Raw genomic sequence first — 72,089 nt, 5'->3', positions numbered from 1 at the left:
GAAACGAAGGAAAAACAGATTTAGATCACTGCAGCTGGAGTCGGGAAAGCAAAAGGTGGTAGGCCTGTAGCTTTGAACGCCAAAACAGACGCGAACGTGTGCGCCGAGCCCGTGGTAGATTTCAAAAAGCACTCTGAAGAGGCAGGACAAGTAGAGTAAATTGTGAAGAGAAAGGGGGAATCAAATGGGGGTTAAGCGGAAAGAAATGTCACCTGCATTAAAATAGAAGCTATGGGACTCAATGCACCTCGAACAGCTTTGTCAGCTTGAAAGAACGCATGAGCACGACTTCCGTTACACCTTGTGCTTCGTAAAAATTGACTTTCTTGCTCTTCATGGCTACTTTGACGTTAGCTCAGTTGATGGGGAAATTGCACTTAGAAACGGAACATCTTTCTTTCTGCCACTCAATGGTAACTTGTGACGTCAAAAAGACTCCGTGGTCACTATCAGGAAGTGAACGGCGGTGCAATATAACCTTGGAGGTCCATGAAAAAAAAAAGAAAAAAAAAAGAAAGGGATCTGATGGATCGTTATTTTCTTAGTGGGAGTGAATTTCGTTGTTTGACTTTTTATAGCTTGACGGAGTCCCAGTTTCAGCGAGCGTAGCCCTTATTTCCTTAAAGCTCCGTAATATACTGATACGAAAGTTTAGTTTTGTCTTTACTGTCCCTTAAAAGCAGTTCAGTTCAGTTCAGTCGTTCAGTCGTGTCCGACTCTTCGTGACCCTATGGACCATGTCACGCCATGCTTTCCGGTCTCTCACTATCTTCCTAATATCACATAACTTCATCTGCAGTGCCTCGAGGATGCCATCTAACCATCGCGTTCGCTGCCTACCCCTTCTCCGGCGACCCTCAACCTTTCACAACATCAAATCTTTCTCCAGCGACTCCTCTCTTCTCATCAGATGACCAAAGTAGCTGAGCTTTAACTTTAGAATTTGACACTCTAATGAGCATTCAGGGTTTATGGTTGACAATATCGACTGATTTGATCTTCTGGAAGTCCAAGGAACTCTCAAGAGTCTTCGCCAGCACCACAATTCAAACGCGTCAATTCTTCGACGGTCAGCCTTTTTCACAGTCCAACTCTCGCATCCATACATCACAACTAGAAAGACCATAGCACGAGTTATACGGATCTTGGTTGGCAGACTAATGTCTCTGCTCTTTACTAGGCGGTCAAGGCTAACCATTGCTCTCTTTCCCAGAAGTAGGCGTCTCCTAATTTCATGGCTGCAGTCTCCTTCCGAGGTAATCTTGGAGCCCAAGAAGAGAAAATCTGTCACAGCTTCCACTTCTTGTCCATTGATGCTCTCGATAGGGCAAGACGCCATGATCTTTGTCTTTTTAATGTTCAGTTTAAGCCCAAACTTCTCACTCTCTTCTTGTACGCGCATCAGAAGTCTCTTGAGTTCCACTTCACTTTCTGCCATTAAAGTGGTATCATCCGCATATCTAAGGTTGTTGATACGTTTTCCAGCAATCTTCACTCCAGCTGAAGACTCGTCCAGACCGGCCTTCCTCATGATGCACTCTGCATATAGGTTAAATAGGCAGAACGACAGTATGCAGCCTTGCCTCACTCCTTTCTCTATCGGAAACCAATCAGTAAGACCATGCCCAGTTTTGACTCTAGCCTCTTGTCCTTCATACAGGTTCCTGATGAGACAGATGAGGTGAATTGGAACTCCCCTCTCTTGGAGAGCTTGCCACAATCTGCTGTGATCTACGCAGTCGAACGCTTTCGCATAATCAATAAAGCAGAAGTAGATGGGTTTCTGGAACTCTCTTGCTTTTTCCATGATCCAGCGAAGGTTGGCAATTTGGTCTCTAGTTCCTCTGCCCTTGCGAAACCCAGCTTGCACGTCCGGAAGCTCCCGATCCACATACTGCTGCAGCCTACCTTGGAGGATTTTCAACATCACTTTGCTAGCATGCGAAATAAGCGCGATCGTGCGGTAGTTGGAACAATCTTTGGCACTGCCTTTCTTTGGAATGGGGATGTAAACTAACCTCCTCCAATCCTGTGGCCACTGCAGGGTTGTCCAAATCTTCTGACATAATGTATGCAGAATGTTAACAGCGTCATGGTTGAGGTTTTGAAGCAACTCAGCTGGAATGCCATCAATTCCGCTAGCTTTGTTCTTAGCAAGGCTGGATAAGGCCCATTCAACTTCACTCTTCAGGATGCTCGGCTCGAGATCAGTAATCACAACCGTCTTATGTTGGATTTGCACATTCGGGTCCTTCTTGTACAGTTCTTCTGTGTATTCCTGCCACCTCTTCTTTATCTCTGAGGCTTCAGTGAGGTCCTTGCCTCGTTTGTCCTTTATCACGCCCAGCTTAGCACAGAAGCTTCCTTTGATATCTTTGATTGTCTTATACAGAGCTCTTGTGTTCCTTAATTGGCTGTTGTCCTCAACTGCTTGGCACTGTATGTTCAGGAAGGCATTCTTATCTCTTCTTGCTATAAAAGCAGTAGCTCGCACCTATAGATAACTTCGCTGCAGCTTCCAGAATAAGCAACGCACACAATTCACGCGACACCTAATGAAATACTGCGTCCTTCGCGCACCCCTGATGAAATAAAAAGAGAGAATAATATTTTCCGCTGACTAGTTGCTAGACAAAACCGTCGTTAGTGATTCTATGTTTTGTGTCCCTTGTCGAGTGCGCGGTTCTCAGTTTTCAGAACGTGTGCTGTCCTCGCGCCAAAGCTTTCGGCGACCATTGTGCACCATGGCTACAGCAACATAATATACGCACTAGCGAGCCATAAAGTACCCTTCAGTATGCACCCATATATATCTATAGACTCGATAAATTACTGCTCCAAACCGGCATAGTTTCTTCGCGAGCGAGTGCACCGGGTGTCAGTCATTACAGATGTTATTCCGACATCGCGAAAAAACGTAAAAACAAAAACAAAAAAAAAGGCATCTGGAAAAAGTGAAAGAGGTCGCGCAAGTAATCACGAAGGTTTAAGAGTCGGTCATAAATAGGGCTTCCATGTTTCCTTCGCGGTCTTCCGTCTCTTACAGTGACCAACTACCAAAAGGAAAAAAGAACTGGATACACCATAAATTACTTACCCTTTTAAATGTCTAATGGTCTTGTCGAAGGATAACTTTCGGAAGTGTTCATAAACACCCAATAAAGAATGGTTTTATGGCGCCCACATTCGCGCTGTCTACTTTATGCGAAATAGTTTAGCCCCTTGTAAGAAAATGAGATCCTCTTTAACCAACGAAAACGTTTTTCTGTAAACGCACTTAAAAAAAAGAGCAGAGTAAGACAGTTCGAACGAATTTTCTTTTCGCCTCTGTTGTGGCAAGGTGGAAGGCTTAACGGCTACTATGTATACGGAAGGCGCATACCAGGCGAGCCCGTGGGCATAAAACGATCACCTTCAGGCATAAAACGATCGACCCCCTGCGGTGACCTTAAAAAAAAAAAAGAACTTTCTGCACACTGATCGCTATCTATACAGAGGCTCGATCGCTGGAGTTTCGAAAGGTGCAACGCCATCTTCGCTTCCGCACTGCTTGCTAATCGAAGCGTCCAACTCCGGAAGCCGAGCTCTCGTCTCCACAAAGAAGCGGCGTACCACACTTGACGACGAAAGCACATCGTCCCCGAGACGGCCGTAGCCGTATGTTTCACGGCTGCTTGCTTTTATAGCATTACTCGACGGAGGTTTCTGTAATTTACGACTGAACGCTGCGATGAAGGCAAGGAAGGAGCGACATACCATGGGGTGTCGCAAGCAATTACATTCGTCGAAATGGGTTTAGATAAAAAAAAAGAATGCAGAATTTTTCAGTAGATTTAGGTACAGGAGTATGATGTGTGTTGCATTCATTACTTCCACGCTCACATAAACATCACAACGTAGTGCATTTAGCTCAAGCATGGAGGAAGGAAAGAACTTAGGAGAGGTCCTGACGTCATTTTTTTTGGAAGCCGGCACGGCCGCGCCGCGACCGGATGCTGCAACGTCTCTCCTCCTCCTTTACCCTCAGCATTTTCTTTCTCCGCGACGCTGCTCACGTACCTAGGGCCCTTAGCAACGCTGTTGCTAGTGGCCCGAGTTTTCATAGCAACAGTGTCGCCGTTGCTAATAGCCCGACTTGGCTAGCCCTAAATTTTGACGTCACTTCCGCCACACTTTCTCCAATGCATTGGGAATGGCAAGGGCCTTTCCTTAGTTGTTTCCTTCCTCCATGAGCTCAAGCTTGTGTCAGAGTACTCGGGACATTAGTTGGGGGGTGTGAGGGTACGGCGTGACACACGGTGCATTTGGCGTGACGTGGCTCGGCAAGGGAAATGGGCGAGTGGATTTTTGGTTTCGAGGAACGGCGCAGTAATAGATTCACTCTGCTAAGGACACCTAAACCTCACTATGTGGGAAGGGAGGGAGCGGCACAATTAATGACGAGAGAAAGAAGCGAAGTAGCGGAAGGCAGCAGAGTAATTTCGACCACCTGCGGATTTTGAAAGGGCACCACCGGATTTTCTAGGCCCCACTCTACCACGACTAGACCAATGAGCCTTTGTGGCTTATGCGTAGCGTGCTCGTTCGGCACGGAGATGGCCTGGATTCGATCCCAAACAGCGGAAATTGTATCACTTTATTATATACTATTCTGTAGCCTCGTACAAGAACTTCATCTCCAAGTTTGGCTTCATTTGCACCCTCTCTTAATTTCATTTTCAAAATCTCGGAACAACATTTCCGAACGACGACGTACGGCACTGGAATTCTGCAAAACGATCTTATCAACAGTTTCGCGTTAGTATGCCTTTTCCACGGCCTCAGTCACTGTATTTTCGACATCTCAAACATTATCAACACGTTAAAAAACGCTCCTCGCTTCACTACCAATGGCTTGAGGAATTATTCGGTCGTCTCAGGTATTTTTCGAAAGGGCTATTATGAAAGCCCTTATCGGTATTCATTCAAAGTACTTCCCTCCTCTGCTTGCGACGTGATCGCTGCGTCACGAGAGTCATGCGCACAGACAGCGCTTTCCGTTGGGGAAAAAAGGAGGGGATGGCAATGCCGACATGACTCACGACCATGCCGCATACAGCTATCGCTGTTAACTGCAGATGCCTCGCGAACCTATAGGCACAGAATGGATTCCCACCATGATCCCTCGCTCCTCTCGCTTTCTAACTGTTATTGTTACCAACATAATTTAGACCTTGCCGCTCAGTTATGCTCAGACAGGAAAACCATGGACGTGATGGATTACCGCGAGTTGCTCTGCATGTTCTTTGGTAGCTCCCCACAAAAGCTTTGCATTCTACCGAGGCACTGTTCTTCTGGTGCTACTTTCCCTCCCATCTTCATTTTTCCCTCCTTCCAAGCTTACATGCTTCCCATCGAAGACCCACGGCGTCCAATCATATTTGAGATTGAAGTGAAAGATTTCCGACAAAATTTTCCTCCGCTATTCCGAAATGATAAACTGGCGTCATTTTCCTGTATTTACCGCTTTCCTGTATTCACACACACACACACACACACACACACACACACACACACACACACACACACACACACACACACACACACACACACACACACACACACACACACACACACACACACACACACACACACACACACACACACACACACACACACACACACACACACACACACACACACACACACACACACACACACACACACACACACACACACACACACACACACACACACACACACACACACACACACACACACACACACACACACACACACACACACACACACACACACACACACACACACACACACACACACTTTACCGCCGTACGTATCGCTCTAACGAGTGCATGCATTAACGAATTTTGGGTGGCGCGGAGTGGTATGTTGCTTTTCTTTGTCTTTTGTTTGTTCATTCGTCACATGATGATGACAACGTCGTGAACAGTAGACGAGTAAACTGAGGCGCTACTGAAACGAACTTCTATTGGATTGACTTGGACCCGCAAGAAACTGCATAAGCCTGTGATTTAGACAGCAGCAAACATGATTGAATGCAAGTGTCTGCCCCTGTTCCTCCGAGTCCAGGAACCTATAGCGGTCTTCGCCCGTTGTGGCCGAGGCTCCTTGTAATCGGTGTATATGTTCAAACAGTTGCCGCAATCGCCACTGTTTCGGTGGCAAACTAAGGCTAAGCTGTTGCGATGTGCGTCTCCTCTTTCAACATAGCCGGTGCCTCTCCGGACATGGGTGGACCAGGAGACTTCACTGCATTCAGTGGACCTTCCCAGGCAGAAGATCTCTGTCCGCCGGGCCACATACGCCATGGACGAATACCACATGAACGTTTAGACTGTTATGGAGGTCTTGCAGTAATCAAGAGGCCTGCGTGCCTCAAATCCTTTGGCAGAGAAGTTTTTCCTCCATCTTTCACATCTCTTTCAACTCTCTTCGGGCCGTCGGAGGAAGCGGTTGTGACTCAGCAAGAGCCAATTAACAGGTGCGCGTGTTTTATCCTTTTTCTTTCATTCCTCGAAGGCCCAGGAGGCAGCCCAAGCCATTGGGATCCTGGACTAAGGAAAACCACCCGCGCAATTCTGTGAACTAATCGAGGTTTGTTTTCTGTCCCCTTCCTTCAACAGCAACAACAACAATAAGCATGATTTGCTGTCGTCGAAGAACAGAATCAAACCGGCGCTTTCAGTTGTGTTCAGTGTGAAAACCCATGTAAGTCTTTGCACATTGAGCACTGGTGAAAGCGGCGGTGTGATTCTGATCTTCGATGAGCGCAAACCTTGTTTGTTACGATTGAAGAACTTTAGAGATAAAGTGCGAATAGCTTTCACGGCAATCTCGTACAGTGGAGGAGCAGTTACTCGTGCTTGCGGTTGTTGGGCATAAATGTGGTCTCATCTTGCTCCAGAAACGAAGTAATAAAACCAATAAAACTCCGTGCCCGCAGCCTTGAGCATCAGAAAGCTTCGCGCCATTTCATCTTGTTGCTGTCTAAGTGTGCAGTAAATAAACAAAATAATGTAATTCATTCCGTTTTCTACGGTGCCTTACGTGCATTATATTGTTAATGCAAAGACACGAGTATACACTGCACCCCGCCGGTGTGGCGCAGTGGTTACGGCGCTCGACTACTGTTCCCAAGGGTGCGGGATCGAATCCCGGCCTCGGCGGCAGTTTTTCAATGGAGGCGTAAAGCAAGGCGCCCGTGTGCTGTGCGATGTCAGTGCACGTTAAAAACCCCAGGTGGATGAAATTTCCGGAATCCTTCACTACGGCGTCTCTCATAACCTTAGTCGCTTTGGGACGTTAAACCCCACAAACCAAACCAAACCAGTATACACTGCACTTAATTATTGCCATCCAGGCAAAGAAGTGCGCCGCACACAGGCTGTGTTTACGAAACATCAGGCGCGCTATTGTGATGACTGCGATACCACACAAAAATGGAAAGTGGCAAGCACCACACGTTAACCACTTAAACATCGACCCCTTACGCGCGAGGCAAGCCTTGGAAGTTGGCATGCATCGTCTTCGTCTTAGCTATGCAAGTGGACCGTGCCAGTAAAACTTCAAAAGAGTACCTGCCTTTTGAAGTCGCTTGCATCTTATAAGGGCTGGTTGGTTCCCCGCTAATAGTCAGTTACCGTCCCCATCCGGCTTTACCCTCACACCACTGAGCCACGGACAGCATTCTCTTACAAAAAAAGAGATTACTACTATCCGTAAAACTAGCTAAAATTGCAGCATGAAGAACAGGGTTGCAAAATTAGCACTGGTCCTGTGTCCTTTCTGCGCGTTGTCCCGTCGTCCTGCCTTCGATCCCCAGTGCCCGCTCCGGTACTCTCGCTTCCCGTCATGTCGGTGGCCGTAGTTATACGCCGCTTACACTCGCGTAAAATGCAACTTCGTACATGCCCATCAGAAAGTAACGCCAGGTTGCCTTGATGATTACGTTTTCAGGCATTCAAACCAATACACAGCCTTCGACTACACGCGCTCTTCTGCCCGAAGTTTGGTTTGATTTGTGGGGTTTAACGTCCCAAAGCGACTCAGGCTATGAGAGACGCCGTAGTGGAGGACTCCGGAAATTTCGACCACCTGGGGCTCTTTAACGTGCACTGACATCGCACAGCACACGGGCGCCTTGCTTTTCGCCTCCATCGAAAAGCGGCCGCCGAGGCCGGGATTTGATCCCGCATCCTTGGGAACAGTAGTCGAGCACCGTAACCACTGCGCCACCCCGGCGGGGCTCTTCTGCCCGAAGTATAGGCAGGATCCTCTAAAGAGGATTCAGCTGCAAACATCTTTTGCGTTTCTAAACTCCCGACAAACGAATTTAGCTCAGCGATGCCTAAATAGACAAGACCAAAGAAATGCCACAAGAGCTTGTCGCCAAAGCGGCAAGAGCTGTCTAAAGCACGTCCCGCAATGTCCTACGTCCCTCCAATCAGAGTAATTAACTCTTGTAGCCTGTTGCTGAAGTCAAGCGCACCAATTCCGTCCGTTGGCCGACCCGGTCGCGTATTAGCAAACCATATCCCGTAGGAGCACTCGAGCAGACGACACTCTGGCGGGTGATCCTCCGAGCAGCGCCACCAGGCGACAAATAGTGGATATATTGTCAAAATGAATAAGAACACATTTAAAGGCCGCTGTTCCCGTCGTTTTGGTGGCGTGATGGATTAACACCACGTATCTCTTCACTGATGCTACCTAAATATGCGTTCGACTCCTGTGTTGTATCTTTTTTTCTCAATATTTTTTTTACAATTGCCTTCGCTGTAATTATATCCTGCCTTAAGTGAGTGTATGTTACCTTTAGGTTGCGTTTACAGACACCTTTAAGTAACAATCGGTATGACAACAGTTACGCTAAGCAATTACCTTCCCCATAATCATTTCCTGCCTCGGTGAGTGTATGTTACCTTTAGGTTGCATTCAGAGACATCTTTCAGCAACAATCTCCGTTTACAGTGAGTGTATGTTACCTTTAGGTTGCGTTCAGAGAGATCTTTCAGCAACAATCACCGTTTAACTCGCTGAAGGCGTCGTCTGCTCCAGTGCGCCTACGGGATATGGTTTGGCAATACTCGACCCGGTCTCAGGCGCAAGTCAATATTTTTGCGCTTGTTTTGAACCATGGTCGCGCTTTCTGAAGTCACAGACTGCGGATTGTTTTTGATTAGATTTCCACATTAGGCACACAGGGTGAGCCCTTGCAGCTGCCGCTACAAGAATAGACCATGCAGTACTGCAATGAGGCGCTTGACACGCAGCTTTATTTTGAGACTAAATACGTAACGCTGAATTTGACAAACAGCAGGAGAGAGAAAGAAAGAAACAAGTAATTTCACCTAAAGCCTTCGCAACTTTATCTGGTGGTGCTCGGCGTACGCCATATGTGAGCGCTTACGAGTGCCCGAGGCGTTCTATATGGTTGGTTTGTGGGGTTTAACGTCCCAAAGCGACTCAGGCTATGAGAGACGCCGTAGTGGAGGACTCCGGAAATTTCGACCACCTGGCGTTCTTTAACGTGCACTGACATCGCACAGCACACGGGCGCCTTGCTTTTCGCCTCCATCGAAAAGCTGCCGCCGAGGCCGGGATTCGATCCCGCGTCCCTGGGAGCAGTAGTCGAGCGCCGTAACCACTGCGCCACCCCGGCGGGGTCATAATCTATATGTTGGTGTCGAGTGTTGTTGTTGTGGCTGTAGGAAGAAGGAAAATAAAATGCACGGGCCTGCTACTGGCTCTGCAGCTGAGCCACTGATTGATTTATAGAAAGGGAAAGGCGCGGTAACTGTCTCACTTGTTTTTTCTGTGGACGCCTCAACCGCGCCGTAGGGGAAGGGAGGAAAGTGGGAGTGAAAATGGAAAGAGAGAAAGAGGAGCCGTAGTGGAGGGCTGCGGAGTTATTTCTACCACCTGGGGATCTTTAACGTGCGCTGACATCGCACAGCACACGGACGCCACTTCGTTTCACCTCCATCGAAACGCAGCCGCCGAGGTCGGGTTCGAGCCCGGGAGCTCCGGCACAGTAGACGGGCGTCTTACCACTGCACCACCCTGGCGGGGCAGCTGAGCCACCTCCGCTGCCTCGTGCGGACAGGAGAGAAATTAGAGAAGAAAAAAAAGAGGGAGAGAAAGACGCGCGCCGCAACAGCCGTCGTCCACCACCTAAGCAAGCGGTGGCAGGTGCAATGACGGCCTACAACAAATACAAATATGGTGGCTGGCTAGCCCCCGCCGTAAGCGGCGTTGAACTACCGTCCCAGCCCATAGGGCCAGGAACAGCCACCCTTCAACCCCCCCCCCCCCCCCCCCCCGAGTGCGTACAGTCATGGGCTGTATACTGTAAGCGCCCACTTAAATTTGTTCATTTCATTTGGTGTAAACGTCAACGTGGCTGTAGCATCATCCGAAAGCAGCAGACAGCCAGCCAGAGAAAAAATTAGAGGGTCTTTCAGATGTCTCTTAAGAACAAAATAGCTCTTTGGGCCAGTTGGTTCATACTAGCTCAAATTGTGCTTGGAGAATAAACAGTTGGCAGCCAGCGCCCGTCTTGTCGTTTTCTGTTCCTTTGTCCCCGTGTTTTGCGCTGGTCATTTTATGCCTCTTAATAAGAATGGCAAAAGCCTACCCTTACTGTTATCATTTCGTTCGTTGCATTCGTTGCAGTGCTACATATAATTATAGTTGGTTTACAGGAAAGGAAAGGTGCAGTATCTGTCCCACTTTCTCCGGCAATTGCGAGTTTTGGATGGTATACCGTCGCTCCTGTCGCGTGGTTTTACTTGGCGCGCGTTCAAGTGCGGGATTGCAGATAATGGCAGGAACGCTACAAAGGAGAACACGTCTCGCAGAATCTCACGCCTGTACAATATACAGATATCGCGCACGGAATTTCGTTCCGTGAGCTATATGAGCCTAGAAAAGCTTTCGCCGTAACGCATTGAGGCCCTACGTCGATGGTAGTGTTCATGTAACAAATGAAAAAAAAAAAAAAAGCCCCGCCGGGGTGGTGCAGTGGTAAGACGCCCGACTACTGTGCCGGAGCACCCGGGTTCGAACCCGACCTCGGCGGCTGCGTTTCGATGGAGGAGAAACGAAGAGGCGTCGTGTGCTGTGCAATGTCAGCGCACGTTAAAGATCCCCAGGTGGTCGAAATTACTCTGTAGCCCTCCACTACGGCTCCTCTTTCTCTCTTTCTACTTTCACTCCCATCTTCCTCCCTTCCCTTACGGCGCGGTTGCGGTGTCCGCAGAAAACAAGTGAGACAGTTACTGCGCCTTTCCTTTCCTCTAAATCAATCAGTTTTTTAACAAATGAAAAAAAAAATCGAGGACACTTTGGCGACTAAAGTGATGAAAGGCGAAAGCCTGCTGCATTCTACTACGTGACTGTTGCGCATGTAGCGATCGATGAATGCTGCTACTATAGTAAAGCGAGCGACTAATCCTTCACATTATGCGAGTAAATTTATTCAGTGAATTCTGCCTGGCAGCGACGAGATCGCGCTCCTTGTATCTTCGAAGGTGTTTTACATTTACTGTTGTGTGGTTGATTTTTCAGGGTGCGCGACATTAATTAGTAATTAATCAATTAATTACACAGCTAACAATAATCAATTTTATTCATTAGTTAGTAATTATTATTACTTAGTAATAAGTAATCAGTTATTAGTGATTAATTAGGCATTGGTGATTAGTAATAAATACTTATTTAGTCATTAATTAGTACTTGATCATTTGTTGGCATATGGCCATATAATTATATGGCCGTAAGCACCCATTCACGCATACAGTGGTGGTGCTCTCTAATTGGTCGAGACCGCAAGACGTCATCCCGTCTCGACCAATCAAGCCGCCGCAAAAGCGTGACACTTTTGCTGACAACGATGAGGCAATAAAGGCTTTCGCCTTAATAAAATACAGAATTTTACTGAGAACCTTTAAAATGCGAAAGCACAGAAGCCCCATGATATGCAATAAAAATCTACTTGTCGTTTTCGTATTTTTCGCGTCTTGATTTGCATATGCCGGTTAGTTTTGGAAAGCCGATAGCTGACCGCTCGACGAATTTTTAAATTTCAGTGGTGTGTCCCGTTTGATTCAATTGCTTTTGGTAAATGGCGGTTGGAAGGTGGTTTTACGACGCAACTTTCCCCTCCATGCCAATTAAGCCATACTATAAGGTCTCGTGACGTCCCCCAACCAATCCCTGCGCGACCATATCGCCTGTCAACTGAAACCAGCTAGAGAATTTACCATAGGAGATTTCCTCTTCTATACACTTGCCACCCAGGACAGGTGCTGGTCTCAAGCCCCCAGTGGCCATTTTTAGAAGCGAAATGCGGTGACGTCAAGTTTTATCCTTGATTCCCGAGACGAGGGTATCCCTATAAAGGAAAAAAAACTAGAAGGGACCGTTACACGACACGCTTAGCTGTGAACCTTCCTTTGACGCCATTGACTCCTGTCCGAAGGCTTTTTGCGCACTGGATCTATGGTGGCTACTGGATCTAAGAAATTTGTGCCGCATGGTTGCCAGACAGCAAACTAGCTTTATTCGAGTTTTTGTTCTTTTAGTGAATGTGTATGCTACGGACCAGAGCGCACGTCCGGCGAAATGAAAACCGAGGCGCGTTTCGTACAGGCGTGGCACTGTGCACGCAGCAGGAGAGAGCTACACCAGGCTAAAAGATACTGCTGCATTGTCACGTGAGGGCAAATTTCCCATGACGCTTTGCATTTATGACCAGGTTTTAAAAAAAATGGGAGGTGGCGCTCCCCCTAAATTTATTTCCTCTATGGTGACACCACAGTTTACTTCTCACCGATGATCACGGAGGCTTAAGTCTAGGCGTCAGAAGTGAATCAAGAGGCTTATTTTGTACAATGGATGTTCTTTTCTTGTTTAAAAGAACAGAACTATAGTATAAACAATTGACCTTTACCGACTAATATTAAACTGAGCTCATTGGACAATAAGTTCAAGGACAAAATGAAAAGGACGAAGGTCTCACCATGTGAAGTACAGGCGCATGAAGGAAAGCAGTGGCGGGCGATATTACGCTGGTTGTGTGGCCTGCTTTCAACAGGCGTGACCACGGATGTGCGCACGGTCGTGCATTTGTACAACTTGGGCGGTCGCCGCATCTCACGAACTGGCCACGGCAACAGCAAAAAATGGGGCACCAATATGCCCCTTTTATCCTCTCACTCGGGTATGGTTTCATATATCTATACAAGACCCAGGCCAGTTGTATCAAGCTTAGCTCTTTCCTATCAATCTCCCATTGTCGCATTTCTGGCTTCTCAATTTGGGCCATTATTGAAATATAGCTCGGACAGCACCGTGTCGACTGATGTCTGTTCCTGGCAGTAGTTTTGACGTGTTGAGCTGTCGTGGATTTTAACGCACTAGCGTCATTAGCCCCATTCCACAGAGAGGCCGGCTTTGCGAGCGAAAAACCACGGACATGGGTCTGGTAGTTTACAAGGCCGAGCACCAATCCTTTGATGGGCTATGTGACTAATGAGACCACATGTCTCAAAGTTCGGCTGCGTTAAAGTGGGGCACAGCATGCTGCAGGTGGTAGCCTACGACTAGTAGTGGGATATACCACGGTAGCTTAATTGGAACTGTAAACTTATAAGAAGGTGCGAGATATCTGAAGTAAAAATGAAGTGATTGGCAATTAAGCGAGCGGAGACAACAAGCACGAGAAAGATCGAGGGACCGCGGAAGCGGAACCTTCAACACCACCACGCTATACCCATAAAGGCTAAGATTTACTTGTTGAAATCTGTTTCTAGATAATTAGAATTGTGACAAAGTGCTAACTTCAAGAATTCAAAGTTAGTCACTAGATAATTAGAACTGTGACAAAGTGCTAACTTCAAGAATTCAAAGTTAGTCACTCGACCAATCAGAATTTGCTGAACGAAGCAGAGAGAGCTGTACGAGAGCGAGAGCAGACAGAGCAAAAAGGCATTGTAGTATATAGCTGTTTGTTTTTATGCATCATATGTGAAAAGAAATAATCAATATGCATTCTATTCTCGCTTCCTCAGAGTTCTCTGGTCTATATTTGTGACATATGGTCATCAACCTGGCGCAACCAAAACACAGCTAGTTATACAGACATCTGAATGAGTTAAGCATCCACTTCGTTCCTTGTCCTGCCTCAATGTTAAACACATCTAGCCAGACAATTTATTTTGTGGCGACAAAAATGGCACGTTAAGATATGCCTACCCTCAGCTCCCCAGTGACAGACACATGCATGGCATTTGCGGTTGTAAATTGTTCACTAAATTTTATTCAAGAATATTTGCTACTCAAGAGTACAAACAAGCAGCGATAAATGTTCTCTGCCACCCTGGAAAAAGAGATGGGGCAGCAATCTTCGATGGACACTGGTTTCACCAGCAGCACGGCTAGGATAAAATGTGTCATTTCCACATAGGCCTTTTCCTTTCTTCAACCATTAGAAAAACATGCAAACACACAGAACCACCTTGCAAAGAGACGCAATACAGTTCTATCATCAACATTCTTCCATGCCAGATGCCATGCCCCCGTTTGGAAAGCAATCAAACAACACGTTGTCTCTGTGATAATTCTTGTGAGCAATAGTGTGTTCTTCGATGAACTTTCAGGCAAGCACTGAATGTCTTACCTCGCACTGACCTCGTGCTGTTTGTTTGCGGTAATGCAACAAGCTTCAAACAGGGGCAGGGCATGCAGCATTGCTTCATAATCTACGAGCCACAGATAGCATTGTGCACCCACTCCATAGGCTGACTCCGACAGTAACGACAATACATCAAAGCCCTACCAACTACATCAAAGCTTCACAAAAACATCATAAAAAATGGCTGTGGGCCATGATCTGCACAAGACGGCTTTGCAAATGTTTAAAGACTGAAACCCACAGCAATAAAGGGGAAACGATAAGACAATGATCACAATGCGGACTAAGTAGGTAGGCATATTCTATTTGAGACACTTTGGAGATGATGAAGTAGTCATTGATTACCTCAGAAAAACATAAATACCATCACTACAATTACTGCTGGTAGTAAGCCCTGCCAATGAATCGTAGAGATTAGCACAAGGTCATCTGCATTGTACGTGCCTTACCAAGCATGCTTTCATCACTGAGATTTTTTAAACTCTGTTGTGCATTAGGCAAGATTCAACCGCTAGTCTAGTCGTTGTAGTCAAAGTAAAACTGCTGCATACACTGATTGGGAACGTACTGCCATTACAGTCCTATGCTTTGGTTATAACAGGTATGACTAACTAAGTCACATTGCTATTGGGCCCTGCTTGACTGAGAAGCAGCCACTACACTTTGGTAAAACTTAACTGCAAAATTGACAGAAATGTAGACGCTTGGAATTCAGTGTAAATTGTATAGCTGCGTGAACAGTACTGTTCCAAAACTCCATTGAATAAAAATAGCTCAGCTTTGCTACCAAACTGAACATGCATAATTTATTTAAAACCTGAACCGAATAAAGTCAGTAGTGAAACAACCAAATCGGATACAAATTATTATTAGCCTGATTATTCGCTGCTTGTGCGAATACAGCGAAGTGTTAGCGGCGGTGCTATGAATGATAGAATTAAATCTGTGGCTGTTGATATCCGTAATACTTACGTCCCCAAGAGGGCAAGCAATATGAATTATGACAGCCATGTCATATTTAAAACGATCACCTTTTGTTTGAAATGACAGAGAAAAAACCCAGTTGCACATCTCACTTCACCACATGAACAGTGTTGTCAGGATACTGTCAAATTATGACAGCTGTGTGTATAAGCACTATGAATGCTGTCACAGCAACTGACAATGTCCTAGTGCTGAAATCCTCCTTTCCACACAGTGATTGGGCACCATGCTATCAGGATGTGGAGAGGGCCCTGTTTTTGAAGTCACTGAAGAAAACTCAAGTGCAAATTACAGCTTCACACAAATTATCCGCAATTTAATTGAAGACTTCAGAATATAGTTGATCTATTTCAAATAATTTTGTACGCACATTATTTCATTAAATCGGCAAATTGTACAAGAAGATATTCGAATCCATATTCAAAATTCGCCATTATTCCAACAATCCAAGTAGTATAAGGTGACAATATCTGAAGGATATCAAGCACCATATTGGATGTTCCATGCCATGCTATTATTAAAGCTTCCTGCAAGTTCATTCAAATTTAGTGATGCCATTGTATTCAAAGTACTCCACAAATAGAGTGCTATTCCTTATTCCATAATTCAAAATATTTGTAACAGTGGACAAGGAAGAAAATGTTACTGTAGCAACACAACCAGACTGTAAATTAACCAGAAGGTCAAACTCTTCAGCATAACCAGTCTTGTGCAGGTCAGGCATAATGCACAACGGCAAAAGGGAGCGAGGCAAGGGATCCCTACAGTACACGGCTTGCCAAAATAGTCCACATGGCTGTGAGCGTTCGGTCCAAAGACGGACAATCTGTGAGCAAGTATAAGAGTGGTGCCCAAAACTTGCATCACCCTTTCGGCTGACCGGCTGTGTGCACATTAAATCGGTGGGAATGGCCAGGAAAGGAAAAGTAGTGATCGTGACATCCCAAGTTCCATGAGAACACCACCTGCCTAGCATGAAGACGCACGATGTCAAAAAGGGTGCAATGCAATGTACCACAAGACGATGCACCGACAAGCACATTCGAAGAGAAAACCACCACCACAGTGGTAGACCCTGCACTGCATCCATTCCCCTGTTGCAATGTACCAACGTGACCTTCACTGATAAAACTTTGGTATTTTCTTTCACACTTGTTCTGTGCAGCCGTAATGCTGCCTCCATCCGTGACCCAACTGCCGTGCCATGCTAAAAAGCACCGACAGTAGACAAAGAAAGACGACTCAAGTTGTTCGAGCTCTCAAGAAATGCACCAAAACAAGGCCAAGAGCCTGTCCATGTCAGACAGAGGAGGTGAGGAAGAAACTACAGACCTAAAAGAATGCAAAGACTATGTTGAAAACAAAAAATATCTCATTCAAGGTGTTCAAGCTCTAGGCATAAAAAATGACCATATATGTATATATATATATAATAAATCTAATCGCGTAATGTTCTTCATAAAAGTATATATATGCGAGGACAAAACAAAAAAGCATATCAACAAAGCATATGAGACATGCGCCAGCGCATCCTGCAGAGGCGGCAACAACCCTTGCCCTATAAAACCAGTGACAACACAAGAACTGCATCATCATCATCATCACCGTCGAGAAATCCCTTTAGCCTGCCAGCAACGCAATACTTCAAAGCGCAATCAGCTACCACGTAGAGATGTAGAGAGTCCTCAAAACAAAATCTATAGAAATTTGAAATCATGCACACTGCAATTCTCGCATTCCATTTACTCCTGAATATTCTTGCCTGCTGTCAATTATTGAGCGACACTACGTCATAGACCTCAACACTGCGCTCTCATTTTTGTTCTGCAGTCACTTCTGGCCGAACGATGCGACTGACTGATGAAGCAACATTGCAGCCCAGGTGAAAATGGCGAGTCACAAAGGAAAAGGTGAAACGGCGGTAACCAATCTTCCATGTATCACCATGCTTATTCAATGTGCACACACACACATAAACACATACAGACCAAAAAAAAAAAAAGGAAATGTTGCAAGTCCATCATAAGAAACACTAACAATGGCAACATCAGCTTCTAGACAACATGCCGAGGCTTAAAGACTGCACTTACCGCGGACTGAAACGGGAAGAAAAAAAAAGATGAAAGCTTCCGACAAACACAGCAAGCCCAAAGAAATATATCTTTGTAAAATCTAGCACCGGTATATATGTAGTGTAGGAAAAGCTGCCCACGTAGTACCTGCTGAGAAGACAAGAATAGCAGCGATTGCATATGGGCCCGGGTGGCTGACTAGACAGCTAATAAAAATAATTAAAAAAAGTGTCACATGATAACTCTTCCTGCAGCATGGCTGTGCAAAAAGGCTGCAAAACATATGCTCAGTTGAGAGAGGGCAAGCCAAACAATTAGCCCCCAAAATACCAAAAATATAACCAATAAAAATAAAGAAGGGTTCTCAACACTTTCATACCAAACATGTTCCAAACAGCTAGCTGCATGCTTTTTGATTATCATAGAGCACAGCTGAAGATGCGAACAGGTGAAAAAGTACAAAGCATGACATATTACTCAAGCAAACAACCGAAAGTGAAGGGGCCTCTACTGCTTTCACTATACGCACAGTTTAGTGAGCCATTCCTGGAATAGGAGGTCATAACAGCAGATGGCAAAAGTTTTAAGATAGAATTGAGAGCTATGGAAGATATAAGGTAAAAAAGAAATGAGAGAGAGAAAAAAAGGTAAATACGCTATGTTCCCTGGAGTGGTGTTGCCTGGAAGCCAAGCTTTTGTCTCGTTATACTGTACCAGTAGAGATTGCAATCAGTTGCATAGAAACGCTAGTTATCGCTTTGACGATTTAGAAATGGGTGAGGAGGATGAAGCGGAGATAATAGGTGGAAACTTGGACGGAACTGTTTGGTCAGAACAGGTTCATTAATGCAGTTACAGCCTTGTTTTGAGTGGTCACATTTTTCCTAGCCTGAGAGGTATTTATGAACTTCAGGAAAGAAGGTAAGAAAATTTGGGTCCTGAAGATGGGCACATGTCGGGGGCTACGGTGAAAGCATGACATGATGACCGCAAAGGGATGTGGATATTTCATGGCAAAAAAACTCGAGGTGAGCTGGAGGAACCTTCCAAAGACTGACTTTACCATTGTACAATTTAAGCTGATAATTATAAAAAAGAAACAACAAAAAGTGCCCCAAAACTGGGGCTACATATCAGCCCAAATTGAAGAGTTAGCTGATTGAATATCGGCAATTTCCTGTTTCCTTGAACCAGGATCAAGTGGTTAGCAGGCTAGCTAGCTAACTGAACCTTTTAGTGCACTAAAACTAACCTCCCCCTCTCTTGACCAAGATATGAGTAAGTGAAAGGCCAGTCAGATACATGATTGAGCCATTATTGAGGTTTGCTAAGATTAACTTTGTGCCAACTGCTGATACATGACTGAGCCATCATTGAGGTAACTGCTTTGGACATCATCTGATGCAAAACAAATCGAACAGAAAAACGGAATCACTGAAAAATATGCACAACTAAAATGCACTACTTCATTTGATTTAGAGATTCGATTTTCGAGATGACACCAATCCAAGAAAAAACTAATGCCAAAAAACAGTCCTCACAGCCACACTGCAGGAAAGCTGTCAGACACTGTGTGCAACACCTCTGGAAAAACGCTAGGTGCAATCATCTTTGGCGGTGGTGGTGGTCAGGAGCCAATGGCCGCCCTGCGGCAATTGAACAACCACTTGATCACCCGGGCATTCTTCTCTACAATAGACGTCTCGGCCGGTCCGTGGTCAACAAGGTCTCGGTTGCGCAGGCCCATGCCGCCACCCTCGGCCCCACCACCCAGAGATGACGAGTCGCTGCCAGCTAGGCTGCATGAGTGGTGGTCCACCGAGTCGACTGAGCTGACGCTGTTGAAGTATCGCGATGAGCTCGACCTTGACGATGACGGCGACAGGACACTGTGCCAAGTGCTTGCATCCAGACCTAGGGTGTCAAAGAAGCGGTCGGGCAGAGAGCGCTGCGGTTCCCCCCGGCCTCCCAAATCCGGTTGGCTGCGATGCGCCACATCGGACTTGGAACGCAGCACAGGTCGCCGCGAGGAGGAACAAGCCATCGCCTCCCCTCCAAATCCTCCTCCTCTTAAGCCATAGTTTCGGCTTGGCATGTCGAGTGGCCGGAACGAGAGGCTACGACCCACGGTTTCTGACGAGGGACGTGGCTTCCGGCAGCGGTCTCTGTAGTAGATTGGAGGCTGCTCACCCAAGTCACCACCACTGCCAGTCCTGAGCTCAGTACTGGCGCGCCGTACTCGGGATGGCGAGAGGTCTGGCAAGCTCTTGTGGATGACCGCCAGGTTGGACGGCTGACTGAGAGATGGCGGTGTGTCACCGGCAATGAGTTGTCTAAGCTGGTGCTGAACGTCTTGGTCAGTCCTGAAAAACAAGTACATTTTTTGCCTCACCACACGTGTGCGCATCACATGTGTATGGCTGAAGCACCTGTGCAGGTGCGTTTGTGTGCCCGCTGAAGGGACCCACCGCGTGACCAGCTGAAAACTGCAATTCCTCACCGTGACCTAGTGCACAGAGTCATTAACCAAGTAGCTGCTTGCTCAAAACTAGAGGTCAGGCAAATGCAGCTCAAGAGTGCTTTAACACTTTATTTGTTAACTATATTCCTTGTCCTTGTATTTTCAATGCTGTTAACTTTAACTGGGCAGCCTGACTACAGGTGGCAACTCTCAGGAACAGAATGTCCACAGTCAAAGGTGCTAGATTAGAAAATGTGCCTCAGGTGTGAGTGCTTCGCACAAACAGCAAATGAAAAAATTAGCTGGGGTTTAACTCAGCTTGAATCAATTAAAACGTGCGAAAGTGCTCTTTGGCATGGTTATGTTTGACAGTTTAGCGCTGAGAGAAAGCGCTAAACGTGTTTACTGCATGGCGTACAAATGGAGGTACACGTTGCTGGTTCGAATCCCTATCGCTAACTACACAAGCAGATGCGTGACAATTAGGAAGCAAAACGGTAAGAACGGTTGCGTCATAGTTTTGATATGAAAGAAATCTAGCGTCATATATGTAGGCCCGTTAGTGAAGCCGTACAAGCCAATGGCACGCCAGAGGCAGTAGGGTAGGGGGGGGGGGGGGGGGGCAAAACCCTGCCACAGGGGTATCTACTGTGCATGCTTTTAAATATCAGTATCCGCTTATAGTACTTCATTTTCTGTGCTCTCCCAAAGTTGAATTGCTTTCTCTAAAAAAATTATTTTTTTGTGACCGGTGCTAGCTCGGCATATCAGGGAAATGCTAAAAAGAAATCTGTTGTTTTCTCCATTCTAGTTTCCTTATGAAATGATGGGTCATGTTACGAAGCAGATTTCTTCATGACTGCTTTATCTATCTATTCTGACCTTGTTAGTTTCATTGCGCTTCTGTAACCATACTGCAAGTCGACAATCTTTGCCTTTTCTAATTTCTAGTTCCAAATTTCATGTGTGAAATTTTCTTCTCTTAGCACGTCTGCTATAACCAAATCGCAAAAATTTATAAAAAAAAGTGGAGATTAGTGTCTTGCAGGAAAAATAATGCCTTGACCTGCAGCTTGCCATAGAAACACAGAAAATGCCAATCCAGCCACCTGCCACATTTTGTTAACTCTGCAGACTTGTCATAGGAATGAAGAAAGTATAATATGTCATAGGAACAAACATATTTGAGATATAATCTTAAATGTATTTAAGAGTAGTCACAACATTATTTGCAATGAGCACAAAAATCATTCGTGCAAATACAACAAGGAATAAAACAATTTTTGCTGAAAGCCTTATCAGCTCTTAAAGGGACACGAGGCAATACTTATGGTGATAGGAGCCGACGGGTAATTCGGACTCCAATAATTCGGACTTGTAGGATATTTCGGACTTCAGTGAGGCACCGTCAGTCACCCCATAGAAGCGCATACATATTCGCGACGGATATTTCGGACTTTAAAAGTCCGAAAGTTCGATTTTTCGGACTAATTTCAGTCCCCTGCAGGCCAAAATCTGCCATCTTATCGGCTTTTCGCCGGCGCAACAAGCGCCATCTTGGATTGAGGTGGATTGGCTCTGCAGTTGGATTGGCTTGACATGGTTTCGGTGCCCCATTTTTGCCAGGAGAGGCCCCTGCAATCTCTGCCACTTCGAGGTGGCAGTCGGATTGTCATCGCCGTCAACCTGCTTTTGTCGCCAACGCTGACGCGGGCAGCTATCTCTTTGTGCTTTGTCTCATACGTCCGCCGTGTTGTCACGCGAGTTTCTCCGACCGCGTCAACCGAGTGGCGCGCCGTCAATCCTTTGGCCGTTTTGTGATTGCGTCCGGCGGTTCCACCGCTCTGAACGAAAAGTGCCTCATTTTTGCGTGTTTGACGAGCGGTGTGGTGCGCACTCGGGCTGTGGACATGGCCCCGCCAGTGCTGCCGGGTCCGTCAAAGAAGCGTGGGAGCTATTCTACCATGACCCTTGAGAAAAAGGCAGCGATCATAAAGCTAGTGCTGAGTGGGCGAACGCAAGCTGACGTGGCCAAGGAGTTCGCACTGTCGAAGCAAACTATTTCGGATTACGTGAAAAATAAGGAGAAGATTTTTTCCGCCTTTGAGGCGTCCCACAGCAGCAGCCAGAAGAACGACAGGAAAGGCGACCACCCCGAATTGGAGAAGGCCTTGCTACTCTGGCTTAAAGCTGCTTTAGCGAAAAACCTTCCAGTGTCGGGCGACACGTTGAAGGAAAAGGCAGAGACCCTGGCCGTGAAAATGAGAATTGAAAAATTCAAGTTCACGGACGGATGGCTCCGCGGTTTCAAGAAGAGACACGGTGTGTCTTTTAAGAAGATGTGCGGGGAGAGCGGAGCCGCCAACCCAGCCACGGTAGCAGACTACCGTCAGACGAAGTTGAAGCCCTTGTTGAGCCAGTACAGCCCGGAGGACACCTTCAACTGTGACGAGACCGGCCTCTTCTTCAAGATGTTGCCTGACTGCACCCTCTCTTTTTCGGGTGACTCCTGTTCAGGGGGCCGCCACAGCAAGGAAAGGATAACAGTAATGGTAGGTGCAAATGCCACTGGCACTGAGAAGCTGCCACTTCTTGTGATAGGCAAATCCAAAAATCCTAGGTGTTTTAAGGGCGCGAAGAACCTTCCCGTGTGGTACTGCAGCAACTCCAAGGCATGGATCACTCATGCTTTGTTTGAAGATTACGTGCGTCGACTCGACCGAAGTTTCGAGCGGCAGGGGCGACAAGTTATTATTTTTGTTGATAACTGCGCGGCTCACGGCACCTTCGACAACCTGAAAGCCATTCGGCTTGAATACCTGCCACCAAACACCACCAGCGTGCTCCAACCAATGGACCAGGGGGTGATCAAAAACCTTAAGGTGCATTATCGAACCCGTCTTCTGCGGCGCACAGTCCTTTGTTTTGACAACGGGAAAAAGTACGCCATGGATCTTTTTGCGGCGGTTAGCATGCTGGCTGACGCGTGGAAGGCAGTGAGAGCGGAAACAATTGCTAATTGCTTCAGGCACGCTGGATTCTCTGCCAATGAAGTCGATGACGTAGAAGACTGCAACGATTCTGAGGATTTGACTGCAGACAGTGGCGAAGACCTCATCGTTGACCTTCGCGGGAACGGAATGGACATTCCAACGGGCTCCACGTTCCGCGAGTTTGTTGAAGTGGACGATGGCCTCGATATGTGTGCGGACCTCACGGACGACGAACTTGTACGCCAGGTTCTTCAACCTGAAGACGAGTCGGACTCCGACGACGACTCGGGCGGCCTACCACAGCCATCGCTTGTACAAATTACGAACGCTGTGAACTTGCTGTCTAGCGTGTACAGCGAAACGACAACTTTGGCGCAAATACAAGCGCAAATCGTCGCCAGCAAAAGAAATTTGCCGCAAGGTAAAATCGGCGACTTTTTTAAGCCGATTTCCTCTGAATAAAGTGATTTTTTGTGCTTCACGGATTTTTCGGACTGTTCGATTATTCGGACCATTTTTCGGGTCCCTTCAAGTCCGAAAAAACGGTCGGCGACTTCAAATGTAACAAATCTGCTGAGGTGGTCTTTGTGAGTATTCGAGCCAAATTTAGAAGTTTAGTTTATGTGTTTTATTGTCCCAAAGCTACTCTGGCTATGAGCAACGCACAAGTTTAATAGCTCTGCGTTGACTTTGCAATTTACAAATAATTTTTAAAAAGTGCTCTGTGTTCTGCAAACTGGTCACAACTGATCGCGGTGACGCTTCACCGCATATTTGTAGCTGTCCCGTTCCTGCTGACCTCAACTGGGCTTTCTGGGTGTGCCCTCTCAATGGGCGCTTCAAAGTTATGCAGGGAAACGGGGCGCCATCATTTTCTTTTTAAACAATTTTTGCTGGCGCTCCGGCGTGTGCTGACTTGAGGGAAAAGAGAAGCATCATTTTCCATTGCCAATATTTATGCTGGTAGTGAATCTGGCTTCAATAGTTCATGTTAGTAAATAACTTTTCAGGATCCCTTTAACATCTCTGGCTCCCAAATGCGAGGTCACACACTCACTGGTTTCCTTAACGAGCTTACTCGGGTACAAGTGAGGCCGGATGTACGAACCCGGATATTTCGAACAATTGACCATAATGCATATGTACTATTATCCCCTTGAAAATCCTGCATAGAAAGTGTCAGAAAGCGGTTCAGTATGTCAAACACTAAGTGTACCAGCTGTTCAATACGTCAAACTGTGCACTGCATCCCATGAAGCGGCACTCATTCTGACAGCCCTCTTTGATCATTTTGCACAAGTGCAGCAGTGCAAGGTTGGCTGCGTGGCCTTGAGCACCTGTGAGCAGTGCCTGCTCTGAGAAACCTTGACAAGTTTCATATAGAATGTGTCTAAGGGTTACTTTGATCTCTCTCACTCATTTCCGCACCGCATTGTTGCTATGCAGCGGAGCAAACCTAACTAAATTCTACCAGCGGCCTTTGACTGGCATGCTTCACTTGTTTTGCCGGCAAATGCACTGTGAAAACCAACTGTACCTTAATTTCAATGAGCAGTTATTTTAACTACAATGCACTGGAAACAAGACTATACATCTTACAAAAGGCAGTGACCAGTTCCTAAGAATCATCCGCTGTGGCACGACAGATTTTTGCTTCTACGTTACAGGTGAACTCACGTATTGAGATGTCTATATATATTTAACTACTGACACATCAAACTATATTGTGATCCTCTTCAAGTTCGATACACCCAGATCCAACTGCATTTAAAGTTCTTGCTCTGATATAAACCCCCCCCAATTCTTAAGGCAGCAAGACAAGAGACTGACCTGGTGGAGTAGAGCACTGCATATCTCGCATGTAAACTGGACCACAACACACAACAACTTGCGTGCAAGTTTTAAAAGAGACTAGGGCCATTTTTTTAACCTACACTAGTGTACCAGTGCAGCGAAACTCCAATGCCTCCAGCGGTATCTTGCTACACTAGTGTAGCTGGTGTAGACTAAAAAAATTGCCTGACTGTTTGGATGACGAGTGTATATAGATATATGCAACACCAGTGTTAAGCAGCACAAGTAAGCAAAACAAACTGCTGCGACATTGCACAAACTTCTCATTCGTGTGCATCCATTAAACCAGTTACTCTCTATGTCACAGTTGGGTGCACAATCTATTTATTCTATGCCATCGCAATACTCTCAAAGACACGCCTTTGAACCCTTCAGGAAACTTCTAAGGCTGATTGTGACCAGCCTTCATGTCCACTGTAGTCAATGATTCGACGAAGATTTGTCTGCTTATGCATTAGAGGTACACTCACTGACAATTTGTGGTATGGCAAGACCTTGGCACAATCAGTGCCTACATTTCTTTTTTTCAAATGAAGAGGAGAGCAGAATATAAACATTGCTTTTGAATTCAGGCAATGTGATCAGACGGACAGAAGTTGAGAAGAGATTGTCGGTGTCATTCTCGTAACTACAAGTGAAATCAACTCAAACTTTCTGGTAACTGCAATCAACGTGCACGTTTACATTGAACACTTAGCTCTAAGTAGTTGTACTTTTACAAAATTTCACACGGTAGAATTCTTGTAAAAGCTTATGCGTGACTTGAAGCTCTCTGATCAATTTTATAAGATTCAGCAAACATGCTGACTGCTCTGCCAAGCTTTGAAGCAATGCTGTATGTGAGTGCAGAGGTGAATACATTCGAGCGTGCAGTAAAAAACAAGTGAAATAAAAACAACAACAAAATGACCATCCAAAGCGGTCAAACATTTAAAATGTTGCTTGAGGAAATGGTGTGGCTGTTGCAGCATGTATACAATAATTTCTGGCGGAGTGGCAACTGTGCTTGAGAAGTTGTCCGTAAATTACATGGTCACTTTCAGTAAACTCACATCGGAGAGTTCAGCTTCAGCTTCAGTGCATTTGTAATTTTCAAAAAAGCACATATGTTTTTATGCAAGGCAAAAAGAGCTAGTAATTAATTACAATTGAAAAGACAACTGAACTTGTCATTTGACCTTTCTTGGCAAAGACCAAACAACCAAATCTACCCTGAAATTATACCCCTTCAAGACATGCAAAATCGCCGACTGCATTACTCGGAAAGCACTGACAGCTGACAGTGCTTCCTCCTAGAGCTGTGGAAATGGATAATTTTCATTTCAGCAGTCGTGGCAACTCTGTCCAACCCACTGCTCCATGCACACGCAGAATATATCATTTAAAAATTATGGCGAATCAGTAATAATGTAGAGCAGACGGAAAAGGAAAGCAAGAAAAAGAGGCCATGAAATGACAAATAGGGAAAACGAACTGAAATGAGACAATTACGCCCAGAGCAATTTGTAGCTGGGGAAAAAAAAACATTGTACACCAAAATGTGTTCATGTATAGCAAATTGGTAGTTTATTTCAAAATATTTTGAATTCACATGAGAAATTTGAAAATACCACATCCTTGTGTCCACTAGTGCATGTCGAGTGGTCTTTCCAGCAATATAGTAGGCAACGGCCTCAAAGGAAAATCGAAGTGCTGGTGCCCCGAATTCGCATGTGGCCCGACCACGCTAAACGAGCGTCATTATTAGGCAATTTTTTAAATTGAATTTCTGCCCACTAAGGTAAAATGCATGTCACAAAGGGTGACAGTGGCCTCTAGTCTACACAATGTACTGAGACCTCCTCAGGAACTGTACCGCTGGGGACAACTGATGGCAACAAGGAAGGTCCAAGCTGTGCTATCACACCACCCATTACTATGGTAGCATCATACTTTTTGCACTCCTGGAAAAATGAGGCCTTCGGATGCATCTACAACTAGCATGCTTCCATATCTTTTTGCCAAATGTTTTCTCCGCATGATTTTGAAGCATTCTTTTATCACAACCCCACCCACAAAGCCCTCCTACAAGTGCACTTTGCTTACTGATGCATAACCCTGTAATGTGATCACTTAAAATTCTTTCTGGCAGTCAGTAAATAAGGCGAAATAAAAGATGTGCTGCCTGAAAAGTAAAAGAAAACCCTCGCACTTTCGTGCAAAATTATGTCACATGGGTGACAGGCACATAGCATAAGGGCAGATAGCAAATGGTGCTCGCGTGCGTTAGATCTGATGGCGGCAACAGGGCCTGCTTTCCATTTGCCCCTTTCCCTCTAACTGTATTGCATCCTTGATTTCAGAAGACAATAGGGGGAAGAGAAGCGGCATTCGTGAGCAGAGACGACACAAGGCCGATAGCAGAGGTCTCTTAGTAACAGCTGCTTGTGCACATCACTGAAGACCTTTTCAAAGTGAGTTCAATGGTAGCAGCTACTTAAAAAAAAAAAAAAAAAATGCATGCTCTTAGAACAGATGCGAGTTGAGGTCTTGTATGTGGCTGCTCTGGTAAATGATCAGCAACGCATTTTGTCTGGAACGTCAACTATCAAATGGCCGAAATGAAGAGATAAATTATTTCACACCTGTTATGCCTTACTATTCATAGGGGTGTGCGAAGAGCACTTTTTTCTTTTTTAAGTACCAAATCGAATATGAACAGCATACCGAATGGAACAATTGAATGACTATTCGGTACCTTTGTGAACAGCTATTCAAAGTGGAACAGTGTGAAACACTGAAGCGCAGCAGCAGTTCAGTATGTTCGGTGATAACTTGTGGTGATAAAGCTACAGCTGTCAAAGAATGAAACACTGACATTTACTAAAGTGCACAACATGAATTCAGTATGTTAACTCTATTAGCATCAGGTTATACATGTAGAAAAATGACCTTTTCTTATTGATGATGAAAGGGAACAAACTAGAACCATCCCTCAGGGCATAAGACAGGCAATAGCAAGGCTCATGTCCTAAGGCCTCTAAGATCGGTTGGTTGGTTGGTTTGTGGGGTTTAACGTCCCAAAGCGACTCAGGCTATGAGAGACGCCGTAGTGGAGGACTCCGGAAATTTCGACCACCTGGGGTTCTTTAACGTGCACTGACATCGCACAGCACACGGGCGCCTTGCTTTTCGCCTCCATCGAAAAGCGGCCGCCGAGGCCGGGATTCGATCCCGCATCCTTGGGAACAGTAGTCGAGCGCCGTAACCACTGCGCCACCCCGGCGGGGAGCCTCAGGGCAAGGTTGCTAAACTTGCCTATGCCTTGCTGCATTTTCTAGTCTTAGAGGCCATGTATGAGCATCATGAATGTTGCCATATGAATGGACCATGAAATCTTGAATGAATGGCATGAATGAATGGCATGAATGAATGGCATTGAAACCTACATCCAGTGTACACTGAGTTGCAGGATATGGTATGAGGCATCGGTGCGGACTGTGTTGTTTTGAAGAGATGTCATAGAAAAATACTATGGCCGGCCTTATTCAAACTTCAAGCCCCTTAGACGAAAACTACTATATTCGAAAAGTTTATAGCATATTCAAATTTTTCCAAATAATGGACAAGTTTATAAGATGTGGAAGTGCAGAAAAAAAAAATTGACCTCTGTGCTGTTTTTTTTTAGCCATGCAGCTGGTATTGATTCTAGCAGATTAAGCGTACGAGTGTCCCCCACGTGCTTCTCTGCTTTTCATTTGCCTCAATGGCCTGAATACCTAAGCAGAAATCATTCTTTCCTGTGAATCTGCATCGCGCAAACTTTTGCCCATGACTGTACAAGTGCTATGTGCAAGTGGGCTCGTCTTATTCAGATGCCACCGTACACCTTTACTCAAACTACCTTCGGATGTCGCAGGATTTGTGTGCATTTCAGCAAATGTCCTTGTCCTAACTCCCATGACATTTGTGAAGAAACTTGACACTCAAAATAGATTCAGCAATTATCCTAGCAGTTGACTGGGACTTGCATGTTTGGGACTTGGAAAGGGCAATGTGAAAAAGGTGCAACGGTGAAATGGTTGCAGACTGCAGTGAACAACGCCGTCTAATCACTTGCAATTGCCCGTTGCATGCTGATCGCCAACATCACATTTTTCAGCATAAAGCAGGACATTTTTTTGTCTTCAAAATCAGCAATACGTTCTACCAACTGTACACCAGTGAAAATGAACTCAATGCTTGATACATAGCACGGCGGCTAACAATCAAGCTACTGGCGTTACTAGCATTGCATTCTTCCCTCTGCTTTCTTATCCTTCACGACGGATTATGTTGAGGCAAAGCCACTATAAGGCAATGGGACCCCATAACACTCAACATACTAGGTGTGTTCAAAACTTAGAATATGGTCCGGCATGTAAGATACAGGGTCCCAAACATATCGAACTCAAAGAGGATTGAAAAATAGTTCGATATATTGTTAATCCTACATACAGAATGATGAGATGTGTGAATATGGTGCATCCAAGTAGCGTGCTTCCAGAATCGACGAGCTGACTATTGGCAACGTCCTGCTCACTGGGTGCCGCTAAGCCTAGATCACCTCACATCAAAGCTGCTGCGGACAGTGCTTTGAGAGAAAAAGCCACTGCTAACCATAAAAGGTGTAAGCCTGCCAAAGATGCTCTAAAAATGCGATAACATGTATACTAAAATTTGGGAACAGTAGATGTTTGTGCTTTTTTTTTTTGTGCAGAGAAGAAGAATATGTGAAGGTTGCCACCGGCCTCTGGTCAGCTAGCTTCACTGTATGACAAGCCGTGTACTGAATGCCTGCTTCCCCACATGACAGCAGTGCCGTGTTGAAAGTAAGTATGCCAGGCCGAAGGCTGCCCTCACGCACGCTTTTCCCCACAATTTCACAGCGCCGGTGCTGTCAGCGGGTGCCCAAAACCGCACAGCTGACATGTCTCCATACTAAATGTCACCGTGGGGGGTGCCCTCAGGAGAAGTGCCACTTGTACAGGCACTGTGCGAAATTCGAAATAACAACTGTTCTGCTGAATAAGAGTTTAAATGCAAACAACTATGCTGCATTTTTGCATAAAAATTTCAAGGGGATGTTTGGGCAGCTTGATAGTATAAGCAAAAATTTGATGTATCTTGTATCTACTGCAGTTTACTTGACTGAAAAGAAGACCACGAAAATTAAAGGTCAATGTCTGACAACCGTTGGAAAAAAAGAATCACCTGGTCGGTCTTAGCAGACGCCTCGCCTGCGTCTCCGACAGAGCCCGTGCTCGCATGGGAGGGGACGGGGCACGACGCAGCTTCAGGGAGGGAGCCCGTGCAAGCAAAGCTGCAGGAGGCGACGCCCTGAGACGCTCGACAAGTTCATAGGCCGAGGGTGACCGTGCCAGCAGCGGAGGCTCGAACACAGCTCCCTCGGGACGACGGCTGCGCAGCCCCTGACGACTGTCCAGCACTCGTTCTGATTTGACGTACTGCGCCTTGGTCTCCTCCAAACGCTCCACCGCGCTACGGCGCTGCTCGACTGCACAATAAACACAGTGAGGCATTTGATCCAGCAATTCTGGCTGCAACTACAGACTGCTTTATTAGCAACCAGAATGAACTTGAGCGCAGGCATCGACAGAGAAAGGTGTTAGCCCTCTAGTGCTCTTATTAACACCTCAGACACTGTCAAAGACAAACCTCCTTGTCAAAACAGTCGGCAGAGAGAGGGCTCCCCTGCTCTTCTTGTTTAAAGTTTGGCCTGCCCAAAACCACCTGCCCTTTTCTTTAGCACTGCTGCTCAGCAACTCGTAATACTGTTAAGGAGTTGTCACGGGTTCCCAAGCAGTTGCTGCCATTGTGACCAGCCAAAAAGGAGCCGACGCGCATGTGTTGATCAGTGCATCCATGTACTAACATTGTGTTAAGAATGTGCGAACCATATGAAAAGAGCATGACAACCATGTGTGGATCCAAGGCGATGACAGCAATCTGTTAATAAGCGTTCTCACCTCCTCGGTAGGGCGTGGCCCCAAGATAAAAAAAAAGGGCGTGAACTTTACCAGGCACTCCCTGATCAGTAAAACTGGCTACCCCATGGGCGTTTGCGGAGGTCCTATGGAATGCCACTTCTTTGAAAGGCCAGTGACAGGTACGAAAACAAGCAACTGCAGTGTAACTTGAGGTCACTGCTCCCTCTACAAGCTCTAGTCATGCTTTCTTGCAAACAACTTTTCTGGCCCTATAAGCATTGAACAGTAAACACCTGTAATTCGGCCTTTAAAGCACTAAGAAATGTTCGAATTATTGAAAGGATATGAAAGAACTGCTGAAAACCGTTTGCACAAAAATGATTTAATCTAGTGAACCCAAGTATGAGGGTTTTTTTTTGCATTTGAGACGAAACTCAAATGAGAACGACAATTTTTCCCATTTTCGTCAAGTGCTTTTTGCTTAGTGCACACTGCCAGGAATGTTAAGAAAGTACTCCAAAAGCGTAAAGGTCTCCGCAACCCTTTTCACGGTTTGACGCAGTAGCAGTGGCGCCTTTTCACAAAACAGCCCTGTCATGTTATGAGGGTGCTTGAGTGTACTGGACATGGCATGTGGATGCACGCGAGGGATATATGCGTCAGTGTTAGAACTGCATTGACGCCATCCTAAAATAACAAGAACAGTGCCACGTCAAACAGCGCCTGAAATGGTGCGATTGGCCGCCGTGCACGGCCGAATGCAGCTGCAGGGGGTGTGAAATTAGGGAAAGCAAAACCAAAACTGTGCGACTAAGCTATATTTTGAAAATGGGGAACTTCCACTGGTCGTTATAGCTCCCATAGTGCACATGAAGTGCATAGGCACCACAGATTCACAAAATTCAGGTTAACAGATATCTATTTCGGCGGTACTTATTTATGTTATTCGTGCCTTTAGAAGGCAAATACTTACGGTTCAAAGGAGCAACTCTGAATATGCATGTGTGAATGTGTGTGGGGTTTAGCATCCTCAAGCTGAATATGGCTATAGAGATTTTAATTTCTCTTTCATTCAAATGCGGCCATCATTGATCCTGTGACCTTAGATGCAGTAGAAGGAGCCGAACAGCAAATGTTACAGAGCCCCTATGGCAAGGAAGAGGAATGAACAAAGCATAATAAGTAAGGATCAACTAGATAGCTGCTGTTTTTCTGACAACTGCCTGCACTTATAAGATATATTAGAAACATATTAGAGATACTAGCTACATTAGAGATATATTAGATATATTAGAAGATTATTCTTCTCATTACCTTGAAGTGACATGCTTCAAAAAAATTTTTCAGTAACGTCACGGATATTGGTACCTCAGAGATGTGTGAATATAATGCAAGATCTGCAGCCATTTATACCTGTCTCAAGAGGTTTATAAAATATTCTGCTCTACGGGTTTAGCAAGTGCTCAACCAACACGTTAACTTTTGCAAAAGACCTAAGCTGGACTAAAGAGAATGGCTTAGATATTAGCTTAACTGCTGGATGCTAGTCAACTGTAACTTCATTTTTAGCAAGAATTCCGAAACCATTACTAAAAGACAAAGTATTTCCAGTGAAAGCGCCATGCCTATGAGACCTGTAGCGGGTGCCTGATACTTTCATACATAACTGAGAAGTTTGATCTGCTATCATATGGGTGGAGCGACAATCTACACATTTCTTTGGTGTCATTGACAACCCATTTTTACATTCACTATGGACCAACCAGTGGGCTGCATTTATAAAGGGGCCCATGGAAAAGCAACCACACGAGAAAAAAAAAATAGAAAAAAGCTCATAGCCAGTGGGTTTCGAACCCAGGCCTAGAAATAGAGACCAGTTTCCTTGTGTGCTAAGCTGCCAGTCTTTCAAGCTGTGCTTTGATTGTTGTCTTCATCTTCAACTTAGAACCTTAATTAGGCCTTTTTTTATCGTGAATAAAAGCCTAAAGTGCCCAATTAAAAATTAAGCTCCACCTTTCAGGGCATGAAACAAGAGCATTAATGGCTCCTGCCTGCGCTCTCCTTGCAGATCCTCATTTGCATACATGTACTTCGTTACTTGCTTAATCCTTAATCCCTAAATTTGTGCCTCTATTAACTCCTGCACAGTGATTAGCATACAGCGGTCAGTTACCACACTGTGTGAGACGTCACCTAACATAGATACAAAGCTCTACTATAACTGTGCTGTAAGAATGTGCCTGTGTGGCCTATGGCCAAGGGGTAGCATGTCTGACTGGATTCAAGTGTGCCGGCGGTTCAAAACCCTACTTATTCTTTCATCTCACCCATTTCAAAGTAGAGACCCTAGCTGGCCGCTTATGCTAACTCGGTCATGTCATATGGCCTTGTGGTGTTGCATAACCCGGCAATCAGTTGCTGCTCAGACATCACCTGCCAACGACAACCTGCCTGAGCGAAACAACATTGACACCAACACCGACAAAGTCAACACAGGATACAGGATTTCCTGGTTGCATCAATAATTCGCAAAACATGGCAAGCCGTGACTGAGTAAAGCTAAACGAGTGCTAAATAATGCTTCTGCATGTATACCGTGCTTAGCCAAGCTATGCCACCGCTTAACTTTTTTAGATGCAGCCTCGTAAGGCAACCACTAAAAATGTTTCGCCTGATCCTTCAGCAACCTTCGCGTGCCGCGGATAAGTAAGGACTTCGCAGCGCTTTTCGCGGCGGTGCGGCGCATCACGTGCGTTCGGGGAAGAAGACTGTCTCGGTCCGCCCACACGCGGAGTCATTTGGCGCGCAAAAGCGAGCAAGATGACCCAGGCACGCCTCGTTAGCTTCGCTCTTGGGCTGCACGGCCTAGTTCGCGCAAATGTCCGGCACGCGACGAGCGTGTGCAGCCACGGAGAAGGCAACAAGTGTTCGCCACCCCCACCAAAGTCCTCGATCAGCGCGATCACCTCTCCGCAAACCCATCGGGCGCAGGCGTGTACTAGGCAGCGCAAGTCGGCGACGGCAGAAACGCGCGCTTTTCGTCTTGTTCCGAGGCTGCGCGAGCAGCCGATCATCTGTCTGGTCAGTGACTCTAGCGCAACGCTACGCTAGCAAACGGTCTTTCCCGGCAGACGAAGAAAAAAAAATGAAAGGAAGCCCTGTCGCCGAACTCGCCGATCTCGGGAATGCGCGATCGCTCGTCGTTGCTGGCTGCACGTTTCTTTGTAGCGGACAATGCACACACATCTCTTCGCTGGTTTACGACCACATTTTTTTATTTTTGTTTCCTCCCCATCCGTGCTTCTCTCCTTAACTCATGCCGTTCTAGCCCAGAGAGCCGACGGAGGATATGCGGCGGCGAGCAGAGCGATGTTGGCGCAGCCGTCGCTCTGCTTCGGTCCAGCGCTCGCGTCGGCCCCCCAAAAAAGAAAGACAGTAGCGAGGGGAGTCATACAGTGCTGCCGGACGCTCGGCACTCCGGGAAACGTCAAATAAAAATAAAATAAAAAAAGAATGAGAGGAGAAAGAATGGAGGCGCGCGCGAGCACACACACACCATTTGCACAATGAGAAACGCCGCCAATCGCGTGCAGCTGCTGCTCCTGAAGCGGACGCGAGCGCAGAAAGCGGCAACCAACGCGTTTGCAACGCTGAAACTGTAACTCATCGCTAAAACCGTGCAGTATTTTAAGAAAGAAAGCTGCGACGTAGTCGCGCGCCACTGTGCGTCGTCTGCTCTTTAGTGCTTCAATGCCGCTGCCGCAAGGAGGCAGCATATGACGAACCACCGTAATTCAATGGGAATGCCAATAAAACTGACCGAATCTAATCACTCCGTCGCCGGCTTAGCTTGCCAGAGTCGTTTGTTTCTCAAACTTATCTAAAAAAGAAAAACAACTATGTGGAAGCGGCATAGTCGAGACCTGCACCACTTCGCTTCGCGCCTAGCGGGTGCATCATGACGTGTCGAATGTTACACCAGTTACACTGCGCTGCACGGTATTAGAGAGAGAACAAAAGTCCAAAGTAAAAAAACAAAAACAAAACAAAAACAAAATGCCCGTAGCAGCAGAAGCGAGCACAATGGATAACTACCACGCCCGTGGCACGCGGATATACACTCGCACTCCCCCTCGTGAAATTTGCGAGCTTTCGTCCGGCGCCAACTCAAAGGGGTGGCCGTGACGACCGCCTTTCTTTTCTTTTCTTTTTCTTTTTTAACCATTCAGCCCGAAACAAACGCGTGGCGACAAGTGCGACCGGCTAATCGGATTCGAGGACTCCATGCGTGGTGCTCGTTTGTTTCGCCGCTGACCTACCCTCCTGCCTTTGTTTGTAAACCCTGCACAGTGTAACACCGGTGGATACGGTTTTCGACATCGCTGTCTGCCTTTTTGTGGCTTAAGCTTGTTTTTTTTTTTTCTTCTCAAATTCATACTTGAGGTCTATGCAGGCTTGCGAGTCGCGAAGGGCGTGCGGCCGGGTGTCGCATGCGACCAAGGAGCGATCGATGTTCACACTTGCAAATGCGACCTGAGAGTAACTTTCTAGACTTTTCTATCTTCACTGTTAACCATATAGAGTAAACGTTCACTTCATCTGATTCGCTAATTGATTACCGGTTTGACACCAGAAGTCGCAAAGCACGAAAATCGAGCAGTGCTCGGATGGCCCGCGACTGCCGCTTCTCAGCCAAAACGGTCGCACGACCTCCGCTAGTCGCAAGTGTGAACGGGCATTTAAACAATTAGTGAATGTTACAGGGGAGAAGCTGGGATAAATGACAACCATCATTAGTAACCGGGAAATATGTTACAGCAGCAGTTTTTCTTTTTACAATGGTTGTCCATCCTCACTGATAGGCTCAACACGGTGTCCTCAGGAAAATAGGTAAATAATAAAAAAACAACAACAAGAAAGTTACATTACAAAACTAAAATATATGCAGTCAATCACATTATGAATCAGGGGTGGAGCCCCTTTATTATGAAAGTGACAGCAATTGCAATCAGTGCACTCCAAAAGTATACTGTCCATCCATGCCTGCAACAACTGAGTCTAAGTATGACGGAACGGGGATTTAAGCTTGTGCTTCATTCATAATGAGAATGAACAAGAGCCCAGTAAACCCTCTTTCTGACCTGCATGTGCAAATGCAGTTAGCAGGCACAATAATAATAATAAAAAAAAAATAGAACTCAAGTGCAGCTAATAAATTTGAAACAAAAACTAGGAATTAGTTCCACTGAAAATATGCATGCATTCTTGACACTGCATTCTTCATTATTCTTAACATTCTTGACAGACTTTCCACCTTGTTTTTGCTCAGTAAAATGTGTCAGAGGCTGGACTCATTTTTCAAGCCCAGTGGATCTAGCTCGCTGCTGAGTTAACTCTTTGCTCTGAATGAAAAGTCCTAATGCTGCACAATCTAGTTAGGCAAAAAAAAGCTCACATACTCCAATCTATCTGAATGCCAGGAATAACAACAGGCCCAGTTTTCCATGCTCTGTTCAAACTTTAGTTGCCTAGGTCCACATGAGTGTCGACCTGTTATGATGGTTCTAATACATCCTTACCAAAATTCTCATTGTGATGCCTTTTTCATCATTGTTGACCTCAGGTAGCACAGTGTATAAAAGAATGACATATAGCGTTACTGAGAAGTCCAGCATATCATAGATATGGGAATGCCATGCTGAGGGGGTTACCCACACTCTTTAATCATTTTCTCCAAGAGGTAAACTACTGCATCACTAAATGTGTATGAACGAGCTTCTTTACAGAAAAAGCACCACTAATCTTAATGAAACTGGCTGCTCTTGGAAGAAAAGATTAAACTGAAGCAGACTTCCAAAGCAAAATTTTGAATCTGGCCATCGGTTGTTATTCCAAAAGAATGCCAAGTCTGAAAACCTTGCAAACTTTAAATGTTTTAATGAAATATATGCTGTGCCATTGATTCATTCCTTGAGAAAAACTGCTGAAACTCATTCAGGAGGTTTATGCGTGGAGTAATATAACCAAAACCCGCAATAATGCGGAGATCTGATTTAAGTGACATGTGATAAGATGTCCTGCATCGCAGTTTTTAATATATCGCTTCTTTTTTCCTCTTTAAACACCTGAATATGTAAAGCTAGGAAAATTTTGGCATTTGCTTTGTAACATGCCTAGAGAAAGGAAACAAGTTTCCCAAGTTCTTCATTATACAGTATTCTTTCTAGGCTGCTGTGAGGCCTAAAATGAAATTTCCACTTCCACCAGTCACTCAATATTACATTTGTGAAGCTTATTTCACATGAGACTTTATGCACACTCCATACCATAGCCGATGAAATTGTCATACCTTAATTCTCATTAACAGTTTACAGCTTCAAAAAAAAGCCCCATAAGCAAATGCATTGCTACACACAGTTCACATGCCAAAGTATTACACTTCCATTAGCATTAGCCTAAGTTTGCTAAAAGGAAGATCTGGAAATGCTTTCATTATAGTAGCATTTTTTTTTCTTATCGACACGTCTTAAGTGCAATAAGCAACATTTATAAGTGAAGCTTCACATGTTTGCAGGGTGTCTGATTGAGACAGTCAGTCAACCTCACAAAAGTTTATTTCTGAACTTTTTCAAGCTTTTCTAATAAGACTGCAAATATGCTTAGCAAATAGATAAAAAGCGTGAACAAAAAGATGAAAGGTATTTACAACATATTTGAATGACTAAACGAGGGAGCCTTCAGTTGAGCTTAAGCTAAAATGTCTCAAGTTTGCAAGTAGCTATGAACATAATATTTGTGACAGCACTTTTTTTTTTTTTTTTCACAAGCGATTCTCGAAGAAAGATTCTTTCACGGTTTTTCGCAGTGAGTAAATTAGGTGACACTTAAGAATAAACGACCCATAAGTCGTGCAGTGAAGTATCAGCAGGTTAACAGATAAATTAAAAAGAAAATGAAACTGCAAAAGCTTCAAAATAAAACTACTAAAAAAAAAAAAAACTGATTAGTTATTCCACATGCTATTATTTGAATAACTAGTCCTTTTCTTGTAGTTGTCACTTCATTCTAGTACAGCTCAAGACCATGATGGACAGCTTCTGTCTTCACATTTGCCCCTCCCTTTACATTTTTTTTCCCCTCATAGTTAATAACTTCTGTTGCTAAAAGCTACCTTTGCAAATTGCTTATTTATACAAATTAGCAGTAAAACCAAGAACACAAGGATGTCAGGCGTACTATGTGCTCCATGGCCCACGAAAGGTGCGTGTTGCATGCAAGATTATTTTGTAGCTGCTTTTCAAAGAGCGCCATGTTTGCATTCGCAGTGACACCTGGCTTCCAGTGCAGTGAAGACATGAGAACAAAGCCTTTGGCAGGACAAAGGACAACAGGTACAGTGCCCTAGTCGGGAGAAGAATGACAACGAGCATGAGTAGCAATCAGTTTGGCATTCTTCCACAGAGTTCTGGGCATGTCTCCATACGTGTAAAGCTTCAATGGTTGCGTTTTACGCTCCAAAACACAGGTTCTTGCCACTTTTACAAGAACATCCGGACAGCAATTACTCACTGGAAGTTTTGGTTTGGTTTGTAGGGTTTAACGTCCCAAAGCGACCCAGGCTATGAGAGACTCTGTATTCGAGGGTTCCTAAAATTTCGACCACCTGGAAGTCACTGGAAGTGTTGTGTTCATGCATGATGTAATGATAATGTCATAGTGAACAAGAGAAGGGTGGTGGAAATGCCAGTAAACGTCACTGTAGTACTTTATTATGGCATTCCAGACATACAATTTGAGTGGCAAAGTCTCAGCGCTTACTAAAATGGAGACATGGCCCAGGCAACTTATACAATGCATACGTCACTATTTTACAGTTTTTACATTACAGTACTTTGTCCGAACACTTTTTCAGACTAGAATTCACTCCCGAAGTAGGCCTCTGGTGTGAATAACCCATTATCCATACCTTTATGTTAATATTTTTCTTTTCGTAATCTCCCGTGCACTCAAAACTGTTGCTGCTTTTGTAACCACTTGAAATTGAGCCTGAATATCATTCTTGTCGCTACTGCTTATGCCTACAAAAAGGGCCTGCAGTAAAGTGACAGAAACAAAATAAATAATAAACAGTGCTTGAAATAACACCCAAAAGATGACAGATACATACAGATGGAGTGCTTACACTGCACTGTCATTTGATCACGTGCGAAAAACAAGCCTTAAAGCAGCGGCTACTCACCAGGAGTCTGCTGCTCAGGCGTGACATGGCTGTGCGGCCTCGGTGGCCGGGCCTGCGCCCCGGCGCTGAGCTCCGCCTGCGCGGAGAGTCGCCGAGTGCGTGGCTGCAGTGGTGTTGGGCAGCAGGCATGCACCGAGGCGGCCATCACAGAGGACCGCGGCGCACACGCGCCCGCTGCTGCCTCCCTGCTGCCTGCCAAGGGATGTCCCTGGATCCTGCACCAACGGAGAAGTCACACAGCCCTGGCTCGGTTTGTCATTAGAGCAGAACACGGCCTGTCATAATGATTCATTACTCCTTCACTTCAAATGGTCCTCTACCATTGTTCACTGCCTTCTGACACTAAGGGCTGCAGAGGATGATGCTGCACTGGTGACTACTACACAAACATATAAAAGATGCCACTCATCGGCATAAATTAACACTATGGGCACGCTGCACTGTTGGCTTGATGCCGGCGCTGAGAAAAGGCAAAGTATGATGACTGATTTATGCACATGGTGAGCTGTATTATTGTTCATCCCATTTCAGGATATGAACTAAACTGCTCTTGCAAGATCTGGAAAAACATGATCCCCATGACTGAGCTGATGTATTCTTTCATACTTCTGATGCTTTTGTTATGGTCGACGTGAAGACCAAATAAAAGGAAAAAAAAAAAAAACGTAATTGCAGAATACAGTCGCTGTTCTTTCTGTGGTGTACATGGTGCTCAGCGAAGTGAAAATGACCATGTGACCAAGACAAGGAAATATGAGAGCTGCCTTCTCCTGGAATGTTATGTAGCACAGGTTGCCGTTTGAAAGTTCTGCATCAAGGCTGTAAAAACTACTAGTCAGTAGTACCCAGAAGAAGACTAAAAGCCACAGGGGTTTTACACAGTGGCTTGTATGTCTAATCCCTTTGCACTGTAAAATGTCTACACCCGAACATGCTTGAGCTTTAAATCTTAAATGGACTGTGCTAGTTATGGTAAATACATGCCACATAACTAAAATAAGCGTCTGCATGGTGCATTTTGCATGATACAGGCAGCCTTGGAGAACCAAATAGTGCTTCTACAACAGCAAGCTTACTGTGACCACAAATACTAATGTAACTAAAAACTGATGTGTCGATAAGCCCAATGCATTCAGTTTGTTCAGTGAATTTGTTTCATATTATTGTTCTGAGGCATAGCCTAACTACATGAGAAAATAAGCAACATGCTCCAAGTAACCCATCAAAATATTCTGACATCACTCCCCATTTCATTGTGCATAAAGCACTGTGACTTCTTGAATCCTTTCATTCCACAGAAGATCGAGCAGTGGGCCAGAGAATAAGCGGACAGCATGTACAGTACTCTCAGCTTAGTGAAAGGTACAGGAACATGCCCAGCACCTAAAACACATGCACCCCTCAGGTAACAGCAAAGTGATTCAGAACATGCCTCACTTCTTTTCCCAAGAAACATTACTGCCATGGCTCTTACCCTGTAGATATACAGGCCAGTCAAGGTGATATTTGATGTGAAGAAGCCTGCCTGCACCGAATTTTATTTTCCCAGTGATGAGTGACCAATAAAAAAGAAAGTTGGGTGCGTCACGAGTTGTCCTGTGTGCTTATGTTATCATCATCTTGCTGATCAACATACTGGGGCCCATGCCCGGGTGAATAAGTTGTGCTTCTAGCTCAGTGCCTCCCATGTACACTCGGCCTGATGTGGCAGGCAAACCTCCTAGTGAGCATTGATTCTTGCTCCGAAATAAAGTGTTTTACCACTACTATTTCTGCACAATTCTCGAGGTAGAAAGAGTTAAACAAGAGGAGACAGGCATTAAGCTGGTGGCAGCACCCTACATTCTGAATAGGAGCAAAGTTGTTCATACAAAAGAATGAAACTAAATATTCAGAAGACATGAGGTCGGAAGCAGGTATGACTACGGTTTTTTGTTTTCTCATAGACGGCAGCAAAAAAAAAAAAAAAAAAAGAGCCATAACGCCGTTTTATTTATTTTTTGACGCACTTTAGAACGTTGAAGCTCGCGGCTTTGCGATACAAAAAAAAAAAAAAAAATACGAAGCGCTACACGAGCTGCATTTGAAGCTCCTTCGAGGTATAACTTGCACAACGTTTTGCGTCGCTAACACGCCGACTCAGGCCAACTTCATTAGATCATCGCCGACTTTCCTTGCGCTAAAACGTCGACAGGTGTCGGTACGTCACCAATGTAAATACAGGACTCGCCTGCGTCGCCAGAGCAGGTAGCAGAATAATATGGTCGAGACGAGAACTCCCAGTCGCGATGTGGGCTGCGCTGATTATGTGTAGAGACAGACAGCTCTGGTCATGCACTCACCAGCAACCAAAACGGCAATACTCTACACGAGAGCCACAACAGCCACATGAAGCAGCATGTGCGCGTGCATGACACAAACTCCAATGCAGCTTGCTATCGTAGCAGCAGTTTCTCGACTCCGCTATCTGCTACAACTTTCCCCCGACCGATCCGGGGCGGATAACTCCGTTATCTCTCTCTCCAGTTTCTCCTAGAGTCGGGGTTTGCTTTTCGCAAGGCAGGGAGAGGGCAACAGCCTGTGTGCCGAAGCAGCGTGCAGCCGCTGTTTGGACAGATGCAAGCGTGGAGCGAGTGATGGCGCGTAGACATTTCTGGCCCCACGCCAAGCTAGCTTCGTGAAGCACGATGTCATCAGCTGGACCAGCGTTCCCGAGAAAACGCGACGCGAAGGCTACAGGAGGAGGCAGCTGAGCCCTCCAGCCAAGGCCGCGCGGCTACACAACGAGCTACAGCTGTCCGCAATCGATTAAGCTAACAGGCGAGGATCGTGCGTGGTCGATGGCTGCGACGACCGCTAAATCAAAATTTTCCTTTATAACCGATTCCTGTAGACGCTGGGGGCTAGAGGGCCCGGAGAACCGCAGCATATCGGCGGACGGATGTAACGTGGAAGGGGCAGCTGCTGCTGCATCTTACCCTGACGTGACCGGTGATGTCCCGAGCGCGGAGGCTTCAAATCCATCACTCAAGGCTGCTCCACCCGGCTTGTTCCACTGTACAAGTTTGCATCTGAAGCGCTCGTTGCTTCCGTTCGGCTGGAGAAATGAGCAGGTTGAAGCTCACAGCGAGCAGCAACCTCTCCAGCAGGAAACTAAACGTTCACAATCGTAGCAACATGCAACAACTCATTGCGAACGCTACTGACAGATCGCTCGCTGCTCACTCTCCGCTCTTCGTAGCTCTCCGCTCGCTCGCTGCTCCGCCATAGAACGGAAGTGAGGCGTGTCACAGCCGTTTCCGCCGAACACCTAGCGCCACTCAACGTACAAAAAGAACAACTAAAGGCGTGTTCGCGTGTTCAAAGAAGTACACTGCGGTCGACACCATTGTCGACACTCATCGACTCATCCTGCACTGGTGCTACCCGTGATTAGAAGTGACGTTACAATGACTAAAATTATGACTGCAACATTTTCAGAGCTTTGTAAAGAATGCTTCACGAGGCTCGATGACTGATGTCGTCGCCGGTCATCGCCAGCTGCGACAAAAAGTGGAGAAAAGCCTGCGAGCCGCGTGCGCGATCGTCGCGCGGCGTGGTGTGGAAGTGTGGGCTTGAGTTGGCGCATGGCCAAAACATTCGTCAGTCGACAAAAGAGTCGTCTTCGACGACTGGGCTCGAGAGCGTGTGGTATTACCATGGCGATGCAAGCTGCGTTTCTTCTGCTTTTCTGCATTGCCCTGGTTCGACTGGCTTCTACTGTGTATGTCACAACCTCACAAGACGACATAGGTGCGTATGTTTCTGAGAAACTGATCTTTTCGCGATCATCCGACTCTGTGCCTGTAGGCATCAGCTGCCTTGTCATCTTTCGATACTGCACTGTGCAGCACAGCCTTGAAAGGTCATTGCGTTGCTAATTTGTTTTTATGTTGAGGGATTTTCTCTTCGCATCACGCAGTGTTGACCTGAGACAAGCCGTAGTGTCGTGTAAACCGAGGCTTATTGGAAAATCGAATTGAGTTTTTTCCATATCGCGCACCGACACTCGGTGCGCAGTTTCCTTCCGCGTCAAAGTGCTACCCACCGCTGGCCTTCCAGAGGCGCTTATAAACTTCGGTTAGGTAGCGCTAAGTTGGAGGTCTACCCGTAGAAAGCGCTATTGTTTCGATTTACGAGCGAGTTGGGGGAGAATGGTAGCAAGAAATCACACTACCGTGAAACGAGCTCAAGGACAATGCACTTGTCTTAGTTCGCGCTCTTGTTCTCGTTTTATAGTGCTGGTTGATTTTATATTTTATTACATGATCACCAACGGCATTGAGAATCGGAACAGCAACGTGAGTTTCTTCTTATTGATGTTTACTGAAACGCTTGGAACAGAAATGCGAATCCAAGGCCCGTGTTCCGAGTTTGCGTCATTATCGAAAGTGTCGCTATCTCTCCGATGATTTATTGATTGATTTATAGGAATGGAAAGGCGCGGTAACTGTCTCACTTGTTTTCTGTGGACACCTCAACCGCGCCGTAAGAGAAGGGAGGAAGGAAAGTGGAAAGAGAAAGAGGAGCCGTAGTGGAGGGCTACGGAGTAATTTCGACCACCTGGGGATCTTTAACGTGATGGGGCTGGTGCAGGTCGGTCACCGCTGCTTGCGGCGGGGGCTGGCCTGGCACCGAATTTTTATCTGCTGTAGGCCGTCATTGCACATGCCACCGCTGCTGGTGGACGACGGCTGTTGTTGCGGCGCGCGTCTTTCTTTCCCTCTTGCTTTTCTTTCTTCTCTATTCTTCTATTTGCACGAGGCAGCGGAGGTGGCTCAGCTACAGAGCCAGTAGCAGGCCCGTGCATTTTCTTTTCCTTCTTCCTACAGCCACAACAACAACAACAACAACGCTGACATCGCACAGCACTCGGACGCCTCTTCGTTTCGCCTTCATCTAAACGCGTCCGCCACAGTAGTCGGGCGTCTTACCTCGAGTCATCTGATTGGTGGAAACGCCGGAACATGATGTTTCCACCTCTTCCGGTTCCGTAGTGGCAACACCCGGTTTCGGCGTTTCGACCAATCACATAGCTCGAGGTCACGTGAGATAGCGACACCGATAACGACGCAAACTCGGAATACGGGCCCAGATTCACTTTCGCTTGCCTCGTTTCTGTGTGTGGTGTGCAGAGGGTGCTTAAATCCGATAACATGAATTGTATTTTGTGTTCGTTTATTACTATTTAATACATGCACATGACTGAGGAAAAAGGAATAAACAGCACGTTTATGTTTAGTTTTCTGCTGCTGATCTTGGCTTCACGAAGCTTAGCAGACATCAGGCTACAAAGCTACAAAATAAATAGCATGTGATTCACTCCTCAGATTTATTTCAAACAATGTACACCCCTGCTTAAAGTGGAGAGACCACGTGAAGCAGTGCAATTATTATTTTTCTTTATAAAAAGATGAACCTGAATAATTTGCTCGGGCAAGATGGCAAGCATACCCTATGCATAACATAGAAATAACCGCTTCACCGTCCGAAAAAGCTGCCGTGCAGGTTTGTCAAAACGCGTGGTCTCTCCACTTTTGCCCAAGGGTGTACCTGAACACTAGTCGACTAAGAGGCAGTTCAACTGCAGCTCTTCCCCCCTCCCCCTCCCCCCTCAACACATACTTTCCAAATCTTCCTGTAACCTGTCACCCTTCTTCTATGTAATACCCTCAGCCATGAGGGCCTTTAGGGGTATTTGGTATAAATAGATAAATAAATATATAGATTCAGAGCAGCTTAAACCCATGAGATTTCATACGGACATTATTGTGTATGTGCCTTAATCTTGTCACACCGCTGTATATCGGGTGTCGCATGCAATCGGAACATGTTTTCGAAGTCACTGTGTATTGCTGCTCACCACTGAAGCTTAAGAAGAGGGCTATGCTGACGTGTCAACCTCACAATATCAAATTTGTGAAGCGACGTATTGTAGCTTCAACATTTGTAATGGCCAGGATGTAAAAAATATTAGATGTGAGAACAGTACTCTGCTTCTTATGAATCTCCTACATAGACCAAAACTACACTTCTTTGAGGAGTTTAGGATTACATAGAACGCATTAGTGAAGGAAATACAACAACGAATAACATTTCAATGTGACACAGAACAGCCATGTGCTGCGCCAACGTGTCTTAGTGAGTTCTCAGTGTATAAAATACATATTTTCTGAAGCGGGAATTACAAGCTAGTCAGTTTATTCATGCTGATGCAAGTTACTGCAGTGCGGGAAGACATCTGATGTCCGTATGGACCAACACTGATTTGTGATGTGAGCAACAAATGATGCTGCCGTTGCTGGGTCGGTTTAGCAGAGGGGTATGTAGCCTATAGGAATGCATATAAGCAGTAGTTTCTAAAGTAGTTTTTTTTTATTTCACTGTGCTCCTATGAGATTGTCCCTTTAATAACAAAAATGAAGTACATCCCAAAACAGAACATGCAAGTATGGAATCCATCACAAATGAAATGTATTTTAACACACCACAATATGCATTTGCCAGGGTTTCCTCATAATGGAGGTACCTGGTGGGAGCACTGCCTCTATGAACGAATGTAAACACAACTTTACATATTTCTTTTTGTCTCATTTCACAGTATGCCTCTAAAGGTGCCTGTCTTTAACGAGTACTTGCATGACTTATTATACAATGACACTTCTAAGCTGAAATGATTTTAAAATGTCATGATAATTGTGTGTTCGGGTCGGGACATGCCTCTCACAACTTCTAGGCACTCGGTCAGTGGGGTCCTTCTCCAAATACAACAAGCTTTTTGTGTTGTTGAACACGCTCTCTTGGGTGCTGCATTTGCTTGTAAATGCACTCATTTAAACCAGACAGTCTAAAACACCTGTACACACATGAAAAGCTGTTCTCAAAGGGTATGCTTAGCAAACCACACATTATCACAGATTTGGGCGTGGACAATATACCACCCGGCACTGGTGTTTGCTAGGGTCCTATGTGTTTCTAAACGCGGTGTTGGTCTGCTGATCTGAGGCAGCCTTTGATAATAAAGAGCATTGGGCTACAGATAAGCGCATTTTGGCATTGGAAGCTGAAATGAATTTGACACGCTTTTTACGATCACCTGCATCTTGACATTTATGATTTTTGTGATTGCGACTTCTGCTGCGAAGGAAGCCTAAGCTTCAGAAGTTTTGCCGTTTTTCTTCTTTTAACGTGTCACTGTGGCATAGCTGATTTTATCAAATGGGTGGCTGTTTCTGATAGAAGTAGCCATTTGGAGTATGGGTTTTAATTTACAGCTGTTCTAGCTTGCGTTCTAGATGTTTCAAGAAATGTGAGGCATGAATTTGATAAAATTGGTATGATCTTTGCAGTGGAAATCATTGTTGTTCTGATTTTTATGGCTCTAGGAATGATGGTGAAGCAGTTTTTGAGTGGTTTAGATGAACCATTGGCTGGCAGGTGGGAAGTTCTCTCTGTATGATGATAGTAAAACGGGAAGAGTTTTCTTAAGCACCAGATGGCACGGAGCTCCAACAAAACACCCATTAGAAAGGCTTCATTCGTAGACCATCGTCATCACTCTGTCTTGTAGTGTAAGGGTGTACTAATGTGCTGTCTGAGGCATTTAATTCTTGCATCCAACAGTGCGTAGACCAGTAGCTGTTTTGCTTCTTTCTTCTGGCAGGCTACTTTTGGCACGTGACTGACTTTCATGTGGACAAGGACTACTCCACACGGGGCAGTCGGGCACTGTCTTGCCATGTGGATATCAACCGCACTGCCATGGACGATATCGGAGCATACGGTGACTTCGTCTGCGATGCTCCGAAGCTGTTGGCGCAGTCTGCTGTAGAAGCCATGGAACGGATACAGCCTACAGTAGACTTTGTACTCTGGACAGGGTAAGGGTGCCTGCGTGGCTGTTTCGGGCAGTTGAACAGGGCATCTCATGCATTGTTGTTTTTATGCTGCGTGCAGATATGGGTGATGAGGGGTCTCTTGTAAAATATTATGAGAAGCTCTGATATAGCTACTCCAACACTACTGGCTCCACCGTCAGACCTATCCACCTGCCCGCTACACAATCACCTTACAAGGGAGGAAACGATAGCATGGAGACAGTTCTGAACTGACACCTTCCCACGTCAGCTTTATTCTTATCGTACATCCCTCAGTCTGTCCCAACAAATGCCAACTTTGCAATGGCTCCCTGAAGTAAGAGCAGCCCCAGTAATTCCCAACCTAACCTTGAACAATGGGAGGCAGGCCAGCTCTAGCTTGGAAACTAGTAGTAGTTGGGGGACCTCCTTTTGAGAAAATAAATTTTTGTCATCACTGTCATCAAAATACTGTTATAAAAAAACAACTCAGTATTAGAGGAGGTTTTGTTTGGTTCAGCGCTGAATATTGGTTATTTTTACACATAGTTTGCATTGGCTGAAACCGATATTTGGTTACTTAAAAGACAGCTGCATCACAGGGAGCTACATTTATGCTATTATAGTAACTGTTACTTTGTTATCTGTGGTTCACAGAACGAGGTCGGATATTTTTTTTTACTCGTAATAAGCACTCATTATTTAGGCATTATGCATATATACAACACAGGCTACAGAAGTGCAGAAGCAACTGAAGGGTAAACCAGAGAGAAATCTGGGTACAGTGTGCATTCTGTTGTAAGTGCTCTTCATGGAATGGTTAAGCAAGAAAAGAGGGAAAGAAAGAAAACAGTCAAGATGACCAGCCGACTTACTACTGTCGAAGCCAAATTAAGATGGCAGCATGTGCGAGAGAAAAGAAAGCATTGTGAAACTGCCGATTGTCCGAGGTCTGAGTTGTTGGGCCAGCTTGATGTGAGAATGTGCATAGTGTGAGGAAAACATAAAGCGTATACCAGTTTGTAGTGATTGTGGTGGAGCCTTATCAGGCCCAATTTGTTGTGCTGGCTTATTTCAAGGAAGTGCTGTGCATGGAGAAAAGATTAAGCTCGCACATGCCTCTATTGTAACAGGGTTAAGCTGACAAGTTTCAACTGGGAGGCCATCTATATAAGCAGTATTAGTTTATTGCTAGGCGGTATTTGCAGCATTGATAGTGCAACAACTCGCTTGGTTTGTTTCTTTCACGGAGGCAATAAATTTTTAAGTGTTCTAGTTTTTTTGTTGCTGGTGTTGCACATCAGTTATTATGGAATGGAGTTTTGTAGATGTTTATTCTTTTTTATATTAATTACAACTCTTTACTTTTATGCAGAAAAAGCATGTTATAGAAGGATCAAACAAAAAACCGCGTCCTTTTGCATTGTGATATTGAAACAGATAGTCAGCCACCTTGATCTCATTCCATGTGATGTATGGGAGAGCCTGCTTGATGAATTTCGCAGTGTCCAAATGTGATTGTTGCATGCGATCAGCAACTAAAAATAAAAATGGGGATGACATGTTTGTACTCTTAGCCACAGTCTGCAGATAATTTGCTCGGGTATTTTGTGGTAATTGCCAATTTCTAAGCATAACCATAGCTCCCTAGCTTTCGCTAGCCCTCGGTTTAACCAGAGCTAAACCAGAACTAAATTTTTTTTTTTTTGTCTTGCTTCTGCAGAGACAACCTGCCTCACACTAGTGGCATATCATGGCCCGACATGTACAACGAGACACGCTGGATTGGAGACCTGCTGTGGCGCTGGGCTCGGCGACACCGCTCATTTGTCGTGCCCACCTTAGGTAACCATGACTGGGTTCCAGCCAATGCCATGGAGTCAAAGAATGCCACCCTGTACCGAGGCTTCCTCAACCATGGAGGCTTCAACCAGCTGCTCCCCGAGGATGCTTGGGCTACATTCGAACGGGGTGAGACCCCTTTTCACTGAGCCATCTGTTGGGAAACTGGGTCTACTGCCTATTCTTTTTTCTTTTTCTTTGTTTCGCTGCTGTGTTTGAAGCTTTTATTTTTGGTGAGAGCATAGGCACTGCCTCTTCTGTTTTGTGGTGTATTTGTCTGCTGCCATTTATTGAGAAACACTTTATAGGAGGCAAGGTTGTTAGCAGTTAAATAATAGCAGGTCTTATAAAAGTCACTTGCTGATATGATGATTGGGACATTGTTCTGTTGGGTATCTGTTTCCACCAACTGGCAACCGTTCATAGGCATGTTAAAAGATTTTTGGCTCTGTTAGGTTTCCCTGGAAAATAGTCACCACTCATATGCCTAATTCTCTATGTCCATAGTACAGAGGCTGCAGTTTTCTACAAAAATTTCAAAAAGTGCAAAAGGTGACATGGGCCATATGGTGTCAGTACATATTAAAGATCTCTTGGTTGTCTAAATTATCTGGAGTTCTCCACTACAGCATCCCTCTAACCTGAATCGTTTTGGCACATTAAGCCTTACATATACCATACTGAAATTTCAGGCTTTCTGTCCAGTGTGTGTTTGTGTGTGAGGGCTGGTTTATTCTGGCCAGTGTGCCCATATGGGTTGGCTGCGAGTGTTATTGAACCATTGATCGTGCTAGGGCGTTCATTGGCGGTTGCCAGAGCTTTGAGTATGTTGTGCGTGCTGTGTGTGCAGGTGGCTACTACAGCCGGGCACTGTCGAAGAAAATCCAGCTGGTGTGCCTCAATTCGGTGCTCTGGTACACCGGGAACAAGGGCGAGCAGCCAGAGCCGAGTGACCCCCAGATGGCGTGGCTGCGAGACCAGCTGCACAATGCCCAGCACCAGGGACAGAAGGTGCCGTGAAGTATATTTGTCTCCCATGAAACCACGAAAACCCTGGGTCAGGGGTTCTTAATCTTTCCTTTGCCTCGGGGGAACTGCAATAAGTTTCAAATGGTGCTGAGCAACCTCGCATGTCTTGGCTTTCACCCTGTTCTGGCCAAAAGGTGTGCATGCACATGGCACCTTAAGAACTGGCCAGGCTTTGTTTGTAATGACTATCTCTGCATTGGAACAGCCTGTAGTGAACGGTTACATTACTAACAATTACAGTGGAGAAAAAATGCAATCATAGATTATTACTGAACATAGATAAATTGTATGTGATGATCCCTGTCTGTCCATCTCATGCACTACTCCAAAGAGGCAGAAAAAAGTAACGAAACTCTGGTGTCTCAGCTCTTGTAGACTCAATTGAATGCTTTGCACACAGGTTGGTAGTGGAAGAAAGTATAACAGACCCCTGTTTAAATGAGTTCTCGGATAAGATGAACAGTGTGAAAGCATTTGGTTAGTTCTCATATAGGGTTCAGTGTAAAAAAAAAAAGTCTGCTTAAAGACAGAATGTTTCATATACGCTTCAGATAAGACACACTTTTACAGTGGCTGCACACCATGGCAGCCTTGTGCAGCGGTAATAGTGGAATGTCCATGCACCACTGTTGTGGAAAGAGAAAAGAGGGCTGCTGCTGCACAAGAAAGTGTTTCCCCTGCGTGATAGCCTCCACACACATTCACGCATAAGGGCATAGAAGCTGTATTGTGGGATGTAGTTTCTTGGGGGAAGCTTTTATGCTAGTTCAGAGAAGGCCTACCTGCACATAGAGATCTGACATGGCCTCATAGACGGCGGCATCACACGCATGTGCCTCTGGCACCCAAGAAGGCGCATAAGTGTGGGGTGTGCACGGGTGTTCATTCAGAGCTTAGACAGTTGAGAGCCGAGTGACTTAGCTTGGCAACACTGTTTCACGACGCAGAGATTTTATTTATTTTTATTTATTTATTGCAAATACCTAAAGCACCTGTTGAGCATTATCATAGGGGGATTCATTACAATCACAAAAGGTCGAAAAGGAAAGAGTCAAATGGTGGCAGCAAAAAAACCCACTAAAACACAATTAACTTCTATCTGACAATATATTTAGTACAAAGCGTGAAATATCTCATTAGATAATATGCTACACAGTATTGTGTAAAAAAAATGCATGTTAAGTTTTATATGGCAGATCTAAAATTTGGGGTGCACACGCTATCTAATTCAGGAACAAATCCCATTTGCCAATAGTCCGTGGAAAGAATGAGAACTTAAATACATTGATACGACTTTGGTATGGCCTACTCGTTTTGGAATTGTCGCGTTTCTGAGAGTAATAACGAGGCTGTTTTATGTATATGCTTTTGTCGATTCCTGTGTTATCGTTGATGCTGCGTAAAAGCTAACCTCAGTATTTTCCTGCGTGTGGACGACAACTTCTACTCCCAAATTTTTTTTTGTGCGTGATTTCTGAACCTATTTCTTATCTTGAAGTCATAGGTGCCCGTGACAAATCTTGGAGCCCTTGGTTTTGCTTGCCCTTGGCTTAGCGTGCATATTGCTTGTGGTGCATGGACCGGTTTGCGGTGATCTACTTGTACAGTTTGTATAACAGCTGTATCATGGAAGGGTTGACTTAAGAGAGTACGGAAGGGAAGGAAAGAGGCCAAGGATTGGAAGCCTGTGCATAAGCTTTGGATGCTGTATGTGCTGCTGTTTCTCCAGTGGTCGTAAACAGTGTGTAGATGTGTAGTGGCAGCAGTCTAATTTCGATGTTGACAGCTCTGGGCATAAAGCTAAGAAATTGGGCATGGATGTTATTTTTTTTTAGCATCTGGTAGCCATGTGAAGGTGCTCTTGCTTCTTTGTGCTGAACCTTTCACTCTCTTCAAGCGTACTTGCGAGCACCATAAGTAAAAGCGACACGTTTTTGTGTCCCATCTTCCTATCAGGTGTTCATCTCGGGACACGTTGGCCCAGGCTACTTCAGCCGCTCCCTTCTTGGGCAGCCTCCCTCTGTTGCATTCTTTGAGGACATCAATCACAGGTACCAGGACCTGATAGCCCAATACAAGGACGTCGTGGCCGGACAGTTCTTCGGCCACCAGCACAGTAATGGCTTTGTTGTGTTGTCAGACAAAAATGGCAAGTATATCTCCTTTTCATCATTTGCCTTTTCCTGTTTGCCCCGTGCATTATAAGTGAACTTCTTTAGTAATACAGTGAAACCTTGTTACATATTTATAAAATGTGGGAAAAATAATGTTTTATCTAGGAAAACGTGCGATCCAAACTATCTGGTTTTGAAAAATGTAACAGTTGAGTGAGGTTAAAAAGATGCTTATTGACATTTTTACCATATAAGAAAATGTAGATTAGCTCTCTGGAGGTGTTGTCACGTTGGTTGACTGTCACCGCAATCTTGCTTTACATTCTCCAGACTCGGTTCACTAGTTTTCATTCTCAAATGCTTCACCCCTGTTTCCCTAAGTTATTTTGAAAAAACCACTGCATTTCTCCTCTTCATGATGCATCACTGCGGAAGTGGCTGTCTCATTTTAGTTAGTTTGTTGTTTTTGATACTTCACCCCTATGCAGTGAGGCCTTGCAGGTTCGACCCACTTCTATGTTAGCACATGCACAATTGGTCACTGTGTGTATCATGTGAACACGACTTCCAGAAATTTTGAAGTAGTAAGGAAATTATGCTGTTTGGGAATGTCATGATTGGAGGGGAAATACTAGCTGTATGGAGGTTTTTACTACCCACGGACATATGAACTGGGAAATTGTATGAATTAGGGTCGTAATAATGAGGTTCCACTTGAAAAGCTGAAAGGATTAATTTGGTATAATGCTTAACCGACACACTTTTGACGCAGGCTCTGAAGAGTGAAACTTGTTAAACTGGATGCGAAAAAACTCAGTGGAGTTCAAAATCTCTTTTGTCTTGAGCCCTCAAAGTCGCAGTTGCAGAAATTCAAAATTGTGTTGCTGGCCTGGCTGCTGAAAGGGTCAACACTGAGCTTTCCAGGTCATTGGTTCAGGGAAGAAAATTCACTGTGGCTAAGGTAGGATAAAGTTGTGACACTGGGGTAGAGGAACATTTGTAAGGCAGGAGAGATTTATTGTGAAGAAGCCATTTCTTTCTTCGTAGAGTTCGATAGTGCTGAGATGCCTGCTTTCAATTTTGTTTGCATGACATGAGATTGCACAGACTTGCTTCATTACATCTTACGGTCGTACTTGCTCTTGGTAACAAACAGTGTTGAGCTACAGTCAAGTCTCGACAATGAAAATCTCACCGGAATGCTAAAAATGTTTGTATCATCCGAAATTCATATCTGCCCAATGCGAGCAAAATTCGTACACGAAGCACTGGTCATGCATTCACTCAGAATAATTCACGGCTTGTGGCATTTTTGCAGTAAAATCGCTCAGTGACTGTAATGCATGCAATGTAATGTTTCGCAGTAATGCATCAGAGCACGATGACCAAGCAAGGGATGACCAATTGGAAAGTGACCTGAGCTGATTGCTCTTCAACACTACTGACATCTATGTGCCTAGTCTCCCTTGCACTCCATAAGGCAGCCACAGCTGTCATCATAGAACAGTGTTAATTGCAGGAACACAGCAGAGGATTTTGTCCTGCAAATACTTTGTCGAATGTACTGTTTGTTTCAAGATTTCGTCTCTTGAAGTATGCCATCACATTTTGATTAAATATTATGATTGATTGGGCTTAAAGCAGTGGTGCAGTGCAGCAATTTTGAATCAATCGCAACTCAGTTTTGATTTTGGCAGTTTTGTAGTGTTGGCAACATGGGCACCATGGAAGCCAAATACTAATCCATCTTGTCCAAAAGGTTGAAACATTTTTGTTTGTGTTTCTTTGGATCATTGAGGTGTTGTTCGGGGTGTGATTGCTTTGACTGTTACCGCAGTCCCACATGGTGGCAACACGCCGTGTTCAGTATAGTGCTTGCTTTAAGAGACGAGCAATCCTATTTGCTAAAGAGCTCGGAGATAGTATGGTAGCTAGATGAGTGGATGTGAATGAATGAACCATATGCAGGTGGCGGTTGCAGCTTAAAGGCTTTTGTGGGCCTCGCCGTATTTGAAATGAAGGAAAAAGTGGCGGAATTTATCATTTTTCCGTGCAACGGGCTCAAGGAGCAAAGCAGGGAAAGGCACAAGAGTGCTGTTGGATTCATTTCGTGGCCACCTGACCCATGAGGAGAAGAAGCCGGAGGGCAACAAAAACCCGCTTTGTTTTTTCCAAGGGGATGACATCTATGCTGCAGCTGCTCAACGGGGGTCTGAATAGAGGACGCCTGCTGCTTTGTACAACCCACCCTATAACATGATCATTTATGCATTCAAGGAGCGCTCCATATAGAATGACCTTGACGGCACAGGGGATGACATTGTGTGGGAGGATGGCAGCGAGAAGGACTCTTTTTCCAGATATCTCGAACTCTGAAAACGAAGATAAGGGAACATGTTTTGGAAAAACAGAGAGTATTGGCTATGATGTCTATCTAGTAAAGGCACTTTTCTTTTGCATCTGCTGGTCTTGTGTTACATTCGTGGTTTTATTTTTCTTCGATGGAAAGCAGGTAAAGTTGCCTCCCTCTCATTACATTCATGGTCACGTTACACTAGAATAAATATGGAAGTAGCTGGTCTCTTGATGATTGTTTAACTATTAGCGCAGTTTAGTGTGCACACACTTGATGCAAGATGATGAGAGGAAATAAGAATAAACTGCCGTGATGGAAGGCGTGATAGTGTGCATGTGTGTGTGCATGCACGCAGGGAGGGGTAGGTTGATGTTGACAGTTGGTTTCGGTCGTGATGTGATTGCAGGTGTACCAGTCAGTTCGATGCAGCTGACCGGATCAGTGACACCTTGGGGCAGTAAGGACCCTACTTACAGGCGACTCTCTGAGCCGGCAAACCCATCTGTGCGACTCTACACCTACCGGCGCTCCACTGGTGACCTCCTTGACTATGACGTCTACTACCTGGACCTGGATAAAGCCAACGCTGCTGCCGCTTCTCAGGTGACTGCCTTGAACAACGTGAATTAGCGAAGTACCATTCTGGGGAAGCAAATATGAATGGAGTGCGAGGGGAAGGGGCAAATCAAAAACGTGGAAAGGAAACTGAGTTGAGAGCAGAGGGAAGGGAAACTATACATGCAGCATCAGTAATGAGACGCTAGCAGGGGCAGCCAGAAAGAAAATGTGCGAGGCAATGATCACTGTATCTGAGGTTTCAGTGAATAAGTGAACTTAGTTAGGACACTTCATGCATGAGCAGTGGCCTAGCCAAAAATGTCTTTTTTTTTGGTAAGGGGGGGGAGAAAAGATAGGAGATGCAGTGCTAAAAAAATTTTTGAGGAGTGTTCTCAGTTCAGTTCAGTTCAGTCGTGTCCGACTCTTCGTGACCCTATGGACCATGTCACGCCACGCTTTCCGGTCTCTCACTATCTTCCTAACATCACATAACTTCATCTGCAGTGTCTCTAAGATGCCATCTAACCATCGCGTTCGTTGCCTACCCCTTCTCCGGCGACCCTCAACCTTTCCCAACATCAAATCTTTCTCCAGCGACTCCTCTCTTCTCATCAGATGACCAAAGTAGCTGAGCTTTAACTTTAGAATTTGACACTCCAATGAGCAGTCAGGGTTTATGGTCGACAACATCGACTGATTTGATCTTCTGGCAGTCCAAGGAACTCTCAAGAGTCTTCGCCAGCACCACAATTCAAACGCGTCAATTCTTCGGCGGTCAGCCTTTTTCACAGTCCAACTCTCGCATCCATACATCACAACTGGAAAGACCATAGCACGAGTTATACGGATCTTGGTTGGCAGACTAATGTCTCTGCTCTTTCTAGGCGGTCAAGGCTAACCATTGCTCTCTTTCCCTGAAGCAGGCGTCTCCTAATTTCATGGCTGCAGTCTCCTTCCGAGGTAATCTTGGAGCCCAAGAAGAGAAAATCTGTCACAGCTTCCACTTCTTGTCCCTTGATGCTCCGGGACTTGATAGGGCAAGACGCCATGATCTTTTTCTTTTTAATTTTCAGTTTAAGCCCAAACTTCTCACTCTCTTCTTGTACGCGCATCAGAAGTCTCCTGAGTCCCACTTCACTTTCTGCCATTAAAGTGGTATCATCCGCATATCTAAGGTTGTTGATACGTTTTCCAGCAATCTTCACTCCAGCTGAAGACTCGTCCAGACCGGCCTTCCTCATGATGCACTCTGCATATAGGTTAAATAGGCAGGGCGACAGTATGCAGTCTTGCCTCACTCCTTTCTCAATTGGAAACCAATCAGTAAGACCATGCCCAGTTCTGACTGTGGCCTCTCTCTTGCCCTTCATACAGGTTCCTGACGAGACAGATGAGGTGAATTGGAACTCCCATCTCTTGGAGAGCTTGCCACAATCGGCTGTGATCTACGCAGCCAAACGCTTTCGCATAATCAATAAAGCAGAAGTAGATGGGTTCTGAAACTCTCTTGCTTTTTCCATGATCCAGTGAAGGTTGGCAATTTGGTCTCTAGTTCCTCTGCCCTTGCGAAACCCAGCTTGCACGTCCGGAAGCTCCCGATCCACATACTGCTGCAGCCTACCTTGGAGGATTTTCAACATCACCTTGCTAGCATGCGAAATAAGCGCGATCGTGCGGTAGTTGGAACAATCTTTGGCACTGCCTTTCTTTGGAATGGGGATGTAAACTGACCACCTCCAATCCTGTGGCCACTGCAGGGTTGTCCAAATCTTCTGACATAATGTATGCAGAATGTTAACAGCGTCATGGTTGAGGTTTTGAAACAACTCAGCTGGAATGCCATCAATTCCGCTAGCTTTGTTCTTAGCAAGGCTGGCTAAGGCCCATTCAACTTCACTCTTCAGGATGCCCGGCTCGAGATCAGTAATCACAACCGTCTTATGTTGGATTTGCACATTCGGGTCCTTCTTGTACAGTTCTGTGTATTCCTGCCACCTCTTCTTTATCTCTGAGGCTTCAGTGAGGTTCTTGCCTCGTTTGTCCTTTATCTCGCCCAGCTTAGCACAGAAGCTTCCTTTGATATCTTTGATTGTCTTATACAGAGCTCTTGTGTTTCTTAATTGGCTGTTGTCCTGTGTTTCTTAATTTACTGTTGTCCTCAACTGCTTGGCACTGTATGTTCGGAAAGGCATTCTTATCTCTCCTTGTTATTTTCTGAAAATCCGCATTGAGAACCTTGTATCTTTCTCTTTCCCCCATAACTTTTGCCATCCTCCTTTCCTCAGCTATTTGCAAAGCCTCTTCAGATAACCAGTTTGCTTTCTTGCATTTCTTTTGCTTTGGAACTACCTTAGTAGCAACTTCTTGTATTATATCGCGAACATCAGTCCACATCCCTTCGGGCTCTCTGTCTTCTAGATCTAATTCTTGAAATCGATTCCTCACTTCCACAGCATATTCTAATGGAATTTGATCCAGATCATACCTGAAAGGCCTTCTAGTTTTCTGCGTTTTCCTCAATCAAAGCTTAATTTTGGCAACAAGAAGCTGATGATCGGTGCCACAATTGGCCCCAGGCCTTGTTTTTACTGCTTGTATAGCGCTTCTCCATCTCTGGCGGCAAAGAATATAATCGATCTGATTCCTGTACAGACCGTCCGGTGAAGTCCATGTGTACAGGCGCCTCTTGTGCTGTTGAAAATGAGTATTCGCTATGGTCAGGTTGTTTTCTTGACAAAACTCCACTAGCCTCTGCCCAGCTTCGAGGATTGTTCTAGTATCACCAAAACGAACCCCCCCCTGGCTATGCCCCTGTGCATTAGGGAGCTGTCTTTTTGGGTGAGGAAAATGATAGGAAAATTGAAGGCACAGTCTAGGACAAGGAAAAATAGGTAGGAGAAATAAGGCTCAAAGAAGTTGTAGAGATGGGCTAATGCGAGACATTTCGACATCTCAATTTCCACAGCCTCACCGAGTCGAGACGACTTATAAAAGTGAAGCTGATGCGTGGCCAGGGTACTGTGTGCCTTGGCTTCCATTCATTCCTACCTAACCTGTATTGTAGAAACAGCGCTCCTCTAAAAATGTCTGAATTCAAGCATAGTCATTGCTGGCTGTAGATGGAGAACAGTTTGCTCTAAGCACTTACTTTGATTGGTGCCAAGGTTGCCGATAAATATAGGTCGTCCCGAATCTAGGTGCCCTCCCTTTGTCTGACTGCTAGTGTGCATTTCCTTTCCTCATTCTATTGCTAACCGACGCGGAGGAGCGCATTCTTCGCTGACTCATTGGCAGTTGCTGGTGCACATCTCTTGCCCTGTGAAAATGAAGAGCTCGGTTGGTGGAGATCTTTCTAGAGGGATCTTTTTTTTTTTGCCTATGGAGAGCACATCTTGCAGCACTCGAGTTGCATCATTACTTTTGTATTCGGCACATTTTATTTTAGGGCCAGTAAAAAGAGCTGCTTAAATAGCACCTTGTCCGAAATCTTTCAGCGAGATGTGTTTCAACGTGGTCTACAACATATGAATTGACACTTTTAGCTGCAAGGCAATGTTTAAGAAGTTTCCAAGCTTTTAACTAAGTAACTGACTTTGCAGCATGAAAATAAAGAAAAAAGAAAAAGAAACACTGCTGGCTTAGTCGTACAGCTCTTAACAGCACTTAATTTGCTTGATTCACTTAGTAAACTCCATCTTCTTGAGGAACTTTGTTGCATTTACCTGGAACACTCATTATATCGATACTTGTTACGTATTCCTATCGGTACATTTTTGTATTGTACAAGTTCCTCGTATTCCAAATTTTTACATTCCATTGTGCTGTGTGTTTGGTTGTGTAATGCAGATATCTTGCAGGAGAACAAGGACTAGTCAAACTGGTGCTGCATTTTTCTTTCTCGCCTCCACCATTGTTGGGGAAATATATATATCATATAAACGCATGTAACGGCCGCATTGTTTTTTCAGATTCCAAGGCTAATTTTCGGGGTGCGGCTCATACATGCGACATATGGAAAAACATATTCTTCAAGTAAAAACAGACCAAAAAATGAATGTGTGGCGTTCTTGAACACTGTAGCCGGGCATAGAGTTTAGCTAGGGCTGGCGATGCTGGTGCCGATGTATATTGCGGAAGCTCGCGGCAGAGAGAAGATATGATAATGATGATGTTCGCGACTTTTAGCGCCATCCTTGGGCGGCATCTGGAAGCTCCTGTGCATTTTGAAGGCTATTCCGGCATAGGTTGTGGAAAGTTTGGGTGCGGCCCTTAGACGGATTCTCTCTTTTTTTGAAATGCTTGCTTCGGGAAATGGGTGCGGCCCATACACGCGTTTATACGGTATATCTTTTTTTTTCCTCACAGAAGGAGCCAGAGTGGGAGCACCTGTATTCAGCTAGCCGCGACTTCATGCAAGCAGACCTGAGTACTGCCTCGGTCGTGGAGTTGGCTCACCGAATCGCCCGTTCGCCAGATCTGCTCTCGCGGTACATCAGCCTTAGCTCCTCCCTCAAGGATGTGGGGCCGTGTGACAACACTTGCCGCCAGACGATGCTCTGTGCCATCCTGGCATCTCGCAAGGACTCCCATGCAGCCTGCATGGCCAAAGGAGGAAAGCTGCATGCTTACGATTTCCATCATTACAACCACGACGAGGCCACAACAACTGTCAGGGACGTTGTTGTCGGCGTGACGGTGTCTGTTGTGATTGTGGCTGGCATTGTGCTGCTGGTGCGGGCGAAGAGGGCACACATGATGCAGGGACCGCGCTATGGCCGCTTTAGTTGATTTATATGTGGCTATAGACTGCAGATAGGATTTGTTCTGCGTTGTTATCACATTGTTGTTGAGGGCTGCATCGCTGATAGTTACTGGCATCGCTTCCTTTTGGATGGTGTTTTTGTTTGTTCTGGTGCTCTTGCTGCCCTGATTGAAAGCCATATAAGGACAAAAAGGAATAACCTTGTTATTGACATTTTGGAAGTTGAAACTGCAGGTGAGGTGATTTGCAGGATGAACCAGCACGCAAGTGTTAGCATTGTTTATGGTTAGGGCTCTTTTTTAATTGCATAATTTAATTAGATATGCATACTTTAAACCTATTTTGTGAGTTCTTGCGTGCTGCTCATTTCTGTGCCTGCCTGGCTTGTTTTGTGCTTTCAAAACTCTGAAGCCATTCTTGTGTTGCCAGTTCATAAGGCATTACCTTTTTGAGTTTTTTTATTATCTCAAGGTCATATGCCATTTTCTGGAAAGTACTGCAGTGTAAATGCCACTTGGATGTAGTGTTATAATCAGGTTGAATAGAACTGTGATTAAGTAGTCACTAGCAAGGTTGACTTATCTCATCTACATTATGGGCAAGGTTTTATTCAAAAGGACATCAAGCCCAAGCTGGCTGTTAATTCTGTCAAATGTGCATTTTTGGTTTTGTGACTTACTTTAGAGTAGTTGATAGTGTTGCCTCATTACTTATTAACTGCAATACTTGACTGCCGTGATGAGCTTACCTTTAGAAACTTGTGTAGTTTTCACTGTAATAGTTCCAGTACCTATGATGGGAACAAATTTCACCATAGTCTATGATGTAACAACAAAGGATTGTATGTGTGCTTAGCTTGTGCACGTGCATCATACTTAGGCTATTAATTTTCAGTGAATGCACACAATGGAGTTATCAACCTGTGGTGTGTGTTGCACATTCTTCAATGGAAGGTTCATCAGTAATGGTATGAAAACTACAAAAGAGGTGTGTTAGGTGGTTTACTACAACAGGCACAGTTATAGTGACTTGATAGCGGTGTAAAACTGTAGGGATGAAGGAAAGTTGTCCCTCACCTGTACTGTAAAGGTGCTTGGTTTTCCCTGACGATTTCTTTGCCCCAGTGCCTTTAAGGGAAAACTTCACTAACATTGTAATGTATTCTTCAGTAATGGTGAAGTGCGTGGTTGACCCTGGGAATCATTTGCTGCCGTTGTCTTGCTGCACTGCTTGCCCTCCTGCACTAGGACAAATGTAGTTAATTGTTTAGGGAGTCATAAGAAAGGTTAATAGCTGCTTCCAGCAGTAAACATCCTTTTTGACTTCTACACTTAAGTGTATGATGATGCAGCTGCTTTTATAATACAGTATGTTACACTGGCATAGTGGTATCACTCCAGGTTTTCAAGTCCACTGCAAAGATTGTGTTCTGAATATTATGTACTAGTATTCTGGCCACCTACTATGGTAAGGCTCAGAATTGAAGGCACTTCTTGCCTGCAAACGAAGCTAGTCTTAAGTGGTTTTGCAATATGCTGGAGAGCCACATGCATACTATATATTAGATTGTTTACTGTAAGGAACAAAAACCATTTTTATCAGTGCCTTCAGGCATTCTGAACTTGCATTTTTATGGGTTGTGCATATTGTGATGCAGAGTTCTTTAGTTGAAAATGAAGTGCATTGATATATGTTGTAAGATTAAATATTTTTCTGGAAAATTGTGTGCCTATTTTACTGTCAGAAAACTGTAGTGGTGCTCAAAGCGCGAGTACCTTCGAGTATGGTACACAAGCTTAAAACAGACTGCGATGGTATCTGCTGCAAGTGTTGAAAGCTCTTGGTTGCACCGAATTAATCCAGAGCTCATCACTGGGGGTGCCTCTATGTCACATGCGCTTCTTCAGGATATTTCATTTCACAAACCATCCCCACAGGTCATTCGTAACATGCAGGGTGGAAGTGCTGTGCCAATTGCACCATACCAATCTAAGTTGTTGTGCCAAGCTGTGCCTAAACGGCAATTGATGTGATAATTGACCATTGCAATCATATAACGTCAAATTTAGCCTATTATTATCGTCAATTTAGCAACACTGGGCACTCTGTATACAAAAGATGACAAAAGCACACAGACGGTTCACTGGAGGTGTTTGTAATAAAGCTGTTATCGCTACGGCTTTCACGAAAGGCAGGCAGCGCAAGCTTTTCTAAATTGAAATTAATAGCAGCCAGTCGATTCCACTGCTGTTTGCAGTTGCTGTCATTTGTCTATTTTCTTTCATGAACTTGAGCAAAAATCTTTGCAATCATTGCACTCCTAAATAATCCTCCTAAATGGGATATAGAATAAATTTTCATGTAGTTTGTGGACAAAATTCTTTTTGTTTCGACTGTCGTTAATTCCGAAGTTCAGGTTATTTCAACTGAGAGCGCGGTTATGGCCGACGCCCATTTAAAGGGGACGCGTGTGAAAAGCGAGTGCGATTAGCCGCGGAGCGACAGCCGATCGCAGCTTTTCGCCTGCGTCCAACAGGGGTGAGGTCAACGACGGTGGTGGTGGTGGTGACAAACATTTATTTATTCTTTTGTGCTAGGAGGTGCTTGGACTGAGACCCTAGTGGCCCAGGTCCTCATAAATCGAGGTGGAGCTCCTATTTCGAGCCCCAATTGCGTCTAACGCTGCTCGCACCCTGGCGGCCAAGGTCCGCTGGGACTGTAGGTCATGGAAGCTGAGCAGCGCCGCCTCTCGGGTGTCCCTAGAAGGGTGGGGATTGGATGGACAGGCCTAGACCATGTGGAAAACAACCAAGAAGGTCGCTTCACACAAGCTGCAGCCCCCATCCAAGTCTGTGTATTGAAGTGTTTCAAGATTGCTGGGCACAGCATTGTGTTTGTAAAAAAAACTGAGAAGGAGCCTTTTGTCTGCTCTCTTGAGACCTTTACAGGGTTCCGGAAAGTGGCGGTGGCTGTCCTTATAATATGTAGTAATTTCTTTGAATGTCATAAAGATATTGGGTGGACTCGAAGCAGATTTTCCGAGTAAGTTTGAGTGCCCGGGGAGAGATCGTGGGCTGCCTGATCGGCTAACTCATTGCCCAGGAGTTCCTGATGGCCGGGAGCCCAGATGAAGCTACAATTTGGAGGGTCGCTGAACCGACAGCAATTTCGTAGGATGGGCTTGGCAAGAGGAGGTACCAACACAGTGTCATAATTCCGACAGACACCCTTCGAGTCGGTAATGATATGCTTCACTTGTGGGAGGGAGAGGGCGAGCGCAATCGCGATTTCCTCCACGTGTGTTGTGTTGTGGGCATGGAACGCGAGTCCTGCCACTGTGTTGGTGTTGTGGACCACTGCCGTGATTAACCACCTCCCACGGTATAGGGACCGGCAATGTCCGCATAGTATATACATGTTGTCGACCATAATATCGCTTCAGTGCTCCCGCACGCACCTGGTGACGGCTATTATGGTCAGAGTGTGACATGTTGCGGGGAATGGGCTTGAAAGGCGCGTATGCATGGTTCTGGCGCTCGTACCCATTCCTCAAAGGTATCGAATGTGTAGTCGGTCAAGAATGCGGAGACCGGGTGGCATTGGGATAGGCGCATGTATTGGCTGAAAAGATTTAGGCCTCTCAGAGTTCCCGATAGGTGTTGACCATCCCAAGGTCCAACAAACGCAGGTTGGATATGGCAGTGGGGAGGTCAAGAGCACATTTGATAACTTTGCGATGTATGACCTCGAGTTGGTCCTTGTCATGCTTGCGCATTAGAAGGTAGGGGGTTGAGCATTCTAGTCGTAACGAAGGCATGTATCAGCCGCAAGGCATCTTTATTTCGTAGCCCCCCACGCTTATTGAGCTTTCCTGCCCTTTTCCTGGAAATTCGGATAATAAATCAGCTCATGGGGGTTTTCCTGCCCTTGTTTCGATTGGTGACAAAAGCAAAACCTGTGCAACATTGTATTCTCACCATATTAGAATTCTAGCCAAAATTATCTGCACATTTATTTGTTTTTCCTCCTCGTTCATATTTGTCTGACGGATGCATTGGGCCAAGGTTACTAAGGGACAAGGTTACATTGCCTGCCGGTCCTTGAACACACTTCATTGTGTCACATAAGAAAATGATTTTGTACACCTCTCTGAGCTAGGACTGGCTGAACAAAATGTTGTCAATGACTAGTGATAGAGATAAAAGACAAAAAATAAATTATCAACAAACATTGTTTACTGAAATGCTTCTAGCTCGGCAGCTGCTGAAAATTTCTTTTGCCAAATAGAACAGTCTGAACACCTAGCAGGTTCTAATTAAAAAAGGTTACTGGAAACTTCTCACGAAATCCAACTCTACAGGTACTGTAGTAACTGGAACCAAATGGAACCATTTTGACAAGTCTGACGACCCACTGGTTCTATCAGATCACAACTGAAACCATGAACTGAAACCAAGACGCAAGCTCTGATACCCCGATCTCCCAATTAAATTTTGATTGCTCTTTCTGTGATTGCTTTTCGCAATCACAGCTCTGCACTTTGGGTGCTCATGTGGTTTCGGTGCATCAGTTTAAAATCAAAGAGCAGCAGGGAAGCCGAAGTTCTCGAACGAGGAGGGGGAGGAATAAATTGAATTTTTTTCCAGCAGAAATTATGTGCGGCTTCTCTAACTCTTGGTTCTAGGCCTGAGGGATGTTTAGAGTGACGTTCCGCCTCGGATGCTGGCCGGAATGCATTGTTCCTTGGCCAGTTGGATCGCTGCCTGCTGGGTCTCGGGGTCCAAGCTGGTCTCCCATGTTCTTTCGTTATCTGTATATGCCCCCCCCCCCCTCTCCTACCCCACCCACCCGTGGGAGTAGGGGCATTCCCCTCTTTTCCCAGACGGATAACACTGATCCGATCGTATGTCTGGATACAGTGGCTGTCTGGATAACAAGCGTTAACAACTGGGTTTGTGAAAGTAAACGCCTGAAGCCATCTCCAGGCAATTGCTTGTTGCATCTGGTGAAGACATCGTGCTACGTTCGAGTTTGTAATGCTGATTCAGACAGCTGAAATTAAACACGCGTTCTCCACTCCCTTTATCAAGGGGCCCCGAGCCAGTCCGGAAGTACAAACACCTCGAGCTAACTCTTGTACCACATCGTTGCCAGGAGTGGAGGCATATATGCGCCGGCGTCCAGATTATCTTGATTGTTCTTTCGATATTTCGCAGCTTCAAAATCTGCCGCGACGGCTGAAATTGTTCCTTTACTAAAATTTAGGCTGCAAGTTTCACTGTCACTGCATAATGATAAATGAGGCTTTCGTGCCTACGCAGGCCAGCGCTATGTGTACCAGTCAACCACGGATATCCGTGGCATGTTCGATTAGGATCCGAATCTCCATTGCTATGAGAGCTAGGACGTTCTTAAGGCATCCGTACGGACGTCCAAATTCAGATCCCCGTATCGGAGATTCGGTTTATGTCCGAGGGGCATCCGTTATCGGATGGCGAGCGGATGTACGCACGCGGACGTCCGAGAGGTATTCGTGAATATCCGCTATGGCCACGAATTTGTGGCTGACATACACGTTTTAATTGTCCTCACGCAAAATATTTAACAAGTGATTCGGCTGTTGTGCAGATGACGAAATTATCTGACCCCGTTCCTATTAGCGCTGATATAAAATAACATCTAAATTAATCATGCAACCGGAGATTCGCAGGAAGAGGGGGGAGGGGGGCGGCGTGTACACCCAGCGGCAAACGATGGGGGCAAAAGCGCGCGCAGCAAGCGGACAACGCGATAAAGGGAGGAGGGAAGAGATAGCAGCGACTGACTGATGCTGCTGACGCCGATACCCAGTAAACACCAACCCATCTATGAGACGGCTATAAACTGTCTTGCCAAGACAAGCAAGATGCCCGATAGATGTCTCAGTAGACCTCTGAGATGGCTACTAAACGTATATAATATGTTTTGACAAGATATGCAAGACATTGCCAGATGTCTTGATATTACTTGTAGTGATCTTGTAGCTCAGCTAATGCACCCACTTTTTTAGGCTACAAGACGTCTTGCAAGATATCTCCTAGAAATCTGGAAGACAAATAACTTACTAAACATAAGTCAGTCTAGCAGATAGCTATAAGGCATCTTGCCCAAGACAAACAAGTCACCTTATAGACATCTGAAGTGGCACCGAAGACAGCTGATAGACATTTAAAAGATGCTTTGACAAGATATGAAAGATGTTTTTATATGTCTTGGTACTTCTTGTAGCTGCCTTCTAGCTCAGCTAATGCACCCACTTTTTTAAGCTGCAAGACGTCTTGCAAGTCATCATCTAGAGATCATTAAAATAGATTCTGAATGTCTAAAATGAGCTCTAGAATCTCCTGCAATGCTCTAAATTATTTATTCCCAGCTATTTCTCGCAAAACAGTCTGAAATGCTTATGTATTTGCAGAGGTTTTCAACACCACTGCCAGACAAAAAATATAGTCTCATCAGATGCTACAACTAAAGCTGCATTGCCGTCACACACCCACGGTGCTCTTTCACACATTCAGTTATGATGCAAGCTAAACTGATGTACAATTGTAAATCATTAATTCTCACGCACTACAACTGTTGTCTAGTAATGAGAACTGTATGTTTTTATTACAAAGCGTGCCACATTTCACTGTTAATGGCCATCAGGTGCTCTTTGGAAAGTTTGGTAGTAACTGCACCCAATGCTAGAAAATGAGATGAGTAAACTACAGAACTCTTTAATTTCCTCAACATTATACATTACAAATAGGCAACTTAAACAATCTCATGCATGTTAAAAGCAAGGAAAGCCACAAGCAACAGTATGCAAATTAAAAAATGTGGTTCTCTGAAGCCTAATATTGTACCAAGGAAGAAAACACCAGAAAGAGCCAACTCATGAACACATGACATGTAAAGAATGATGCACATTGTCATTCATTCTCACAGACATTAAAACTGCAAACAGTAAGTGAGAACTGTACACATTCTTTGTTACAAAACATGCCACACTATACGGTGGACAGCCATGGTTGGGTGCTCTTTGGGAGATTCGGCAATAACTACAAAAGGTGCTAGGAAACAAAATGTGTAAATCATATATTTGATTTTTTTTCAACAATGCGCTACGAAGTTACAAGCACAGAAACTAGACACTACAAGTGGTATGAAAATGACAAAATAATAATGCAGTTCTCTCCAAGCTTAAAATGATCTGTTTACAAAAGAATGACAACATCCATACTCCAAACAAGAACAGGAAATGAATAGAAATAAACAGGGATAGGTATGCAAAAGTGTACAAAACTGGTTGAGTGGTTGAACGAACTATCTGCATAATGTTTGTACAAAATAAAACAAAGCAACAAATTCGAATGAAAAAGCTTCAGTATACAGAAAAAGGCGCTTTCACAAAGGACCATCATCACGTGTTGCATTTCATACTATATGTGCATGCATGTCACCAACTGAATGCTGGTCATACATACATCTTGTAGAAACTGCGCAAACACTTGAGCAATAGGCACGACATCAAATCCATTAAAAAATCTACACTGCTAAAAAAAAAGAAGCCAAGACTGCTTCACTGCTGCTGTTCCTGTTAGCATGACTAGAATGCACTGAAAAAAAAAATGCAATGGCTGCATGCCTGTCATAGTTACATTCTACTATCATAACTAAAAAGTACTAAGAAAAAAGGTAGCAGGTAAGGGTCATACATCACTCTACAAAAAACACTAGAAGGCATCATAAGGAAAAAAAAAGGAAGGAGCAAAAGGTTCGCATCCCTGTCATTGTACATACCAACCACTATATTCCATATCAAAAGCTGTTTCGAGCACTACAAAAGATAAGGGCAGCATGAACCAGCCATGATGGCACCAACTGCCCTTGCCTTTTGTAGTGCAGCAAACAGCTTGCGAGGAGTACAGAAGGCACAGCCAAAAAAAAAAAAGAATAAAATTCAGTGTTGCACACGGTGCTGCTCTTCACATTCTGCTGGTATAAAAAGAAGGAAGTTAACTGCTGAGATAGTTGGTTTTCAGAAATAAAAAAGGTATTTAGCATAACACAGACACACACACGAAAGAAGACACCACGTGTACTTACTACAACTGTTTATTTAGGGGAAAGCAGTCGATGCATAGCTTTCACTGCTGATGTGCACATGTACAAGGAAACAGGAAAACAGCACCAATCTTATCAAAGCAGGTATGAGAAATATCTGTTCAGCCTCAAAGAAAAGCTGGAGTGTCACTGACACAGCTCAAACCTGTTTAATGTATAGATGGTATCCTCTGCTCCCTGAAAGCTTGCTCAGCTATGCCATCACATAAGCTACGAAAGCAAACAGGTCGGCTGTCAGAAGAGACATGGCCAGCATTTCGTAAAGTGCACCACCATCTATAAAATTCTACTGTCATGTAGAAAAATCTTATTTTGCACAAGCAGGATTCTGCGTCAATGGCCAACTTAGGGAACATGCAAAAGACATTAACAATGAAGGTGAGCGACTTCTCTTGCACCGTAGGGTTTGCACCAATTGTGAAAACTGTAGGTAACGGCTCATGAAACACTAGAAGCCCTTCATATAAAAAAGCAGGTTACAGCTGTGTCAGGAGCAAATTGGTTTTTCTTATGAGACTGAAGAAACATTTCTCACGCATAGTTTGACAAAATGGTGCTGTTTCCATGTTGCCTTGTACCCGTGCGCATCACCTGAGTAGGCTATGTATATCGGCTGCTTTCCGCTGAACAGTTGTAAGTGCTGATGGTGTCCTCTGTCTTGTGTGCGACTGTGTTACGCTAAATAGCCTGTTATTATGCATGGAGAAAAGGCATTGAAAAAAAAAACAAGGTCTGAATACCACTGCCAACATTCTGGCATGAAAGCATCGTAAAATGAGGGAGCTGGCATGGGTTGTGCATCTGTTATTCTGTACAACCCTAGAGGGCAGAGAAAATTGAAAAAAAAAAAAGAAAACTTCTGGGGCTATCAGATCCACTGCAGTCAGTTACAAATTAAGAATGAAGGGGCGAATATCCCTAAAAGGAGGCTTTTCTGCCAATCAGATCGTTCTCAACACTGGTACCACTTCAGCCCTTGTCCACAGCTAACTAGGCTGGGCAGCTTTTTCTTTATCGGTACTGAACACCAGCTGCACTGCCTCTTTTTGTCACCTACTGCCATGAAAGGGGGAATTCCTTTGTGGCTGAATTGATTGGGAGGCTCCTCTCTGTCAATTGTTGGAGGCCTACCTTTGCAAAATTACAGCTTCAAACTTGAGTTGTAAATGAGCACAGAAGGTGCCTTGATCCCAGCTGCTTGCTATTGTGGCACTGTTCATGGTGGCTGTGCAGCGCCTTTAGATGTGGACTTGGTCTTTGTCACAAGGCAAACACCAACCACTCTTTTGTGACGTCGGCAAAACTAAGTTTCATTGGTGTTGAAGGCTTTCCATGTCACACCTGCCAGGATTAAAATCAAAAGCACGATTTAGATATATGAGCTCCCAAACAGAAGGAAAAAGTCCCACTGTTGGCAACTCTAAGTTTTTGGCACAGTCAAACCATACCTGTGTATTCAGTCAGTAGCCCGCGACTGCCCAGTGAGATGTCAGTCCTGTGGCCCTCATTGCTAAGTTGTGTTTGCAGCACAGACAGGAAAAGGATAGTTGCTAGGCAGCCATGGAGGTGGTGGCAACCTGCAAGGTGTTCCAATGCTTTAAAGATTTCTTGTGAAGTTTAATAAAGCAAATCACTGACTACAAAACATAGGATAAGAATTTAACCTCAAAATATGTCACATAAGGTTGAGAGTACTGAGTACACAATAGAAATATGTTTAACCAAGACACGCACTAGCAGCACAAAATAGTGCTGAGTATAATATATGTATATTAATAACTCCTTGATGACCTCGAAGGCTAAAACATTTTCTTGTCTTCACCAACAGACACACCTGAAGAGAACCACCATTTTCCTGATTTATACATTTCTTTTTTTTATTGAGAGTCACTTTCTATGCTGGGTAAGGTTCCTGCCTCTGAGTTTACTAAGTGTTTCATTCGACATATGTAGAGAAGAAATAAATCTATGTATCATGTATCTATGTATGGATGCATTACCTATGTATGTATCTATGCATGTATATATGCAGGTGCCTATGTATGTATGCATCACCAGGTTTTCCTAGAACAAATGAAAGCAATATTTTAAACAGTGAGCATGCACCCACAGCAAAAAAAAAAGAATGCATAGCTCACTTGCTTGAGCTGTTGGGTAAGTGTTTTGTTTACATGAAAATTCGCGCAGACACAAAATAACAAGAGCACCAAACACAGACACAACAGCACAATGTGAAAAAGAGCATTAAATTCTAAATTCTGAAGTTATTTCTAAGTTAAATAATTCTAAAGTTAAAGCTCAGCTACTTTGGTCATCTGATGAGAAGAGAGGAGTCGCTGGAGAAAGATTTGATGCTGGAAAAGGTTGAGGGTCGCCGGAGAAGGGGTAGGCAGCGAACGCTATGGTTAGATGGCACCCTCGAGGCACTGCAGAGGAAGTTATGTGATGTTAGGAAGATAGTGAGAGACCGGAAAGCGTGGCATGACATGGTCCATAGGGTCACGAAGAGTCGGACACGACTGAACGACTGAATTGAACTGAACTGAAATTAAATGAAGGTATTTCACCTTTGATGCCAAACACCTTCACTTCGGGAGGAGTCCATATGCTATCAAAAGGTTTGCGTGGAGTCACAGCTTTGTCGTTGAGGACAGCCAGAAGGCATACACTGAACCCATTTATAACATGGCTACATTCTATACGCCTTACAAGTAAGTTATGATTCAGTACTCTCTTTTCTTTTCCCAGTTCTGGATAGGAAGAGTCTGTTGGCCCTGAAGCAAGAAAACAAATGAAATTGATATGTTTTTGTGTATTATAATAGGCTTTTCGTTATATGAGGTCCGTCCGAAATATTTGCTTTCGATTTCTTTCTGTACCAATTCAACTGAAGCTTAATTTCTTAAAACATTTCCGCCAATAAAAAAAAAAAAAAAACCTGAGGACCAAAGCAAATAGAGCACCAGCACATCACACAGCATGCAGTTCAGGAACTTAAAAAGAACTAAATTGTGCTTTCTGACTATATGAAAATGTAAAATCACTTAATCACGGCAATGTAATGGCTGACTGTAAACATTTTATGAACTATTAAAATTAAATCACTGCAGAATGTTTGTACGCCGTTCCTATCTCGCTATGTGTTTCAACTTGTGCCTGTGAACAGGCCGAGAGTATTTTGCTAGCAGTTGGGACAGTCGCTGTGGCCAGACTGCACCTTACCCTCCCCTCTAATAAGGCGGCTTATTGAGATCGTTCTCTTTCTTTTTCGCAACCGCGGCATAACTTAGCGCGTATAGAGCTCTGCAGGCTGAGAAACAATGCACGGCTTCCACTGGACGGTGCGTATTTTCTGTATCTTGCTGCAGAGTGAAGGCCACACTAAGCATGCAGACTTTCGTGCTCAGTTGTGTTTCCTGGGAAAGTGTTAGAACCAGCGGCAATCAACGAAAGACGTCGGATCGCCAAGCTCATTTTGAAGAATTACATCGCGTGGTTCCGCCGCCAATGGCAGTTCACGAAACGCGGCGAGTGGAATTACAAGCGAAAAACCTTCCTGCATGCACAAAACTGTAGATGCGCCATAAAACACCGCCTTTCGTACTGACTAAACGGTCCGCGCGCGCTATCTTGCTCGCCCATACAGCCTGCGCCGGCGGATGCAAACAACGGTCCTTGCAGCATTTTTATCGGAAAAAGAAAACACTCAGTCACTTTACTGCTCCATTAAGTGATTCATTTAGAAGAAACAATTTCTTACTCACCGAGCGAAGCTTGCCTTGCAGCCAGAAGTAGCAGCCGCTGTGCGGGATACATTTTCAACGCAGTCACAAACCAACGGTCTAACGTGCAGACACGACGAAAATTTGAAATGGCCAGCATTGACCTTGGGCCAGCCGCCGAGCAGCGCATTGATACAATAACTTTAAAAACAATAGAAATCTGAAATATATTTCATAAAACAAACTATACAAGTAAAATGTAACTGTTGCTTATGGCGTATTTGTTTCAAAACGGTAAATACAACCAGCGTCTTGCGTAATTATTTTGGCGCACTATTTTCTATCTCGCTGTAAAGAGGAGGGGTGCGAAAAGGC

At 44.9% G+C, this 72,089-nt stretch overlaps 2 protein-coding genes and 1 long non-coding RNA gene across 3 annotated transcripts; 1 reads left to right on the top strand and 2 right to left on the bottom strand.

Annotated features, from left to right (window-relative positions):
- Nucleotides 1-14,311: 14,311 nt before the first annotated feature.
- Nucleotides 14,312-42,568, bottom strand: LOC146179468 (protein FAM110B-like). The gene is made up of 4 exons (XM_084579086.1): nt 42,267-42,568; nt 39,289-39,503; nt 30,313-30,616; nt 14,312-20,135 (listed from the first exon to the last, which is right to left on the bottom strand). The coding sequence occupies exons 2-4, from the start codon at nt 39,431-39,433 to the stop codon at nt 19,400-19,402; spliced, it is 1,185 nt and encodes a 394-aa protein (XP_084435212.1). The 5' UTR covers nt 39,434-39,503; nt 42,267-42,568; the 3' UTR covers nt 14,312-19,399.
- Nucleotides 42,569-42,708: 140 nt separating this feature from the next.
- Nucleotides 42,709-60,977, top strand: LOC146179467 (acid sphingomyelinase-like phosphodiesterase 3b). Its single transcript, XM_084579085.1, has 7 exons — nt 42,709-43,080; nt 46,991-47,207; nt 48,907-49,154; nt 49,876-50,036; nt 52,011-52,203; nt 54,931-55,127; nt 59,448-60,977. Exons 1-7 carry the CDS (start codon nt 42,915-42,917, stop codon nt 59,868-59,870), a joined length of 1,605 nt encoding a protein of 534 aa, XP_084435211.1. The 5' UTR covers nt 42,709-42,914; the 3' UTR covers nt 59,871-60,977.
- Nucleotides 60,978-68,705: 7,728 nt separating this feature from the next.
- On the bottom strand, nt 68,706-71,172 carry LOC146179466 (uncharacterized). Its single transcript, XR_014700732.1, has 2 exons — nt 69,441-71,172; nt 68,706-69,333 (listed from the first exon to the last, which is right to left on the bottom strand). It is a non-coding gene; the product is annotated as an uncharacterized LOC146179466 (long non-coding RNA).
- Nucleotides 71,173-72,089: the final 917 nt, after the last annotated feature.

The sequence above is a fragment of the Amblyomma maculatum genome, chromosome 9 (genome assembly GCF_055883805.1).
Source record: "Amblyomma maculatum isolate TAMU_Amacu chromosome 9, ASM5588380v1, whole genome shotgun sequence".
Classification (NCBI taxonomy): domain Eukaryota; kingdom Metazoa; phylum Arthropoda; class Arachnida; order Ixodida; family Ixodidae; genus Amblyomma; species Amblyomma maculatum.
The sequence above is the reverse complement of the archived record's forward strand: the minus strand, read 5'-3'. Positions and strand labels throughout refer to the sequence as shown.

Coding starts and splice junctions, on each gene's coding strand:
- LOC146179467 (XM_084579085.1), top strand. CDS start 42,915: ATGGCCAAAACATTCGTCAGTCGACAAAAGAGTCGTCTTCGACGACTG. Junction 47,208..48,906: donor GACTTTGTACTCTGGACAGG/GTAAGGGTGCCT, acceptor TTGCTTCTGCAG/AGACAACCTGCCTCACACTA. Junction 50,037..52,010: donor CCCAGCACCAGGGACAGAAG/GTGCCGTGAAGT, acceptor TCTTCCTATCAG/GTGTTCATCTCGGGACACGT.
- LOC146179468 (XM_084579086.1), bottom strand. CDS start 39,433: ATGGCCGCCTCGGTGCATGCCTGCTGCCCAACACCACTGCAGCCACGC. Junction 30,617..39,288: donor GCCTGAGCAGCAGACTCCTG/GTGAGTAGCCGC, acceptor TTTATTGTGCAG/TCGAGCAGCGCCGTAGCGCG. Junction 20,136..30,312: donor CGTCTGCTAAGACCGACCAG/GTGATTCTTTTT, acceptor CTTGTTTTTCAG/GACTGACCAAGACGTTCAGC.